The sequence below is a fragment of the Sylvia atricapilla genome, chromosome 3 (genome assembly GCF_009819655.1).
Source record: "Sylvia atricapilla isolate bSylAtr1 chromosome 3, bSylAtr1.pri, whole genome shotgun sequence".
NCBI lineage: Eukaryota > Metazoa > Chordata > Aves > Passeriformes > Sylviidae > Sylvia > Sylvia atricapilla.
This window is the reverse complement of record NC_089142.1, coordinates 73,759,666-73,823,319: the sequence shown is the minus strand read 5'-3', so window position 1 is coordinate 73,823,319 and position 63,654 is coordinate 73,759,666. Positions and strand designations below refer to the sequence as shown.

The 63,654-nt window shown below is 44.8% G+C and overlaps 1 protein-coding gene across 2 annotated transcripts; it reads right to left on the bottom strand.

Moving 5' to 3' along the window:
- Window positions 1-8,529: 8,529 nt before the first annotated feature.
- Window positions 8,530-36,264, bottom strand: FRMD1 (FERM domain containing 1). Of its 2 annotated transcripts, XM_066315805.1 has the most exons (13): window positions 36,106-36,264; window positions 31,289-31,379; window positions 23,038-23,117; window positions 20,883-20,959; window positions 19,094-19,280; window positions 16,760-16,915; window positions 14,429-14,494; window positions 14,151-14,219; window positions 13,789-13,963; window positions 12,542-12,877; window positions 12,273-12,401; window positions 11,492-11,571; window positions 8,530-9,446 (listed from the first exon to the last, which is right to left on the bottom strand). In XM_066315805.1, the coding sequence occupies exons 1-13, from the start codon at window positions 36,199-36,201 to the stop codon at window positions 9,159-9,161; spliced, it is 1,830 nt and encodes a 609-aa protein (XP_066171902.1). In that variant the 5' UTR covers window positions 36,202-36,264; the 3' UTR covers window positions 8,530-9,158. The 2 variants fall into 2 exon arrangements, with proteins under 2 accessions (XP_066171902.1, XP_066171903.1); XM_066315806.1 differs by lacking the exon at window positions 12,273-12,401.
- Between the last annotated feature and the right edge of the window lie 27,390 nt (window positions 36,265-63,654).

The window sequence follows — 63,654 nt, the reverse complement described above, 5'->3', positions numbered from 1 at the left end:
TGGACTCAGCAATCACAGCACATGTGCCCGGGGAGAGAACACTGTTGGGCAATTGACATGTTTGAGGCCAAGGTCCTCTGCAGCTCAAAAGACCAGGACCGCAGAGCTGCTCTCCCACAAGAATTACAAGCTCCAGGCAACTTGAAAGCCACAGACAGATAAAATAAAGGCAGTCAGGAGTAAAATAAACCCTGGCCTAATGATGCAATGAGCACAAAATAATTACCAAGGTCCTGCCAAGTTACTACTGCCCTCTCCCATGCCATTGCTGCCTGTAGTCCTTGCAAGTTATTCCTTACACCAGCACATCCCAGGGAAGAGTCAGCAGTTTCACCATTAGGACACATTAGATAGGAGGAAGGTAAAAACAGTTTGCAGGACACATCCCAGCAACTGATACAGCTCTTAGAGTGAACAACGTTTGGAAAAGACTAAGAAGCAAACAAGCCCCACCCCATCACTCCAAGTTCTCTCCTTACTTCTCTCCTGGGCAGCTCATCCACATGACTATGACACTGGAGCCTTCTCTTCACTTCTCCCAGAGCTTCTGCTGAGCCCTTCTCTCTTACTTGGCTCTTTGCCTCAGAAAGAAAGCTGATTTTCTGTGCCTTGATTGCCTTCCCCTGGATCAACCTCCTCCCGGAGCTGCTACCAGCTGCAGCAAGTTAAACACCTGAGCCACTAGGAACATATTTTGGTCCCTGCTGTCAGCCAGAGGAGAGTGGCTTAGAGATGACAGGAACTACTTCATGCTCCTCCACACCTAGGATGTCACTATTTCACTGTCCCTGCTGTCATCATGCCTTGTGGGAATCTCTGTTTTAACCATTCCTGCTGAAATGGGAAGAAATTGTACTTGAAGCTTTGTGGGCACCTGCCTGGAGTTAGAGAGGCAGTTCTGAGCTAAGGACAGCCTCAATGAAGCAGGGCCAGAGTGGTGGCAGTAGCAGTCTAAGGCAGCAGCTTTAAGGAGTCTTTAAAGTTTGTTAACCTTAAAGATACCAGGTTGTCTGAAGGCTCAGCTCTGGCAGGGTCCTTGGGGAAAAGAAGCCTATAAGAGCTCCTATCTGCCTCTGTTTATCCTGAAAACAGGACAAAATTGACATTATGGCTGCTGAGCTCTCCCTAAGTTTGCTTAAGCTGCCCCATGTTTTCCAGTGGTAACGCTGAAAATTTTGGAGCTCAAATGGGTTTATGCTGAAGCGGATTGGAAATCAATGGTTTGTGCCCTCTGTATTATTTTCAGAGCACTTGTTAAGCAAAGTCATACCTAGCTGCTCCCACAGCAAACCCTGCCACTCATCTCGCTGCAGGATGTGCTACAGCTGAGTGCCAGGGCTGCCAGCCGGGCTGGGTGGGGACAGGCAACGGGCACAGCCACTCCAGGGGACATGTCCACACTCCCAGCCCCGAGGCATTGTGTAAGGGCAGGCTTGGATCTCAATGTTCCAAAACACACCTGTACTGGAGGCTCTCTATTGCCCTTCTGGCATGGGCCCCTGAAACACTCCTATTGCCAAACTTTGCCTCCAGCCAGGGATGCTGGGAAGAATTCCTTGTTTTCCTTCTTACAAGCTGTAAGCCTTATGCAAAAGCATGATTCAGGGAGCTGGGTTTCCAAAGAAAACCTAGAGCACTGCAACACCTGCACACGTGTGTGTAGAGAGTTGGCAATACTAACACCGTCCCCTTGCCCCAGGTGCCTCACCAGCCTTAATGCACCCATTCTGGTGACTGGCACGTCCTTCCTGAACATCTCAAGAACAGGAGCTCCCAAAAGTGTATCACATAATCCAACAGCACTTTAGCATAAGAATTATGGGAGCCCTCTCTTCACATCCGACTAGAAAGACCACAGGCAGAAAGCTTGCATTAGCCACAGAAAGACCACATGGGGAAAAAGCCCTTCCTGATAGCAGTAGTGGTGCACCATGTGCCAGAGGAGAGGAGCGAGGCACTGCTGGTGTCACCGGTCCTGCAAACACAGAGGATTTAAAGATCCACTTCAAGGTACAATACAGGTAAAATCCAGGCTGGCTTCCCATGCCTCTTCCATACACCCAGAGAGCCACTCAACCCTAGAGATAGGAGTAGAGCTCATAAGCCAGACAGGGAAGATTTCAATACCACTGTCAGGAACAACAATAAACTGCATCACAGATCTTATTTCCAGCAGTGGGTATCTCAGAACAGGGCAAAAACCTCCTTCCTCTCATCCCTGGGATTCACACATGGAAGAGAGAAAAGTACCTGGCTTCCTGCAGTGCAACATTTTGCTCAGGAATCTCCATCCCAATACCCAGAGCTCTTTTGAATGCACTTGAGTTTGAGAGGGTGCAGAGGAGAGGGTAGCCTCAAAGCCTGCACTGAGCAGAAGAGTAGGGAGGGGAGTTGCCTTGATGCAACACTTCCAGTCTGAAAGCCCTTAATTTGGCAGAGACCCATGGTCAAGGCTCTGTTTCTTACAAGGGTGGAGAACATGGATGTGGGAATTGGTCTCCATTGTCACGACTGTCAGACAGCTCAGGCTGTTTGTCATCTGGTTGCAGCAAAGGGGCTGAATGCTTTTTGTGGCTAACACAAAATAATTTTTCTTACACTGAATGCTCTGCTGTTACTAAAGTGGTATTTTCCATGTGGTGGCTTGAGACTTAAGGCTGCAGGATGGAAAGCAACAAATGCCATATCCAATTATCTCATTGCATATGAGAATAGCATTGATTGGAGAGAGAAAAACAAAGATCGGTATAAATGTATTTATGAGATTAAAATTAAAAATGCAATGTATATATTTTCAGAAGTAAAAACAAAGCAGAATTTTAAAATACCACAGCTATGCTCTTCAATAACCTATACTCAGCTGCCCCTGCAGTCTGCCAGAAAGGATAAATACGATTTTTCATCATTACATCTCAGCCATACAACAACAGACTTCCCATGCAAGGCTTGCTAACTGGATCTCATTCTAGCTACTACAGTCTCCTGCCTGCAGAGACAAGCTCAGGGTTCTCAGAAGGACAGATATAGCCAGTACCTGGCTGACTGACAGCATAAAAATACAGCATGGCCATGGGCTGGAGTGTGCCCCCTAAAAATGAGCTTCAGTGCCAGCGAAGGAAGGACAGGAACTACTTTGAGCAGGGTTTACTTTATAAAACACTGTTTGGATGAGAGAAGCAAAACAAGGTCCTTTCTGTACATTTCTCCATTATCTCCTTATTTCCTGCAGCTCATCCCTGCTGACCAAAGGCATTCTTGCTGACACCAGCCTCACCCTCTCCTGTGCTCCACTCCCTGCACTAGTCAGGGCTACCACAGAGTGTGCCATGCCAAGAGGGTGTTGTGCAAGAGGCACCTCTGCACTGTCTCGCCAAGCTGTGGGCTCAGCCATGGTGCCAGCTGCTCCTGCTCCCAGTGGGCTGAAGGCAAGGGAAGAAGGGCCCAGCTGTGAACAGACAGCAGCCCAACTCTAATATTCTCCTACCCAAGGGGACCATGGAGCTGGAGCTGCATGGTGGGCAAGTGATTGCAATAGCACTCAGATGTCATTAAGAATTCGGTATGGAATTAAAAATTCAGTACATCTGATTTCCTGGGTGCACCTGAGGGAAATACCCAGTGGTGCTGCTCTGACACTGCAGAGGTTCTGCAGAAAGGAAGCTCGCTCCAAGCTGGAGAGAAAAGCCACTTCACTGGACTGGTAGTTGGGGCTCCCTCACATCTGTCCTGTCTTCAGCCATGGCCTGCGGGTGACAGAAGGCCCAGAACTGGCTGAGCACACACACACCTCCATGCTGTGTCAGCTTCAGCATCTCAGGCTGCAGCTCCCGGGGCCCCTGGGACTTCTCATCCCGTTACACGGCTCTGCCTTTCTTAAACCAACTTGTCAAAGGGAGGGAGCGTTCTGAACTTGTATCAGCGCTTCACGGCTGAATTATCCCGTGCCAAGGGTGACCAGAGGCTAATGGGCATTAGCTTGCTCTCCAGTGCAGTTTGGGCACACATCCCTCCTTGCAGGATTCCCGAGACCTGGAACCAATCCCATACGCTTTCTGTGCGGCATTCAGTGAGAACCCGACGGCCACCGCCAGCTTTGGGCACTGCTCACTCAAGCACCGATCACCCGAGCTCCCTCGTCCCAGGGGAGACGGTCAGCCTGGACCGCACAGGGCGCTGACAGAAGCTGCCCGAGGTGAATCGGCCGCACTTAGCCAGCCGGCTGCCGGGCCCGGCCCGCCCGCAGCCCTCGGCCGGCCGTGAGGCCGCAGCGCTCCTCGGGCGCCCCCGCGCGGCCCGGACCCGCCTCACAGCCCGGCCACACAGCACAGCCCCGCCTCACAGCCCGGCCACACAGCAGAGCCCGGCCACACAGCACAGCCCGGCCCGGCCACACAGCACAGCCCGGCCCGGCCCGGCCCGGTCACACAGCCCAGCCCCGCCTCACAGCCCGGCCACACAGCACAGCCCGGCCCGGCCCGGTCACACAGCCCGGCCCGGTCACACAGCCCGGCCACACAGCACAGCCCGGCCCGGTCACACAGCCCAGCCCAGCCCGGCCCGGCCCGGTCACACAGCTCGGTCACACAGCCCGGCCCGGCCCGGTCACACAGCTCGGTCACACAGCACAGCCCGGCCCGGCCCGGCCCGCGGCACCCGCTCCGCGCACTTGGTGCCCCACGGAGTGCCGCTGCCGCCACGGGCCGGGCAGCATCGCCAGGGGACACGATGGGTCCCTTCCTCCTCCCCACGCCCCAACTAGTGGGCGTTCCGGAGAGACATGAAGACAGGAGTGAGGCCTTGGGCACCACGAACCCGGGAAGACACTCCAAGAAGGGGGAGGCGTCATAGCAGGGGCTCCGAGGTAGAGGCGGAGCAGACGGATGAGGGAGCTGCTGCCTGAACGAGAAGCTCGGGCAAAGTAACCAGGAGCCACCCGACCCAGACAGAGGAAGCACCTTACTGGGGGGAGCAAGGAGCTACAGCTTTCCATTGAGAGGCTTTAGGACCAGTTCTTGCTCAAAAATGTTCACTTTTAAAACACTGTACCAGCCTTCAATGTCTCAGACTTTGCTGCCAAGAAATCCATTAAACTGCTCTCACCTCGCCCAAAACCCCAGATTGTTTTACCCATCAGCTTTAGCACACACCTTCAGGCCTTACCTCCATGGAGCTCTCACAGCTGGCATGCCTCAAAACAGATCCAGTGTAGTGACCGCATTGTCCCCATCCCACACTGCAGCACTTGACTGAACCCACACAGGATTTGCTGGTACCATGAGAAGCCCCATCTTCTGAGACAGACTCAGCACTCCACTCTAGAGGGCAAAAAAGTGCTATAACTTGCCAAGCAAAGAAACAAAGAGAAGCGACCAAGTCCTTCAAATGTGGGTGACTAAATATTGATCTGTTATTTAGTTTTATCTCCATACAAAGTGCCATGTATCATATCACCCTTTTCCAGCATACCCAGGCCAAAGTTGGATGAGTTTCCAAAGTCCTTGAAAATTTGTGTAATGGAAACATAACAAGTACTGGACAAAAATGTGAAGTACAAGAAAGGAAATCTATAGAATAAAGGCAACACTAAAATATCAGAGTACATAAAAAGTAACTTTCTTCCCGAGAAAAGGAAAACAACATTTACAAGAGGCTCCCAGTGAGCAAGCTTCTTCAAGAAGAGATCCAGAGTGTCATCCTGTGGCACTCCTTCATAGATTTATAATCTAAGAAAAAAACAACTTTCCTTTATCCATGCCAGATGCTAGGCCAGCAGGTTAGGTGACTTTGGTGGAGTGCTCTTCAGCAGCACTTTGCATCCCATGGGCTGGCAGCTGTCCTTGGATACAGCCCCCAGGAGGATGCTGACAGGATCACTCTACATCCTTGGGAGTTCACAGGCTTGGTTTTCTTGACTAACCCCAAGAGCAGCTTAACTTGTCTCCTCAGTCAGATTCAGCTCCCTTTAGTGTGCCGCTGGCTCCAACCTGCTCAGCTGTGTTCTTCATACCTGACAAAGGCCCTTTGGCATTGTGCTATTGACAAGAGCAAGGAGGAACCGGAGTTGTTCCAGTGACTACAGTGCCTCTGGGTTTGCCATCACAAGCTGAGCTCATATGGATTAGTCTGGCAGGAAATTAATTTCAACAACCCATCTCAAATGGAACACATAGTCCTCCTCGGACACAAAAAAGCTACACAATTACCTTTTTTCTATCCATACTTTATTGCAGGTGTACATATTATTATTTATATTTTATTTTAAACAAGAAAATCCTTTCATGGAAAGGAGAAACTTTTACCATTAAAATAGAGTGATTATGACATGAGTATTTACAAATATGTACAAATATTGGCAGCTAGTTTCTAATATCAGCTGATAAATGCTTACACACTAAAGTCTACCAAACTATCAAACCCAAGAACGAGAAACCTTCTAAATCCAAACAAAAAATAAATGTATTACTAGCAGAAACATGTGGTTTTGTTGGGGTTTTTTTATAGGAATACAAAAGTTGCATAATAGATATTCACAGTGCTCATAAGATATCATTCTCAGTCTATACACAAAAGTGTCTGGTCTCCCCTTCATATGCATATGTCACTTACAGTACTGGAGGGAGTTGCACAGACCACAGAGAGAACACAGTCAGACCTGTAGAGTCTACCTTCCCTACCAGCCATGAATAAATACAGGAATCCCCGAGGAATGTACAAGGCAGTGGATGCTCATGCAAGAGTCAGTTACACTGTTTACAGGCATTGGCGCATTTTGTAACCAGCAGGATTACAGCACTTCACCAAATCCTTTGGATGCCTGCTAACTGCAAAACCAGAAGAGTGAGCTGCCTGATGGCAGTAAACACTTCCATGATTTAGTTAGGCTGAAGCAGATATAGATGTGATTGTCTCTTAGAGAAGTGCACACAGGGTGCACATGCATTTTATGACACTTTTCCAAACAACTATACCCACTGAATTTCTACCTTTTTTCTTGTTAACAACCATTCCCAGAAACACAAGTAACTCTACAGCTGCATGGGTGGGAGAGCAACAGGTTATCAGGGCCCTCACTCCAGACCTCCCTCTCACCTTTCTCATGGACAGGCACTGCTGCAGTAAGAGCCATCCCTCCAACTCCATGGTGGCTGCAAGAGCAAGGCTCCTGCATTGCTGCAAGGCTGCTCCCTGTAGTACAGCCACAGGCCTGCTGGATCCTGGCAATGCCCACCTCCCATGGCTTACAGCCAAACAGGACCCAGGTAACAGGGAGTGACTGACAGTGAGAGGCTTGATTTCCTTTACCCATTTAGATCCATTTGGAAGAATTAGTTTTGGATGCAGTAAACATACTTCAAGTACTTTGCAAAGGCATTTTGGCTTTGTTTCGAACAAAGGGAAAGAGGCTACAGTGAACACACAGCTCCTAATAGTTCATTACAAAAAGAAAGAACAGTGTGATCAAAGCGGGCACAGTCAATTAAGTCATGGCCACAGTGCATGCAGCTTGGGTTTGGTGCTGGATTCATGTCACAGGATATAGAGCAGCTGGTCCCACTTCAGTAAATGCAGAAGCATCTGCATGGCCTCTCTCTACATCACACTCACACAGAAGTAGCAAGATGATGGACTTCATGGATGTGCCACTTTAATGACTTATGGGAATGCAATTTATCAGACAACTATTGAGCTTACAAGCTCACCATCAAAACAGCAGCTCAAACCTTCCTCGTTGTAGTCTGGCTTACTTCCTTTCCTGAATTAGGCTATCTTCAGCTTTTGATGACCAACACTGCACAACACACACTTCCCCAACCAGTAGAATAGTATTCCTCTGCTGCTAGAGTTTGCCATAAGACACCTAGAAGGCTGTCAAAAGCTGGGCACAAAGCTGGGCCTTCAAGTACAAGCTTCCCAATGTTGGAATTGATGAGGGGAGGAAATCCAACTTATATTTATTTGCATGTAACAGGGTAGCAGGATGTTTTCCACACCAAGTGCTTGAATCAAACAGCGTAATTATGATTATTTCCCTAGTGAGAGCCAGCCCAGCCAGATCCACCACTTTCAAGATCACCAAACAAGTACCCTCGGTCTGGCACACAAACACCCTACGCTTCCACCATCATCAGGCCTGCAGCACCACACACACATATATGCATGACCTGTCCATGACTAAGTAGGACATAGTCACTCTGTCTGTCCTTGCAAAGTGACTTTTTCCAGTCCTTACCTGCCTGCTAAGCAGAGGGGAAAAAGAATCTAAGGAACAGATTTATTAAAAACAAAGAAAAGAACAACATTAAAGTATGAATCAAAGCAAGGGGTGATCATGCCTGGACAAATCCTCCAGTCACACTCCTCTCTTCAAAAGCCAGTCAGTTATTGCTCTTGCTCTCTGTACTCTCAGAAGCAGCCAAGTAATTTGCTTCATCTTGTCCCTATCTCTCCAAGGATATAATGCCAATCTACATCACAGCAGTAGTAGACAGCTGACAGTCAGTTCCATTTGTTGCAATAAAGAAAAAAAACAAAAGACCACATAGTGTATTTGGCTGGATGCTTACAACAAAATAACAACAACAAAGGAAGGCGACAGGTCTTGCTCCCAGTGCAGCGAATAAGCAACTTGTGTTCATTACTGAACTGAAGAAGGCCAGACACTTCCACACACAGCCCTCCAAATGTGCTAAGAGTATATCCTGGCCTGACAGCTGTTGGCAATGCTGCAGCAGCACAAACTGAAGACAACCAAACTATCTGTACACTAAAATTAAGAGACATGGACCACAAGAGAAAGGCAGGAACATGACATAGACTTTAAATTTCTGATTAATCCATTTAGACACAGTTTGCTTTACTAGCTCAGTGTCAGTTTTGGTCCACTTTTTTGGTTTTTATGTTGGTTGCATCACTGCCAAGGATGCAGGCCATTTCCATTTTCTGCTCCGACAGACACTACCAAAGCCAGTGTTACGTGCTACACTCCAGTTGATTTGTCCTGTAGCCAGGTCTGCAGAAGTGATGCCACTTACTGATACATAGCTGAATAACAAAGCCGCTCACCATCTCCTGCAAGAACCAGAGTGACATCACATGTGTTAATGAGGTATATATTTCCATGGTGAGCTGTTTCCTGCTATGGAAGAGCTCCAATCTCATTACACCACAAACTCCTCTGGGAGCTGGTCCTCTCCCAGAAGATCCAAGGAGAGGCAGTTCATGGATCGCTTCCCATAAAGGGCAGACTTGGTTTTGCAGTCCGCTGTGGAGTACACGCAGCCGTAGACAGACAGCTTGTCCTCGAGGCTGCAGCCGAAGGTGTAGCTGTGGGATGTGTCTGAGGACAGTGTGGCACTTAGGGATGGGTGCCGGCGCTTGTACAGGCGGATGTCATCCAAACTCTGGCTGTGCTGGTCCATGCAGCTCCGGCTTTTGGGAGATCTGACCTGTCAGTTCAGCAACACACACACAAGAATGAAAACAAGGAGTTCAGACACAGCCTAAAGATGCTGGCTATGCATGCTAAAAGTTTCTCAAAATTCTTCTTCCCCTCTTTCAAAAGAGCTCCACCAGCCTTCTGAAGGATGTTGGCTTAAAGAAGAAGCTGTAAACAATTCAGAAATTACAAGTGCATTAAGCTTCCCAGCCACGTTAAGCCAGATCCTGATCTGTCTGCCCTGTGTCCTCAGTGTCCAGTACAATGGATGAAACACTTGACAGATACTTAAAGTCACACCTGAGTGACTTCACACTTCTTGGCAGATCCACACAGTTGTCCTCAAATGGACAAAATGCACTTAACAAAAAACTACCCCAAGTGCTTGAACACATTGAATTAAATCTAATGAGCTGAAAGGAAGGTTCAGAAAGCAACCATGCAAACTAATGGGTTACAGTGTCCAGTAATTGCAGCAAACAGTTTCATCTACATAACACTGTTCCATAAAGAGCAGCAACAAATCAGCAGTAATTCCCAGAGGCACCATCTTGCTACACAAGCCTCTCTGAAGGAATTAATGACCATTTGAGAGTATTTCCAGCGTCAACATTTGTATTTTTTTCTTGCTCTGCTTCTTTAATAATCACCTCTTGAATGATAATATTAAGGCTAGTTTCAAGAATATACTTTTGAAACCAAGACACTTCTGTTGGCACCACAGAAAACTTCCTCCCAGTATGACTTCTCTCACTGCCATGGGAGGGGAATCAAAAAACTACCCTGAGGAAATCCTGTGCTGGCTCAGCTGTACTCCCAGAAACAGGAATATGTTGCACTGTCTGGTCAATGCTAAGGAAACCCTGCAGCATTTAGTTACACGGCCTTGTAAGGAAGATTTTAATAGTTTTCTAAGGAGGCACCAAGTATGTGATGCACAAAAGTGGCAGCCAGGTCTTTGCAATCATATAGACAGTCCTGTGTTGAGCAGAACCATTTTTATAAAAGACATGCCTCATGATCATTTAACAGTGTAAGCATGATAACAGCAGTAACTTTAGAAACATTACAGCTTTAAGCAAGATGCCCACTTCCAGCCATAAGCTCTTAAGTCTTCCACTCAAATAGAAGAAAAAAACTCATAATGATTTGCATTGTATGGTCTTTAGCTTTGGAAAAAATAACCAAGATTTTATTCAAATCTCCTACAGCACTTTATGGACTGTTTTGCTGATAAAGGAAAAATTCTTATAATTTTTGACTGTGTCCAGAAAGAAACATGGAAAGTTTAAAAAAAAAAAAGTCCTAAGAAATTACTGAAATCCTTGTTAAGAGTTTTAGAATTCTCTCAGCAGATAAGGCAAATTTGGATTAAGAGAGAGCAGAAAGGGTAGAGGTGCTTTTTGTAGTTTTTGTTTCGTTTGGTTCGGTTTTTTTTCAAGAAACCACATTTCTACCCCAGTGGGTACAGCTCTACTTTGAAAAGAAGTCTTAAAAAGACATTTTAATAAGCTTCTTCCAACTATAACTTCTGTGACGTACTTTACCATATACAGTTTCCCTTTCTCAAGTGTTTGATGAAAAGAAAGCCTTGACAACAAAGACTTCAGTACATACAGACTATAATCACACAAATGATACGACAGCTAGAGCTTGAGCATCTGGTTTTGCTCTGATGTAAGCTACTTCTGGCTTCGGGATGATCAAATTTGCAACTCACATCCAAACTTCATAGATGGTCTTTGTATTGCACTAAAAATCTGGAAGTGGTTGATTTTCCATGTCCCATCCAGAAGGCTAAGGTAGATAGTAACTGGCTTGTAAGATCTCCCTGCTGATTGCTCCAGACCTTTCTATACTATTCTAAGCCCAAATGCTGCTCTTACCCTATTCATGAGAGCAGTAGCTGGCCAGCAGCTGGTTTTGATTACACCATGTAAAAATCAGTCAAATCCAAACTAATCCAGGTGTCCTGATTTATAGCTGTCCCCATTCCACTAGACCTCAGTTCAATGCCCACACACAGACCCTCCTGCTGAGCAACCTCTTTCTTACCTGGTGAAGGGATTCCACACTTTGGCCTCTCATTTTGATTAGTGTGACTTGCACCACAGACAGAGATTCCTGATTTACAGCTGCAAAAGAGAAGCAGGAAGTGAAATGCATTGCAAGTTTGAGGTTTTGGGGGCTGTAGAAAAGGGAAGTTGTTCTCACAAGTCACATTCAAACAGTGCTATCCTCTTAAGATAAATATACATTAAGCACACTCCGTGCTCCAGTTTTGCTCACAAGTACTAATTTTTGGCCCTAAAGAGCAATGTTTGAAAACTTTCAAGAAAACAGATTCTTGCCAACTTGCCCCATTTTCACCCTTCTTGCTTTGCTGTATATACTAAGGCCAGATAGCTCCTGCATAACCCTGTTGTCTAGCAGTCCTCGTATTACAAGCCGCAAAACTTCACCGTGCAATTCCTGTGACCATCCCATTATTCTGTGGTTGAGCCCCTTGGCTGTTTTGTGGCATACAAGATATTGAAGCCTTCAAAACCTTCAAAAGGTTTACCTCTATTATCTTTTTGTCATTAACTGAATATAAGCTTGGCACATGCAGAGAAGGGAGACTGTGAGGAGCACAGAGGAGAGCACCACTGCACAATACAGAATGCTGGCCTGTAAACTCTAGATGAGCTGCCTGCAAGCCCTGCTTCAGTAGGGCAGTAAATAGCACTGGCAGCTGTTTGGAAGGCGGTAAGAGTTTTCATAGATCCCTCACAGATTATGCCTGTTGCTAGAGTCTTAAAAAACAGCACTGAGCAGCAGCAGAAAGCCATCTCACCTTGGCAGCTAGCAGCATCTAGAGGCAGGGATTCAACAGATTCTCCCACAGTGGCCTCCTCTAACTGGTCTCCCTCTAAAGGCTCATCTACAGGCATCTCCTCTGGCTCATCTACTGCCAGCTCAAGCTCTAGGAGGAAGAAAGCAGCAGGAGAATGGTTAGCATTACACTTGTGCTCCAAGCTGCTGTACAGTCTCTTACTCCCTGCCCTCCTGCAGAAGAAGACAAAAGTCAGTTTAGAAGTTGCTCCACACATCCAAATTCTTTACCATCATCCTGAGCATCATCTTCAGCCCGCCCTTTGCTGCCACTGTCAATGCCAGAGCTCCCGTAGCTGATGGTTGAGCTGCAGGATTTCTCTTTTCTGTGCACCCGGTCGATGCCGAAGGGCTCATCCACGGACATCTCCACGGACACGCGGTGCCGGGAGTCAGCCTCGATGCCTGAGGTGTGGGAGCTGCCGTGACTGCCCGTGGAGTGGCGCGAGAGCCGGTTATCTCTGCGGCTGCCCCCGCTGCTCCCGCTGCCACGCGAGTTCTTGTCACACGGGTCCAGGTCCATGTCCAGAGTGTCACTGATATAGGACTCCCGGTAGCGCTTCTTCTCTGAGGAAGAAAGAAGGGAGAAACCAGGGAGAACTTTAGGGAAGGGTAACAAAATATATTCAGGAAAGTTCTGTCGGCACCAGCCAACAACTAAGAAACAACTGCTGCAGCTACTGAACAAATACAGGGCCAGCTTTGTATTTTGTTTGCTCAACAGATGGATGCTCAGGTGGTTGTAAAAGAATTAGTCATACTTGCAGTAAACGCAGCATCTCCTAAATTAGAACAAGCAGGTAGAGGCAGTTACGATACAGAAAACAGTAGGTTTCAGAGTGAAGGTCAATAATAACAAAGCAAATCAAAAGCAAACAAAAAAAGGGAATTACTTAGTGAACTTCAGTGCTCAATCTTTAAAATCAGATGCACCGATTACTTCTTGAAATACCCACCACTGTGTGAAGTCAGCTAAGAACAAGATTCCTGTGGCTGGTATTTATTACTGATTTATTATTTCTCTAATGGCTTGTATGTGCTGAGGGTGGTTGAGAAATGCACAAGACACTAACAGACACAAAACAACTGAGGGCTTTTTTCCCACAGGCACTTGATCAGTGAGTCTTTCTACAGCTGATTGGCACATGCTACTGGTTGCACCCACTCAGCTCAAGGCCACTGCTGTAGCCCCACTGAAGGGAAAGACACAAAACACTTAAAAGGTTTCCCCTTTCCCAGAGACCCTCTACTGCTCTCACACAAGTGCACTTTCTGATCACAGTCGACAATGTGAGAGGCATAAATAATTCTTAGGAATGGACTTGAAACATACCTAACACCTCTGTTTCTAACACTGGCTCCCTGCTAAGGCAGAAACACCATTAATTGGGTGAGAGTAGGCACCTTGAAACAACAGGAGAGACTAATACACTGATTATTCTTCTTACCGAACTCACTTTTTTTTTCCCCTAACATACCTTCAGCATCCTCCAGTTTTTGGATCTGCTTCAAAACTGGCTGAATATTCAGAAAGAGCCGGTGGCTGTTGCTGAGCAGCTGCAGCAAATGGCGTGACCTGAATGGGCAACCCGTGTAGTAAACCAGTTTCCGTGCAGAGGGCAAACCATCGGGCTGAATTTCAAATTTTTTCCCCTGCACAAAGAGGAGAGATGCCAAAGAAATGAGCAGGAGCACATTTTCAGACACAGCTACCAGAGATCACAGTGGTTTTGTGCGTTCAAGTGACAGGACCTGACACAGCAGCACGGGCAGGCTGACAGCTTTGCCACATCCCAGGTTGGCAGGCCCTGGCAGATGGCCTCCATTCCATCATACTCACCAGAAAGGCCAGCTTCCCAATGTGTGACCAGGGAAAATCGTAGAGGAGCTGGCGAACGTGATTCACCTCCTGCAACACATCAAACTCAAGAGTGACACAGGGACTGGCAGGTACAGGGTGGAGTCAGCGATGTGCAAAGAATTTGCAAACAACCAGGAATGTGAGATATGTGGAGCCTGGTGTTCACAGGGGAGGCAAAGGAGCTGTGGTGAGGGGGGAGGACAGGGAACTGGGCAGAGTTAATGCTACACCAGAAGGCTTTCACAGCAGTCTGTTACCTGATAGATGTGCATTCCTCTCAGGGTCAGGCCCAGGATAACCGTCGGTCGATCCTCCTTCTTATCCTAAAAGAACAGAAGAGTCAAAGGTTAATCTACAAAGACCACGCTCTTGTTCTGGCACCTACTGCAGGAGAGGTAGCAGGACTCCTCATCATGCAGATGCCATCAGCTCATTTGGTTTTTATTATGTTTGTAAAGTGCACCTTGCCTTGTTGACCCCTGAAATACCTACATCTAAAATCCCTTCATGCTGGGAGGCTCAGGCATTTCACCAGCATATGTCCTAGCTGCCCTGGACAGGAATCATGGAGCTTTAGTGATCGAGAATATGGACAATTACTGCTCTCTGAGGTACCTTGAGAACTCTTTTGTAACCATGTGCTGTCTCTGCTGTTCCTATGAACATGCACCACTCTTGCTCTCCAGGTGACAGAGAGTCCACAGCAGAAAGGGAACCAAATCCCCCCTCCTTGCCATTGCACTGCTGTTCCCATCCAGAGATTTGCTAGATTTTAGGTGTCCCTTGGCTGGGAGGAGGTAATCAATGCCCAGTTACTGTGACTTTCATTCTAACTTTCATTCATTCGACCTTGGTGTCGGGAGTAGGTGGTTTTACATGAGTTTTACCTGGGTTGAAATACGGTCTGACTTAACTCACGCTGCATCTTGGTATGACATACTTGGTCTCTAATCAGATTCTTTTGCTTGAAGACCAAAAAATATCATAAACTAATTCTTTCTGCATCTCTTAAGTTAGGGAGGGGAACACATGCATTTATTTGTTAGGAGGAAAAGCATAAAGAAAAATCTGAGGTAAAAATGTATGGGCTCACAGAGCTCAAACTTTACATCATAACTTTCTCTCCTCATCTGGCTTACAAGATGTAAGCCTTGTGCCATCATATTATCTCACCCCCTGCCCCTGGTACCATGCATGTCTTCAGTTCAAAGTCACTAAGAAATATTTTCTGCCTCCTAAGGACAAAGAGCTTTGTAAATCAGTATTGGTCTGAATGAGAGATATGGGGTGTGTTGTGTTTTCTTTTGCAGTTCCCAACCTCAGCAGAAGCCATGAGGAGGGTGTTAAGACAAAAGTGACTGCTTTTGAAATCTCAGGGCAGCCAGCACACCAACACCTTCACCTGGCATCCCTGTGTGCTTGGTCAGGTCATCTGTGACCCAAGCACCACCTAGGAGGAGCATCTCTCACCACAAAATGAGATAACTGTGTCACATGGCAGGAGTAAGACATACTAAGGATCAAACAACACATGGAAGAGTACACGATGTCTTAAGTTCAAGTCAGACAGGAATTTAAATACTAAGAGCAACCAATTTCACAGCCTTGGTGTTTTCAGATATAAAATGTATCATGGCCTGCCAGCTGGATTTCTTATGGCATTCAACTGTAACTAACTAACACTCTCATGACTGCATCATTAACAACATTAAGAATCAAAACAGAGAACAGAAGAGAGGTAGGTGAGCATCTATGGTTTACAAGCAACTAAGCCTGGACTACTGACCAAAACTTATCTTCTCTAAAAAATGCATGTTTCTTCAGTAACCAGAGCTATCAGATATGTTCAAAGGACATGGACACTTCCCAAACATAATCTCCACTGAGCACAAAACCCCAAAAAGTTTAATTATGAGTCTGACAAAGTAGAGCATCTCCACTTGGAAAAAAGGCCAAGCCATTCCGAATTGCATAGGCAGGTTTTGCTCACCTAAGTGGAACATAAAACTTCTCATTAGTCCTGTTTCTAGATCTAAACACTCAGCATGTGAAAATGAATCCTTCTGTTTAAGCAGGTTTGGGTAAGGAGTCTAACAAGCAGCAATGTAGGAATCCAAAACTGCTGAGAAATGAGTAACGCTGAAAAACCACCAACCACTCTGGCAGGGCTGGAGAAGGAGTGGGATACGGAAGTTGGAATGACTTAATGTCACCTTCAGTTATTACACGACATTTGTGTGAAAGCTGGCTGACCTCTTGTCATTATTTCAATGAATTACAACAAGAAAAAAAGAGGCTTCATTGATTTCCCTGGTGCAATTCTACTGACAGGCAGTGATAAATATGAAGTTTTGCCATTCCTGTGGCCAGTTTCTTGGCTAAGGAACAAAACCAAATTCCAGCTATATCTGTATATTGGCAACAGATTTGTTTGTGGGGACAGGCCTCATTGGCTGAGCATTTTAGATTTGTTTGGCCTCTCTGAATCAGAGGCAACCGTCCCTCAAACAAACAGAAAGAGAAAAATGCCATGGTGCACTCAATTAATGATGGGAGAGAAGTTCAAAATAAGAAGCTCTTTGTTTAACCTTCTGTAGCCTGTAGAAGTGGACGGGCACATCCTCCAGCAGGCAGGACTCCTTAATGAACTTCAGCACTGCTTCCTTAGCACTCAGCCCCTGCTGCTCTCGGTGCATCTCTGGGGCATGTTTCAAGATGTAGTCGCTCCCCCTCTTTGCAATTATCTAAACCGCAAAGAAAACAAACAGGTCAGCAACTCTTCAGCAATCCCCAGGAGAGGCAGCTGTGATCAACAGCAAAGCAGTGGCTGGAGGTGGAGGAGGTTCATACATTCCCTCAAGATGTTAGTCTGCGTTGGCCTCTGCCTCCCTGGAGGATAAGCATTTAAAGCAGCCCCTACAACAACGATGTCTCCAAACGGATCCTAGTGGCAAAACTGTAACAGACCAAGACTACAGAGGTCGTGTCAGCCTTTTCACTTTTAAGTATTGGAATTAGTTTTCCTAACTCTTGGCATCCATAAATGTTTATGGCAGATAACAAATACTCCTCTGCATGCCAACACAATCAGCAGCAACATCTCTGAAGAGGCAGAAATACTAGGTTTTCCTTTTAAGACCAGAAACTACACATTAGGCTTATGTAGCATTTCCATTCTCAAAGGGGTGGATACTATATCAAGGTATTTTTTAATCTATTAGGAGTGGTTGGCAGGCACGTGGCTTCACTGAGGAGTGGAAAAACCTGCACTGGGCCTTCTGCTCCTGCCCTGCAAGTGCCCAGTTCCCATGTTTGCCCACATGCCCTCTCTGTACAAGGCTACTGGGCAGCTCAGCCTTCTCCCATGCCCAACTGGTTCCTTTCAGACTGTGAGCAGCAGTGACAGGTAAGAGGGATGATTGGCTGAATTCACTTCCCAACATCCCCCACCACCAGGGGCATTTGAAACTGGATTGCACCACGTCCTCGAGAACATCCTGCCAGGAACAACCTGTCCTGGCTGAAACCAACCAGACCCCATTACCACCCACTTCCCACTGACATTTTATATTAAACCCCTTCTTTACTCTGTTTGCTAGCACCTCTGCATGCCCTGCCAGATTAGTTGCCCTCCCACAAGGAAGGCTGGCCTTGGTGGAGGACAGTATTGCTGCCATCAGCTGTGCAGTATCAGCAGAAAAAGATGTGCCAGCTCCACGGTTCCAAGCTGGGTGGGTCAGCCCAGGGCAGCACTGCCTCTCCTCACTGGCACGAGACTCGTGGCAGCCCTTGGCCAAAAGATACGAAGCACGTGTTGAAGGAAGTGATTGTGTTGGAGGAGGAGATTGCTCACTATCTCCCCATGGGAGCCCAGGGGCAGGGAGAGAAGCGTCCCCATGCCTGCCAGGTTTTACTGTTTGTAATGATGTAATAAATCACCCACATACTTGCTTGGGGTTGTGGCTCAGTGCAGGTGAGCAACAGTGTGATAAGTCCTTTAACTGCCTCAGAAACAGCACACAAGACTTACCTTTTCTAGCTCTTTGTTAGCTACCTCCTGACAGGCACCCCATAACAAGGAATGGCATGGGAAGAGGGCCTGTTGTCTGGGAGAAAGACACACTGCTGCACAGCAAGGCGGGCAGGCTAGGATTTGTGCATAAAAGACTATCAATCTTCAGGATAAGTCCTGTCACTGATCTGAACCTTCTCCCCAAAGCAGAGGACAGTGCCATCTTACATGGGGGATGCAACTTGCCTGGGACTAGCAGCCAAATAATAGAGTCTTAGCTAATCTGCCTTCATTTGACAACTAAATCAATTCCTGGTCATAAGTCCTGAAGAGCACAAGTCACATGCACATGCTTATAAACAAACATGCAAATGCTTTCTCTTTCCTCTTAGTGCACTTGAGGCAGAGATAAATGACAAAGCAAGCACCAGAGGCACTGCACAGCAGTATTAGCCCATAGGGTTTGGATCTATCCATCCCTGAGGCAAGCATTACAAAAGTGGGAATAAAGGAAAATGGACTTGGCTTTGCAGCCCTTAGGTTTTCTGGACAGCTTGGGTTGTGCAGATCTTGCTGATGTACCACTGGAAACACACAACCCTTTAAGCAATACAAGAATTAAACAAAGGCATCTGCACTGTCAGAGTTATTCATGTGATACCAACACATTCCATCACCAAGAAAGGATGCACCACCCATCTCACTGATGAGTGAGCCCAGGAACGTGCACCTACATCCAGTGGAAAGGCAAGAGATATCTCTTGAAAGGATCTTCAGGGTGATGCCCTACCCGTCTGCCTGATCATTGCAGTGTGAGATGGGCAAGTTGCATGGCTGCAGTAGGTACCACCATGGCATAGCTCCTGCTGCAGGCATAATCTGCTGACAGAAAGGTTCCCTCCAAACTTACCCATTGTGGGAAATAAGCCTGAGGTTCAAAATATTTGTCAGCATGGACCTTCTCTCTGTAGTTGCCCAAGTCTGCCTGTAAACTGTAGGCAGCCAGCAAGAAGTAGATTTCTTCTTTGTGGTTGCAATGAGACAGAAGTACTTGCTCTTTGAGATGGCAGTAGTAGAGCTGCCGTGCCACCTTATCGCTGCAAGACAAAGGCAAATTTACTTCAAGAACAAAGTTCAGATAAGACCCCTCAAAAACATCATCCTGCTGAGAGGAGGATTAAACTTTGACATGTTTGATGTGTGCCAATGCCACCCTGATACAGTTCTGCATATAAGGAGCACCAAACCAAGATCAAGGTCTTCTCCCACTAAGTGTTGTACAAACATGAGAAATGGTAGCTTCTACCTTGAGGAGCATGAGATCTAAGAAGTTAGGGCAGAAGGTAGATGAAAGAAAAATCACATCACACCTGTTTTGGAGACTGACTACAATCAAGCACTTCTGTTTCCCTGGAAAGCCTGTAGCAGCCAGGAGAGTCAACTCCCTTGGACTCCCAGTCCTGTTTCTTGCACACCTGTCCTCCTTTCCCCTCTAAACTTGGCACTGCTTTTTTGTTTCACCTTGCCTTAGGCTCATGATACTTTTCAACAGCTAATTCCCTGCAAGGTAGATCAAAAGACATGGGAGCCCTGGGCTTGTTTTTGTCTTCTTCCTTAAGCTGCTAAACAGGGATTGTCTGATAAGGAATAACTGTGGCATAGCCTTGATAACCCACACACCCCCTGCCCTCAGAGATCATGGGAGGCAGGCTGCTGACATGTACATGTAGATGAAGTGCTGGACAGTACTGCTTGTAAAAGTGTGCAAGTATAGTTAGAAGGGATCAGAAGACTATTTCTGCATGGCTCTACAAACCTCTCCAATTAAACTACTACTGCAAGAGAAATATGCCTGCGATGGTGAAGGATATGTAATCTCTCTTTGTACAAAAAAAGCAAAATGAAACAAAAAACACTTATCAGCCAAACAGACTCCATAAGAAGGAGTCCCCTCTATCGAGAAACGAAAGACTATGGAGAGAGAAAACATAGAAAACCACAAGCTTCGTTTAACACAAGAACAAATGCCAAAAATTAGGTAAAGATTTTAGTCCACCAAAATGATCCCATCTCTTGGCTTCCCCCAGGGATAGAGCCACACCAGAAGCACTGATGCAAATTAACTCTGTCAGTTGCTCATTTTTAACTACCTCATCCTTTGTTCTGTGCCATGGGTGAGGGTGGTGCTGTTTTGAGTGCAGCACATATTCCATGTGAATGGACTACAAATGAAAAACTCTAACTTATGAAGTAATTTCTTTTGTCCATGTATGAAAGTCCGTTTCCAGGAGTAGACTGCACAGAACACTGCTCAAATACAAAAATCAAATCCAAAGCATGTGCTTTGGAGTATAAATAACTATTTTTGGTATATTCATCCGGTGGCTTTCATACAACCAAAAGACACAAGCAAAAGAGTGCTAATCGTGTTTTGATAATGTCGTCATTCAACCTGCTCTTCCAACACAGATGGAAAAGCAGTCACAATTTTCCAAGGGATATGGAGCATGATTCAGGCAGAAAATATTCATAGCTGACTGAGAAAGTCTGTGAAGGTCTTAAAAAAAATTTCAAGCAGATTTTTAAAGCTTATTTCAATGAGCTCACAGAGATGAGCTTAAAGAAACATTATTTTTCTTTCATTTTAAGAACACACTGAATAATTCAAAACACAGCAATTACCACAGAAGAGAACTTACCCTATTACTCTTCCATTTTCTACATAGTACTGTACTCTAAAGAACGCAACAAATGGAGGGCTGAATTTCTCTGTCCCCTAGAGCAAAGACAGAAGACGAGTTTAATTATGATCAGCATCCAAAATTCCTGTTATCCTATCTGGTAATGTTCTCTCCTCCAAAATTCACTCCCCATACTGCTTTTCATTTTCTGTTCTTAGCAAGTTTTAGGAGGAGTCTGACTGTCTTGGAGGCTCATGACAATGAGGCATCACACAACATTCAGACAGGTTGAACGACAAAATATCCTAGGAAGAGCAGAAGATTTTTAGATAGGAGGGTTGAGCTGGTGTAAGAGTCCCAGTGTAGCCTGGGGACACTCAGGCTGGCCCAGAATTACCTAGCTCAGCACCTGGCAGCACCACAAACGCTGAATGCAGCAAGTTGAACCTGGCCTCCCTCAAAGCACCAGGCAAGCCGGCAGGGCAGCGTGCCACGCTGGCACGGCCCTGGCATTTCCAGGGCACTCCTTGGAGCCACCATCCATCCCTGCTCCACACCACATCACTCAGCACGGACACACGCTGCCACCTTCAGCAGGCACTGCTTGGGGCTGAGGCGCACCAGCCTGGTATCAGCTCCGTGCCTTCTGTTTGGCAGGGCTCGTGGTTAATTATTCACACATTCCTGCAGCCACACACCAAAAGGCAGTGCTGGTGTCTGCTTCACACTGAGGAGTGCTGTTAGAAGAAAGCCAACACGAGGCTTGTTATTTTAACTACTGCCTATCCTTCTGACTTACAGGCTTGTTTGAACAGGAGAAAAAAAAAAAAAAAAAAAGAAAAAAGGGGAAAAGAAGAAAAGAACGTCTTAGTAACTTATTCTCTCATCTCTCCTACTTTGCCACTTTAATGTTCACACACTTAACTTTGCTCCCACAGGGAGTTCCAAGGCTTTGCTGGTTAGACTCATCTCACTGGGACAAGTACAGCGCATGCCCTCCACATCTGATGCAGACAGCTTTGTGATCATGCAAACATTTCCATTTTATTTCTGGAAGTTGTTCACAGTTACCCTATTTTATCAGCTGGACTTGGCTTTCCACCTGAAACCTCTTCACAGGAATTAAATTCTTGTCAACTAACCCAGTCCAATAGGCTAATTCATCTCAGACTGTAGTACTGCCAGTGGCAACTCTCTGAGTCTTTTACGATTTGCATGACACCGGAGGTCAGCACTTACCCTGACCAGAAAAGCGTAGCAAGAATTCAGTCACAGAGCAACCTCAAAGTGTACCCCATCCTAAGGAGACCAGAAACATCTGCTTTGGGAAGCTCTCACTGGCTGGACGGACAGCCCTTTGCATGACTCTGGCTGTCTTTGAAGTAACTCCCACTCGTTTGGGAAAAGCAGAACACATGCTTGGGGATAAGAGAGATCCCTAAACCTCACTAGTTATCTACAAAATTCTCTAAGCAGCAGAAATGGCAAGTGTGCCTACTCTGCAAAAGAAACCCTTAAGCAAGGTGGAAAAAGTCCTTTACAACAACCCAGTTAAGATATCTGAAAGCAATTGCATGCTATACTTTGTTCTAGACTATGGCTCCTCTTTTAATGACATACACAAACAGGCATTATCATGTCTGAATGAACAGTATGAAGCAATTACATAAGCTTGTCTTTATTTCATGGAACTTTTCTCTCCCTTGTCAGGGTTAGCTAGCCTTAAGGAACTAGGACTTGTCTCAAACAAAATATCCTTCCTCTTTCTCCACCGTCCTTTTGCACATACTCTGGGAAGAGTCACAGCTCCAGCCATTTCCCTTGTATCAGATTCAAGTCACAAAAGGTTATTTTAGACTGTTCTGCTTAAGGATAAAAATGACATCTCCAGACTAAGATCCAGCCTAAACTCAAATGGAAAACTGATCAACTGACCTTCTCCACTTCTGCAGCGGCCAAGCAGCAACCATATGGCTACCGTTGCTCAGGTGTAGTGGTATAAGGGGCTGTTTTAGCTCTTCTATTTAATTATACAACTATGCAAAAGTCACTGCATCTTGCTACTGAAAAGTATTCTGCAGATCGTCTTCAAGAAATGCTTTATGGACCTAAGTTTCATTTCACTGTGTACAATAAAAAAGCAGCAGCCTCCAAAATTAAACCCCTCTCTTACTTTGGTGGTCTCTTTCTTCCATTCCTTTGAAAAGTATTTGCTAAGCTTCTGCTCCAGGTCTATAAAAACATATTCGTTATCTGAAAGATAAGAAAAAAGGAATTCAATGTAAAATAATTGGGAATTTTTAGTCATTAAACATTTAGACGACTCTACAAGTCATTTGCAAGCAATACATTTGCTGACCAGAGAATAGGCAGGGCAGGGCAAAAAAAACAAAAGAAAAAAAAAAGTGCTCCTAAGTACATATGCTACTCCAGACAACACAGAAGGAAGATCATTCATGCCTTCAAGAGATCCTGAGCTAAAGGTTCCCAAACACCTTAGCCAGAAATGCAGAATTCTTGCTTTATAATCAATAAGCCATTTACAAAAAAAGAGGAACATCATCTTACCCAGCTAGTTGTACTGTCAGCTTACCAGATTCAGGGGTTTTTTTATTATTAAACGACCAAGCCCTGCCCAAGCTTGTATTCTGCCATCATGTAGCACCATGGTCCAACATGGCAAAAGGAAGTAAACAGAGCTGGGTATTTGACAGGTTTCATCCTCTGCATGCAAAGGGGATCCTCTGAAAGGGTGAGAAACAAGAGGACCAAACACAGCGCCTTCCTCATAAGGTCTGGTGCATCCTGCTCACACCCAACTTCTTTCATATAGAGAAAAGATGAATGAAAAGAAGGGAGACCTAGCTTGCCTCAGAAGACTAAAGGACCAAGACTCGCACTCAGCCCTAGTGAGAATTAAGCCCTAGTGAGAGTGAACAAGACACAGCCTGAATGGCACATCATCTTGAAAGAGCTTTGCGCTGCTTTCAAAGCTGATGTTTCATAACACTGCTTACCAATTATCAAATATAAACAACTCAGCCAGTGAAAGATTTTTTCCTGAGTCTTCAAGTCTCTTAAAAAAAAAAAAAAAAAAAAAAAAAAAAAAAAAAAGATGAGAGCTGACAGGTGTTTCAGGCTGCAGCAGCAATGCCAGCTGAGCACATTCACCTGACCAGTCCCTCTACTCTTTGATCTTGCTTAGAACAGTGTTTTGACAGGTGACACAAGTGCCAAGATGAAGAGCTTGCTCCCTAAACATGAAAGGAGAAGGACTAAAAAGGGGAGGAAAAAAAAAAGAACCCTTCACAAAACAAACTTCTGCCCCTTAAGACCAGCCCAGAGTTCCAAATAAGAGTCTGCACTCATGTCTGTATGGCAGATGCAAGCCTGGCATGGCCAGTGTTACAGTAGGTGTTGAAGGGGTCTCTGAGCTGCCTCAAGGCCACACTTCCAAAGCATTCCAGATGCTTACAGGGGCAGATACAACAAATATTTTCTTTGCTAGCTTTCAAGAAACAAGCAAGCAAAACAATGTCCTATCGCCACCTCCTTCATCTCCCACCTCAAGTTAGACACTACATCTGATGCTATCCAGAACTGGCCCACACATCACCCTACTAGGAAACCTTCTGTAAAATAGCAGTAACATTGGATACAAAAAGGACAACACCAAAAAAAATCCTGTTTCTGTCTCCATGCTCTTTCCTGCATTGTACTGCTTGCATCTGTACTTTTAATATATTTAAACTTTTATTTACCATGTTACTTGACATATCACATACAGAAACAAATCAGTATTTAACAGCACCATCAAAATGGCTGTATGGAATTTTTTAAACTGTCTGTGGTGCGAATTTAAGTGCTGTAGCACGCAAATTATATGAAAGTTATTTCTGCTGTTTTGACAAGGAGAAGAAGAGTTTTTATCATCACAGAGACTGCATCTTGTACCTGCCTCTTCACTTCTGTCTGTAAGATAGGGTGGCTGGAGGCTACACTGGCCCCAGCCCTTCTTTCTCTAGGAAGGTCCATTAAGACCAGATAATGCTGCCTGGAAGAGGCCGACAGAAGTCCTAGTCAGTGAGGCAGGGAAAGGTTTGTTCATGTTAGGCTTGTCTCTGTCCCTCATAAGCTGCCAAGCATCACTACATAATGCTTTTAGTAAAAAGTAAGTAAAAGCCCATTTAGGGAATCAATTGCACAGCAACTGACAGGAGTCGGATAACATGAGCATGCCACCCAGCCCCTCCCTGGGCTTTGGCAGTCCTGGAACAGGGCAAACCCTTCACTACAGGGGCCCCACATGGCACAGGGTTGGTCCTGATGGCACAGCAGTGCTGGGTGAAGCCTGTATCACCTCTGTCAGCACCATGGTCCCTAGCTGACACCCTGTTAAGAGACTGGAACAAGTTGAAGGGTCAGCTTTCCTTTCTAGTTCAAGAATGATCCCATGCCCAGAGGCATTTAGAGAAACACATTAATTATTCCTCAATCAGGAGGGAAAAATTGCAAGCACAGTGACATACCCCGAACCATCTCAATCACGCCTGAATATCAGGTCAGAAATGGAAAAGTGTGACAGAACAGTTACACGATAGTAAAACCATTCATTACCCACACCCCCTCTTTATCTGTAATGTTAATTAGGTTAGAGATGATTTTGTGAGGGCACAGATGTCATACCTGAGTATTCCAGGTTATCATCAGGCCTACTGGGAGATACACATAAACCACAAGAATAAGCCAGGCTACAGGAGGATATCCAATGTATCATCTCTTCTTGGGGGTCCCACTCCTCCCCAGCCCAGTTCAGCATCCTCCCTCTCGTGCAAGAATGCAGCACTGCATTCCTGCCTTAATGAAGTTCATATTGCTGGAATGTCAACCTGTAATGTAAGCCTTCATCTACAAAAACAATGAGGTATTTCCCCCCACAGCCCTATTGCTTTGTGGATGGGTTTTTATTTTTTTCCTTACACAGGATTAGTGATGAAACCCTAAGAGATCTTTTGACAGATGCTAAAACGGTCTGCTTTGAAAACAAACATCTCTAACAGATATGAGGGCACCAAACTGCAGCATCTCTGAGCAGTGATGTAAAGGACAATATAGAAATGCACAGATGGCCCCCTTTCCAGGGAAGAATGAATTTGATCAGTGGATCCAAACAGGGCTGGATACTCAGCAGGTACAAACTGTCATTGCTTCACCAGCCTCATCTGAAGGACAAGTGAAAGGTACTAAGAAGCTGACTGAGAAGCATCCACATATAAAAACACACTCTCATCCACCTGCAGCTACTGACACAGAGTTCATGAATCTCATCTCAGCACTGTAGGTGATCTTACAAATATATCAGCTTCTCTTGGAAGGCTCCCCCCTGTATGTATGTACAGATACCAGACCTGGCACAACTCACCAGTACACTACACTGCAATCCCAAGAAATACATCTGGACAGCCATTTCCTTTGCAGTAAAGCAATTTTCTCCCAAATTCACCTTTAAGAATTCTCAAATGAGAGTGAAAGTTTATGCTGTAAAAATCACATTTCAAAATAAGCAGTTACCAGAAATGAAAACCACTTCTACTCTGCAAAACTAGCTTAGCACATTTTATGTTTAAAAAAAAATATAGGACATGCATTGTTGCAAAAAAATAACATGCCAGGTCCCCAGTTAGGAAAAAAAAAAAAAAAAAAAGTGTCAGTTCCAGTGAGTGATACAGACTTACAATAGGCATTACTTACACTGCAGGAAAAATGGGAATAGAAAATTATGACTGTAATACAGGGTCAAATCAGTTCCAAGTCATTGTTAACCCAAAGGCCATTATTTTGCATTAATCAGTTCCTCCTCATCTCATTTTTTATGGAAAGTAAGTTCTCTGCATAAAAGCTAAGTAAAGGTGAATGCCAAAAACCCGTTCTCCTCCTGTGCCCATTGTGGGCTAGGAGCACCAAGAAATTCCGCAAAGGTGCCCTACCAAGAATCAGAGCTTAGGCCCCATAGGCAGCCAGGAAGATCCTATTAACAAATTTGGCTGAGTCATGTATATTTTAGCAATGTAACTAGACAGTCCACAAGAATTAGTGTGAAGCCAAATTTCCACACAGCAAGCGTTTCCTGCCTAAAAGAGAAGGGAAAAAATTATCCATGGCTATTGCGCTTAACTGTTCTCAGATGCTTCAAGAAGCTTTGTGGCAACACCACTATGTCCCCTGAGATGCAACAGGAAAGAGAGCAAGACCAGGACAGAGGGATGCTAGGGTTAGGAGAGAGCTGAAGTTTAAAGAAACCAAAAAACAACAAAACCCCACACTAAAAAAATATCTCACAACACATGCTGTAGACCTCACTTAACGTGAACACCAGCATGGAATTTTTTGTTTGTTTATTGAAGAAGAGCTGGCTACACACTCCTTTTGCATGTGGATTTCCCCAAGTTTCCAAGCGTTAGTGATTTGGGAAAATCACTACCCACATGGCACCTGCCCCCACCACCTCTGCATAACTTCTCAATGCTCCTGGTGTTACCTTTCAAGCCAATAGAAAGAAACGTTGTCCACTTTCCTGTATGTGGTTGATTGGTTCACTAAAGAGCCTAAAACAGCTTAGTTCAGGATGACCTTGTGTTTTTAGGTTTAGCTGGAAAGTACATGTATCCCAAGTGAAGGGAACAATCAAAACAGAGGCTGGGAGTAAAGCAAGGGAGGTCCTGGCTGAGGTCACTTTACTGGAATGGACACAGGGCATAAGGAGGGCAGCGTGAAAGGAGACAATATCAAGAAGCCTGAGATCATGTGGTGTTGGGAACTGTTGAGGTCTGACCACTGAGCTAAAGGCTCAGTCATTCCTGGTAATGGAGAGGTACTGCAAGAATTTCATGTTGGCATCTTACATTTAGCAACAAGGCATGCCCAGGCAAAGATCTTCAGACTTCAGCAGTGTCATGGGGGATTCTTTTGCACAAGACCAGCTGCAGAACCATTTCCAGCACTGCTCATCCAGCGGCAAACAAGCCCTTTGCAATTCTCAGGCAGGAGAGCACTTGGCTGGATATTGTACCGATACCGAAGGAAAAACGATTGACAGCAGGTACAGGCAAAAAAATTGCCTCTATAGGAAGACACCATGTAAGTCCTTTTAAGGAGTACTTTATACTCTCCGGACATCTGAATCCCTCCAGTTCCCTCTAGGTGGTACATTTCTGCATGCACTTTTCTGACATTGCACTGAACTTGTCTGAGGTACCAAAGTCACAGTAAGAGAATTGTACCTTAAGTTAGAATACAGGAGAAATTCATAAAGGAGATTCAACTACACAAACAGATTTAAGAGAGGACAGGCAAGAAGCATGGATTAGTGAGGAAGGACTGGTGTGTAGAAATCATCATAAGATATTTCAGAGAACTTTTGTTATTTGTCTCATAAGAGACCCTTTGCTATAAGAAATACTCATGTAATATAAAGATAACCTGGTGGCACATTCTGTCTGTGAACTTCAGTACTGGAGGATATACAGATGCAGAAGAGTTAATTGGAGGCAGAGTGGTTTTGGCAGAGTTAATCTTGGAGCTCCTTGGTAAGCATGTGCTGGGAAGTTGGGCCTGTCCAGGTGAACAGCCATAGCTTTAAAAAACAAAGTACCATCCTTGAGGCAGGGGAGCTGAAGCAAAGGGATTTGGTTTCCTAAGAAAGCCAAATTCATAAGAGGACACAAAGACCCTGGCAGCGCATAGGAGCTGCAGTCTTGCTCCTTCCCAATTGAAGGCTTCCATATGCCTAGGTCAAGAAAGGTTTGCTCCTAGAAAGGCATCACCCAAAACTTGGGATCGAAGGGATCTGGTTTATAACAACAAAAGAAGCCTGGCTGTTCTTTGTCTGCTGACAATCAGTGTTGGCTGAGAAGACTGAATGTGTTGCTGCACACACTTTCTGATAACAAGAGGGAAACCTCCTGCAGGGCACTAGATAAGGTTGACCCTACAGGAGGATTTGCCATATAAGATCCAGTTGCTGAAGCCTATGGAACCAGATTGAACCTGGAAGGCTTGCAGGATCTTTCACTGAGCAAACTACAAGGAAAAAAAAAAAAAAAAAAAAAAAAAAAAAAAAAAAAAAAAAAAAGCTATAGTCTGCTCAATGATCCATAACAAAACTAGAGGAGCAACATGTCCCAAAGTTTGTGGACCTCCCATTAATACACATTCCTGACCTTGATTTTCAAATTGATCAACTTCTTATAGACACAAGGGGTTTTTTTCCCTCCTCAGATATAAAAAACTGTTCTAGAGCAGAAGAGATGAAAAATTCTACCCTGACACCGTTACTGTTACCCTCAATCCTGAAGCTTGCCCTCAGCATCTGCAACAGCCAGAAGAGAAGGCAACATATTCAGGCATCAAATACTGGGAAACTCACTCTAAGACCTACAACTTAGATCTTACAGCATTCATGGTTTGCAGCTTGCATGGTGCTTTACGGTGCCATTTCCCTTTTTGCCACACTTAGGGGCTAAGCTTCTGTTTCTGATTAAGGACCTCAACCTCTCCCCCTCACACACATACCTACTATGAGACCAACTGAGCATTAGTGTATCTGCACAACGTCTGCAGGTCAAATGGGCTCCTAATCCAGATAATCCATGCAGTGTGATTGGCTACAGTTCTGTGGAAATCCTTTAATTTTCATTCTCTTGCTACTGCTGACAGTCAGGGTTTTGTTGACAAATTAGCAGCAAAGTAATGGATGCAGGTGGATTAGAATACCTTGTTTTGCATGTGGCAGTATCAGACCACCAAAAATAAATACACATTAAGAAACCAGGAAAGACATCATTATTAAAACAGGATACTAGATTATAGAATACTTTCATGAAGTGAGAAGAGTGTTTCCGCTTAAAGCTGTGGACAATATACTTTAAAGTCCAGTTAGAACAGCTTTATTATGCTCTTTGGGATGCAGTGGTTACAAGGCATTTCCAACAGGTTGAAAGGCATCTGCCACAACAGGGTATTTTGGGACCAGAACCCCTGTTCTTGACAGGGTGAAGCAAATTACTTCACAGAAAAGGTGTGAGGGAAGGGAAAAAGCAGGGTATGGAAAATATGAAACAAAAGACATGTGACGGGGCAGGGGGAAAAGTGAAAGAAACATGGGAAGAACAGGAGAAGAATTCCAAGAAAATAGGAATGAAATTGCCCTGTCTTAGAGGAGGGGACAAGGGTTCCAATTTCAACCAAGATGTCCTGCAAGTGGAACAGGCAAAACATGGTGTTAAAAAATATCACAAGGGGGAGGACTCAGAAACACAGATGAGCTGTGAAAAAAGTTAAGAGCATTCAGGTCTCCTCACATTAAAAAAAAAAACCTGCACAGGTTTAAAGCACAGGTATATTAGGTTTAAGGAATCTCTTGGAGACTCTACAAACCTTATGGAGATAAAAAGCTTAGGTTCCTCTCAGTTTGAATACTGCACTCAAAAAAGATATTCTTACAGAATGAGAGCATAAAGGAAATGAGACAAACTTAGAAAAAACCTTAGGAAAAATTTAGGAAAAATTTTATCCTACATATTTATAAAGAGGCAAAAGAAACCTTATTTAGAAGGACTTACAAAAGACTACTGTAATTGCAATGAAATATCTAGAATTGCAATAGTAAATAACACACTTGAGAAAAGCTTTTGGAGGAGAGACAAGTATTTCAGTGGTTTTGGAAATGTGGGGAGGCAAGATAAACAAGACAACAGATCCATTTCTAATTACTAAGAGTTGGGGTGTGGGAGGGAATGCCAATGCTTACACCATACCAGAAATGTGATCTCTCATATCAATTTGCTTCTTCAAGGCATCATCTTAACACCATTTCCTGGCCAAAACTAAGCCATAGGACCAAGCAAACTGGATGTTAATCCATGGGCTAAGAAGTTTTGTATTTTCCATGTGATATTTCAAAACGCAATGTGTCCCACACATACATTCAGTCCCTTAAAATCATTTGAGTTTCCTCCCCAGTGCCACATTCTTTGTGTGTGACTTCAGAAGATAAGTAACATTTTCAGCCCCAAAGTCCTTTTAAAATCCACCTCCTGTTCAATACCTATAGTTTTGAACATAGTAACAAATACGTTGACTTAGCAACTCCCACTACAGGAGAGAAAGAAAGCCCCACAAAGAGGTGGAATCTAAGAACAAAGGTGGAGAACAAAAGCCCCCCCTTTACTCAATTTGTCTGCCCACATACCAAAGATCAAAAGAGCTCTGGGAAGGCTCTGCGTAATCTACATACTTTGTGACCTTATTACAATCAAATTCCCCCCGCAGGCACAGCCACTGTGTATATATGCACACACTGTAAATATACAAGCGGGTCTGTGGATGTTTGCCAAGTCACTTGCTCGTGCATTGAGTTTGCTTACTTTTAACAATGCTGAGGCCAAAGAAGTGAGGCTCTTTAATCTTCACTAAATCACAAACTTGCTGAAAGAGCTCCTGTCCAGTGGCTTTGACCTGAAAGACACAACCAATCAAACATTACAGATGGCTCACACACCTGGATGGGGCAAAGAGTTGCAGGCCAATACATTTTTGGGTACCAAAATACCCCAACACAACCACACCAGAGAACATGCTTTGTTTTCAGTATTATTGCTATTATCATAGAATAAGAATCATTAATATTTACAGAAATGAAAATACTGCTCTCTAGCAGATTTCTTTTGAGGAGAAAAAAACCCAAAACCAGAAGTTTTCACTCAGGAGAACCAGGAACAAAAGTACCCAAACAAACAGAAGACTCTGAGTAGCTCACAGGTTAGAGATGTGGTTGTTCTGTACCCCACACAGAAAAGCTTGTTCTGTCTCCTGCTGACTTCTAGTCACACAGCCATTAACATCTTCATCTTTGGCAGCTGTAACCAAAAGCCTGTAAGCCCGTTTCCCTGCACACCAAGACCTCATACCCCTGCCTCCTGTAATACACAAGACTCCCCCAGAAGGAGCATGGTTCTGGTTAACTGCACGTGCAGACCTGGATGTGCACTATGATTGGAAGATTCCCCCACTAAAAGTGCCCCCATCTATAGCCTCATTTCCCCCTGTCCCACTGCACCATCCCAGGAGTAATGACAGACAAACCAGAGGCACACACAGAATCCCCCCAGCCCACAGAGGCAGGGGGAAGGAGTTCAGAGAAAGAGCACATGGGGAAAACAGAAGAACACTGACACAGACAACTTCAGCTCAGACCACGGTGCAGCCAGCTGCAGCTGCAAAATGGGCCAGGAGCTTGGAATTTCATTACCTCACTGCAGGATGATGCAGATTAGCAGTGCCAGGAGCAGCTGCCTGCAGGGGTGTAGTGCAGTGCTACCCACCAAGCAACAAAGATGACAGGGCAGCACTTGACTGCTTAACTCCTCCTAGGAACCAATCACCATCCCAATTTTTCAAGCTCTTTTACTGTAGGTATGCCACACACCCCAGAAATTGGCTTACACTCGCCTCCCTGACCCAGGATGTATCATGTCACTAGACATGGACAATGGGAAATAGGAGGTCATTTAAGTACTCATTTTCTTTTACTTGACAAGGCATCAGTATCCACATACTCACTACTGTTTTATCAGGAGCTTTGAAGCCTGCACTACACCAATGCAAACGTGTAAGCTTTAAGCAGGGAGGAGTAATGCACAGTTCTGATAAGACCCAAAACCACATCTGGGTCTTCTTAGGAGTCTCCATGTGAGACTGTATCCTTTCCATCTCACACCTAGATGCAGTGTTTGGTCAGACACCCAGAACACATTTGGAAGGTAAAGTTGGGCACAGAGCAGTCTCCTTTGCCAAAGAAGCAAGCTCTGAGCATGTTCTCCCACCCGGAAAGGATTTGCTAAAAAGGATGTGACCTACCTCTAGCCAGAATGGTTATGTGCATACAAGAGTCACTGGCAGCACAGGACTCTCTGTAAACACCATGCAATTAGATGAATTTTTAAACTGGCAAGCTTTCATACCTAAGGGAAGAAAATCCTGCTTTAAGATACTTAATTCTAGGGAACTGAGCACTTCAAGTGCCAGTTTTGTGGCATTCAGCTCTAAACACTGATTTAGGCAGATTTCTTGCACAGCAGGTATGTTACTACCAGTTTGTCCATTCTCCTCTTGGCACTTCCCTTCTGTATCAAGTTCTAACTCCCAGCCTTAAAGGCTATGCAATACCATTTACATTTGCAATTGCTGTCCCCTCCCCCTACTTTCCCCTCTGCTCAAAGCAACCAATACTTCCCTTTGCATTTTTCATCTAGGTGCTTCTCTTTGGACTTTCCTCCCTATGCATATGGTTCTTGTGCCAAGATTGATCTCAGAAATGACTCATTCCTTCCACTGATACTCAGCTTTGCCCCCATGTCAAGCTCAGGGCTTCTTTACACGTGAAATTTAGTCCAAAGTGAAATCGAGGGCAAGTTTACAGAAGGTAACTGCTACTCCAAGGTCATTCTGTGTACAGATATTCACGTGCATTAGTTAGCTACATCCATTTTTCTTGGTATATATGCTTTGAAACAATGCCTCCCCTGTTCACAGAACAACTGAAAAACTTCAGACCTACGCCTGCCATTCACCAACACACAGGACCTCACCAGAATTCCTCTGCTCCAAAAATTTCTCCCAATTAGCATTGCCCTCCTCATGGCAGATGGTGAGCTGTAGCACTCACTAGTCCCTCTCACTGCTCTGCTTCTCCTCATGTTCACGGCTGGTCCCAAGAAGGCAGTTTCACTCCTCACCATTCCCCCAGATTCATTGTACATTCAGAAAGGTAGACATCACAGCTAATTAAGAGATACTTGATTGTGGGGGAAGAGAATTTAAAATAGCTCCTGCTCTTCCCTCTTCAACAGCACTATGTGTGAATGGTGTAAGACAAATCCATTTTAAAGAGCAAGTTTCAGTCTATATGTGACCACATAAAACAAATATAGGTAAACTCTTATCTGGAAGGGTGGAATTTATATGGGAGCGGGGAGAGAGGACTTACCTGCATAAACACTGTGCTTATCATGGGAAGGATCTATAATTTATTCTGCTGGAAAGATAACCATTCCTACCTACCTTACTGCACTGCAAGCTTGTTTAGTATTTGCATTCCACACTGAAGAGGTTAAAAGGCTTTGGAAATCTTTAGTAGTGGCATTATTATTCTAATAAATGCACAAAGTATCATCTGTGGTTGTGCTAATTACATTTGGGTTCTACCAACATCACTAGAAAATTGCCTTGATGTTTCTTTAAAAAAGAAAGACCTCTCCAGCTGTGAAATCTTAATTTTTGTTGCTGTTTTGAATGAGTGTTGTGGTAAAGTCAGAAGCCAAATGAAAAGCTGTTTCTGGTGACTTGCCCAGCTGTAACAGGTCATGTTTCACTCTCTATGCAATTAGGACACAACTGTGTGTTGAGGTCTCATGTTTTGGCCAGGCAGCTATTCCCTTTCACACGTAGCCATCTCCAAGTACATACTTTCCCAATTTCCCAGACACGAAATAAAGGGGTACTAGAAATGACAAGGGTGAATGTCTTTGAAAGGAGTTCAAAGGGGTGCTGCAGAGGATTCCTCTGCAGGACAAGGTGGTGATGCACAAGGCACTCCAGCTTTTTGGAGGGGCAGCAGGCTGGGACAGGACAGAGGAGCAGGAGGGGGCACAGCACTTTCCCTCTGTCCCTGTCAGTACTTAATGCAAAAGACCATTTCTTATGCCTATGAAATATTTTGGAGCTATTAGAAAGGACATGCAGATGTAGCATTTAGAAACCTGGTTTAGTGACAGACTTGGCAGTGTCATGTTTACGGCTAGAATCGTAAGAGCCTTTCTCACCCCAAATTTATTTTACGATAAACTGCAGGTTTTCATGATTTACCAGAGCATGACCCAGTGGTGGAGGAACAGCTGCATGCTCCATTCAGGCACAGCGAGGAGCAATGACAGTGTCAGCCCTGCTGGCACACTGCCCTCCTGCACACCACCCTGCACCTTCCCCATGGCCAGCCAGCTCTGCTATCTCCCATCTTTAGCCTCCCTGATAAGAGCTATAAGAAGGTGAGATTTAGGGTCAGCTGCAACAGACCATTACCCAGGCCTGTACACCTGCTGCCAAGAACTTAATTAAATCATCGTTTTCTGCCTTGCACAAAAGCCAGCAGATTGCAGAAGCCTTCTGGGGCAGTGGATGGGCTGGGTTTGAACCAGTAACCTAGAAGCAGAGCGTCCCAGATTTTTCTCTGAAAGCTTTATTCCATCTAGCCCTTGAGGCTGTTTCAGTTAAGGACACTACACTTACACACAGCAGGTAGGAAAATTCCGACATGGATTTTGAAGATTAGCAGGCATAGTTTCAAAAGCCACCATTTCAATCAAGTACTTAAAATAACAGTTCACCTCAACTGTCTTCTCCCCCTTCTCATCCCAAAGCTGGGGAAAAACCTACCCAAAACAAAGCCAAATCTCCCCAGCCCACACATGAGTGCACACACACGCTCACAAGAGAGCACTTATCTTTGAGACTCGCTTGTCCTCTGAACGCCAAGTGCCTCTTGTCAGCTCAGTTTCTCACAAGTTCAAGGAGCAGCTAGCCTTGCACAAAGAGGCACCGTGCTGTGCAGACACCGTGCCACCCTGGGCTGCCAGCTGAGCTGGTCCTGCTGTCACTCATGCACACTTGGAGACATTCAAGGCAGCAATCAAAGAAATGAAGCGACTTACCTCAATTTTTCTGTGTGTACAGGTACTCAAGAGAAGGGGGAAAAACCCACCCTCAATGGCTGTTTGCCTTAGACCCTTTGAAGGGATCTTCAGGCTATCAAAACAAGGGATAGCTGGACTCTTTACAAGAGTAAACAGTCATATGTTGGGTACACTTGCTAAGTAATCACGGTATTTCAGGTACAATTTTTTAAAAATCGTTGGATTATTACGGGCAGCAAAACCATTCAGAAATAATAAAAAAGCAAACAACAACAGAAAAAGAGCAGAGGAGACCCCCACCCTACAACACAGCCATGACTTTTAACAAACTCTGCAAATGACTTGAAGCTGCCCAATTAGAAAACGGGGCACCAATTACCCTAAGCTGGCTAATAGCCTTTCAGTCAGCAGACCAGCACCAGGCTTTGGGGAGAACAAAGGGAGCAAACAAAACTGAACCGTGGCCACGCTGCAGCGACCTCCCGGCCACTCACCCCGACGGCCAGGCTGAGCTGCTCGCGGGTGGGCAGGAACACGCAGACACTCCGGATCTCTGGCTGCATCCTGCCTGCCAGCAGTGTCCTGCTCATGGTGGGCAGCTCCACAGTGGCTGGGGTCTCCTCTCCAGACACGTGTCAGGCTCCCTTCGTCCCATGTACCTGTTGAAAAGGTGAGAGGATCAGTGCCGTGCTTCTGTTGGCACTGTGAGCAGCTCACAGCACGCATTGGTGAGATGTTTAAAAACAAAACCACTCCCAACAGTCATTCACTTTCCAGGGCCAGTCAGTGTTTCCATCACAGCAAAAACAAGGCAGCATCAGCCTTTTAAACAACTTGAACGTCCCAGGAGAGTGCCATAAAGCAATGAGGTCTCCCTGGAGTAACAAACCAGACTCAAGGTTTCCATACTCATGTAAGTGATAAGGCAGGTGGCACCTTGGGCCATTGCCTGAAAACACCCATGACATGGGGGAGAGCTCCATCCTTCAGCCAGGCACATTGCTCACTCCCAGAGCAGAGATTTCAATGGGCTGTCAACAGGCACATGTCAGTGCAGAGGGCTTCATCTGTGCTCTCCTCCCCCTCACTCCATCCCTACTCTCTGGGAAACCACTGCCTGAAATCCTCTACACCTCAACTCAAAGGAGGAGGTGGAACACAAACTCAAAAGGCTGAGCCACTGTGTAACACCTTTTGTGAGCTAAGCACTGCCCTCCTCTCAAGGACTGAGCCCAGCCTGCACAAGCATCTTACAGTTAAAGTTCAGATATTAACAGAAATGACAGATGGAAGTTTTCTTTGCAGCCAAATGAAGAGTAGCCAGCATCACCTTGACTTTACAGCTAGGTTAGACACTTTCCTCAGCAACTTGTACCATTTTATGTATAGCCCTCTTCCTCTCCAATGCTCTCAGCATTCCACTCAGGAACTATCCTGTGGCACCTGGTGAATCCACCAGAAAGGGGAGAGGCTCCTTGAGGGTGGGTTAGGTACCAATGCCAGCAAGATACCAACCATGGGGCTCCCTCCATCCCCATACAAGGTTTGGTTTAAGTCAACCCTCAGCTGCCCTGAACAACAGGGTTGACTCCCTTCCAGCAGCAACACCTGGGCACTCGTCACCAGCACAGCAGCAGAGGTGCTGCAGGCTGATGCCTGCCCCCAAAGTCCCCACACACCTGGGGACAGGTGCAGACCCCAGCTAGGGCAGCCCAATGCACTGGGTCTGGCAGTGCCACTCTCTCCCACCACCCACAGCCCAACCCACCTTCAGGAAATGGGCTCTGAAGGGAGCCACAGGCTTTTCCTTCACCCTCCACAACACATAAAAGAGGAGGGACCACAAGCAGCAGGGAAGCAGGCCATGTTATGCTAACACACATACACATATATGCATGTACATGTGTGCATGTGCACTAGATGTAAGTTTAAAAAGCATTTTATGTTTAAAATCATGTTTGTCCTGGTTCAGGAGAAAATTATGGCAGAATCAAATTCTTGTGAGAAAGATGGGGAAAAACAAACAATAATGTAGAGTACAGCAAATAGAACTTGGATTTATTCCTCTCCTTTTAACTCTGTACTCAAGCATTTTTTTCTTAATTATTCTTTTAAGCAAACACAAGATAAATCCAGGACTGTCCTTTTGCAAATATAGAAGCTGTTCCATGCACCTCCTTCCCCAAGCCAGCATATACAATGCTTCTTAATAAAGCAATTTTTGATTCAAGTTATGTAGAGCATTCATTATAAGACAAAAAAATGTAGACAAGGGGGTTATTAAAGTATTTTTGTAGAAGAAGTACTCAGTTTAACAAGACCTAGGAGTTTTAAAAAGATTGCTCTAAACTAAAAGCAAGTGAGAAAAAGAAGTTTGACTTTATGGAACATGTGAAAGCTGCTATTAACTGCAATATTAAGAGGAAAATTCTGATTTATCTTCCCTTACTGAAATAATTATACTGACATGCTCTCTTAGGCTCCGGACTACACACTATTAACAACCGTATATAAATTACAGATGTCTACAGAATGACTTGAGGGCAACAGGTCAACACTATTATTGCCAGCTGATGTAATTCGTGCCATAAACTCTATCAACAGCATAAAGACCGCGGAGTATGAACTTTCCAACACGAGGACGTTTATCTTAATTGCCAAACGGCTGCACCGGCCACTACACATTTCCTCTCACAAGGGAATATCACAGCCAGCAAAGACATTCATGGGCCTCAAAACAGAACTGAAAATAGGACAAACAAGTGACCATAACAAAACAAACACATGCACACAGATTCCTTTGGGCAGCTGAAGAAACTGACTCCCACTTCCCCATTGCCTCGATAATAAAAAGATGCTGGAAAGTTTTTTTTCCCACACCTGCTTTTTCCGTTTGAATTTTTAAGACAACAGCTGTGGACTCTTGGAACAAGGAAGTGAGAAAGGCAGAAGAGAAAGTGTTTTTCTTCTTATGATTCAAAACAAATGAGCTTATGGACCCTCCCACAACAGGTAAGGGGTTAAAGAAAAAAATGTCCTTAATCTGAAGGGGGAGGTCAAACACAAGTCCAGCTCAACCTTCTCTTCTATAGAGGTATGTTAGGATGTGATAAAATGTAATGAATCATTAACTTCCTAGCAATGCATGTTTACACCTTTCCTTTAAAAAAAAAAAAAATTGTGAGTCAGGAGTTACTGCCCAATGAAAACAAGTGACCAGAAGGAATGCTCTCACTTAAACATACACAATTTCAGACTGCCCATATGCCATTCTTTTGTTTACCACAGATTCCAACCTCTTAACCTCAATTAAACCATAAAAGCTCCAGCAAATGCACTGCAGATGAATTAATAAAACCTGAAGTCAATCATCAGCCTGTGGGATACCCTACAGGTTGTTTGTTTTTGTTGTGTTGCTTTTTTTAACTAACATCACTTGGTTTTAGCTCCTGCAGAAGTGCATTTTGAGATGTAATTGCTTGGTCAAAGGCCCAGCAAGTCTATCAATTACAACAGTCAAAGGCACTATTTATTTGTATTCTTCTGGTATCAGACTAGCAGCTTATTAGTGGCCAGAGTGGTGGCACAGCTTATTTAGCAATGTTTATTTTACCTAAACACACATGCAGAGGATCTCTGGAAAACATGCCTGTCATTAACTTCAAGCCTTCTCTCACTAAGCAGCTCAAACATGGCCATAAAAACTCAATTAAATCTTCCCCTCCTCTCTCCACAGACCCTCAAGTTGCCTCCCAGCACAGGGCCAGAACCTTGGCACTTGCTGGGGCAAAGCAGGAATGGATGAGGTTTGCCCCAGCAAGGCGGATAAGAGCAGCAGAGCCCTCCACAGGAGGAAGAGGAGTTCGATGAGAAGGAAGGACCTGCTTGCTTCAGGTACCAGTAGGATGGCTCACTGAAACACATCACACCTCACCATATACCCAATGACACAAGGATGTCCTGCCACCACTGAATCTGGGGCCATGCTACCACCAGCTTGTCTGGAAGCAGGTGTCATCCAGACAGCATGTGAGTTCTTGGAGTGAACACCACTGTATTTTATACACTAGTGCACTAGTGCTTAACACCACATTCAATCAGCTAATTCTCATTCAGCCTCTAGGTACAACTACAACCATATCTCAAGGGATAAAGGGAGTAGATGAATGACCCATAACTTACCAAGTCAGAGTAGCAAAGCAGAACAAAGTTCTTACCTATCAAGAAAAAAGCACAGGTAATTCTGTGCTTCTCTTACCTGGAAACATGGTCCTTATGGTTTATTACAACAGAACATCTGCTTTTGCTAGAGCTGATAGAGAATGAGCACTGAGCATCTTCCTGATGAAACCTTACCACAGTGGCCCTACGGCCTCTCATCAAAAATTGTCCAGAAACATTAAGACTCTTCTTAATATTTTCCAGACATCATGCAGAGATGTCTTAGGCTTCTAAGAATACTAGACTCTTAAGGTGCAGTTTCACAAACAGCTTAAGCAGCTTTAATCAAGGCAGTCCTGCAGCAAGACAGACAGACAACTGCCTGGAAACAAATGTGCCTTTGGCAACAACCCACACTCGGGCTGCCTTGTGCTCATGATGAAACACAGTCGTAAAACTGAACCCCCCCCTCACCTTCCAGGAATTTTGTCCCCTCAGATGCACACTGTAGGGCACCAGTACTATCTGCAAAAGAGAGCAAGTAAAAGATATCATGAAGGCATGTATAAGCCTTTGTCAGCAATTTAAAAAAAACCCACCCACCTCCTTTGACTAACTCCTGCCATGATGAAAATTTCTCTGAGAAGATGAACCAGGAAGGAGCAGAAACAAAGTTGCTTGTCAGGGCAGAAAACAAGATTGAAGCTAAATAGCTTTATGTCATGGCTATAAAATTATGTGAAAAGTGCCACTTGTGATCAGCAGTCAGGACAACTAGGTCACATCCTGCAGCAAATTCCCAGAAGCACACTGACTTTTCAAACGTGTCTACCTCAGCATCATTCCAGGACTAGCACAACACATCCAAGGGCAAAGACGCCCACAGGGAGGTAAGGTACTAAATTTGGTGTCCACATACTGCTTTTGGGGTAAAATACACACCTGTCTTCAAACACTGCAAACTACTTTGTAGGAAACCCCTACTGAAAGCCATTGAACAAAGGATACCAAGACATCTCCCAGTCATTTGGGTGCTCTGAAGAACTGGATTCCAGAACCAGTTCGCCTTGGCGGTGGACAGATGCAACACTGACAGCAGACACAACTGGCTTCAACACATGGCAGTGGGAGATGCAACTACAGCAGGCTTTCTGCCCCTGGTCAGGTGTGGCCACAGTCCTCTCACAGGGCAGGGATGTGGGCCTGGCCCACACCTTTCCTTTAGGATATATCAAGAGGTACAATGTGAGATGCCTTCAAAAACTCCAGGGAGTGAACCCAAGCAGATGTGACAGATGGGGAATCACTAAGCACTGGTCTTAGATACAAGTCAACATCCTTTTTTCCTTTCTTCCTGTACAAGTAGCACTCCTTAGTGACACTGAACTTCAACAATAACAAGGAAAATGATTTCTCGCTAGTCTTCATTGCAGGATTAGATGCAGCTCTTAGTTAGGCATGGCTGCTCAGGCTCCCCACCTTCACGCTATAAAGTCTTCCTGCTCCACATCAAGCAGCACAAGTGAATCCTAGAACAGGAAACATGCTCTAGTGCTTGTAACTCCTCTGCTCTGCACCCCTGCACAATGTGCTTAGGAAGAAGGGATCTCCCAAAATTCTGTGGACACCCATTCCTAACCTGGGACCATGCTGCTATGATACTCTGTAGGCTGCCCTAGTCCTTAAGCTCAAAGACAGGGACAACTCTCCTAACCCAGGGATGGTGGCATTCTCTTGCAGCCAAATAAAAGTGACTCATGTTTTTGGACGCATTAACTAGTCCTCAAGGAGAGGAAAAAAATGCTTAACAAAGGACAGAGCACCAAAGGAGGTGCTCCTGCAGCACATGGAAGCGTGAGGGCAGGGCAGCAATGGGCAGGACCATGCAGGGTATCTGCCATGCTTCCATCCCCCTCTCCCATGGGATGAAAAAAGCTCCTCAGCAGTTTGCTCCCTTTGAGCACAGCACAACATTAATCACTTTATGAATTTAATATTTAGCTGAAACGAAACTGAGTTCAGGAGCTCTTTGAAAGAAATAGACAATGAGTATTAAAGGCTTCAGGCAAAAAGGGATGAATTAGTATCTCACAGGGATTATGTTTTTCTATCGCTTTTAAGTGATGGAAAGTGGCTTTGAATTTTTGTACACAAAACCAGGCAGCCTTTTAAAATACATTATCAGTACTACATGCAAAACTTAGCAATGTATACATTTTAAAGAAAACACCCAAACAGTAAAGTCTGCATCTAGAGCATGCAATTCCTTTCCAGCACACTTTTTTTTTTCTTTTTTTTTTTTTTAACCTGGGAAGACAAACAATTTTCCTGTGGCAAGATCAGTGGATCAACTGATCCTTCCTTTTCACCAACTGGTAGAAGTAGTAGCATGTACCCTATTGCACCTGACTACTGACACACAGTTTCTCACTGCAACAAATTTCATTACTGCTGCATAATCTACTAATGGACTTGTTTATTGAATATCAATCACCTATAAGTCTTCCTCATACTTCATAAATCAAGCATATTAATTAAAGTTTAAAACTAAGTGGCAGTTGAAGGTATCAATTGGCCTAGGCAACTGCAGAAGCACATGAAAGAACCAGCAAAATATGTCATTGGGAATGAGCCAGCCACAGTATCCATTACACCTCACACAGAGCAGCTGCAAAGGTAGCCTGGCCAGAAATGCCAAGCTCCATTTTCTCAGCTGGATCCCCAACACAGACCACATGAGATCTTGCAAAAGTTAAGAGGAGTGAATTGCTGGAATAGCAGTTCAGTAACAGCAACCCCGTCACCCCTCAAACACACCACAGTCTCTTTTGAGATGGGCCCTTAGAGAAATCTCATTTATGGGCATACATATGCACAGCCAGGAGCACAGTAAAAACAAGGCAGGTCCAGAACCTCAGTGTAAGTAAGAACAGAAACAGAGATACTTCAATTTAGCACTCCAGTGCTTGGCAAATCTGCCTTGTAAATCGCATATCTTTAGTGAAGATCATTCATCTTTTCTATTTGAGTGAATCAGGAGAGGCAAAGTACAGGCAAAAAGTTCTTTAAAGTATGGGAAAGCCAGGCTTCCTTCACAGGCACTGCAACTGTCAGGAAATTAAGGAAGAGCCAGAGAGCAGCAGCAAGACCTGGCCTCTCTACTGGCAACCCAGAAGAGAAGCACCTTCCTATACTGTACAAATTGTAAATGCACGACACCTCCTGACCCAAAAGCCTATCAGTTAATTCTCCAACTGGAATCATATTCCATTTTTAGTCTACCAAGGCTATAAACAGGATTTCTCCCAAGGGGATCCATTATACTCTTGCCTCAAGCGCAACAGATGAGAGATACTCTTCTACAAGCCTGTCTTTGCACAAGCTATTTTACAGGGATAGTATTTTTTCACTTGAGTTAGGCTGGACTGATTTGGAATGTATCCCTAAGACTCCATCAGTCTGTTGCTGGACTGTGCAAAAATTTCTTAATTTCTATTCTCGCCAAGTTCTTTTAACACTTACAGAAGCAGCAGACTACAAAGTCTTTATTAAATAAATAAAGAGCAAAGAGTAATTATAATTTCACAAGCAATAACTTGAGTTGCAGGACAAATCAGAGACGTGCTTTTTTTTTTAACAATGTAACAAATTCTTCTGAGTAGGAATAGCTTTGCTACCAGTAATAACCATGTAAAAAAAAATAAATTGGCTTGCTTCCCCTGAGGAAGGGGAAAGTCCACTGCTGATCTCATTGCATTTGAATCACTATCTAAATATTCAGACCAACCAGGCAGCTTCTGCATCAGTTTGCTTCTAACTTTCCCCCCTCAAGTGCACAGTTAGTCTTGAAAATATTCAGAGCAGAGAGGAATGAATACTGATTTATGTGAAGTGGACGAAAAGAATAGATAAAACTCCACCTGGAACACAGTTGGCCTCTGTTACAAGTGGGAAAATGCCAATCTGCCAATACCTTGATAAAATTAACACAAACAGCAGGGTCTTTATGATTAGACGCAGTTTCAGACATTGCACACAGCACGGCCAGACATCAACTTCAGCAAAGCAACGGGAAAGACACGGACGAAAAAAAAAAAAAAAAGAAACAGAACAAAAAAACCCCAGTCTTACAGAATGCTGCATTTTTGAGGCAATACTGAATTGTGCAAAAAGAGGAAATAGAGGGGGGAAAAAGAAAAGGCAAACACAAGAAATGGTTAAACAAGAAGCAAATTATCGTCTCCTGCGCTTCTCCAGGGAGCAGCTCCTCCTTGTCAGAGGATCTCGTTAGGGCCAAGCCCACCGTTTGCCTGTGCACCGTCACTAACCACACACCACGAATTAAGGTACCACTGCTCAACACCGCCAAGACAATCAAGCAGCAGCGTAGTAACAGGGGACTTCCTGCAAGAAAAGAAGTGTAACCCTGGAGCACAGTAAGCATGCAAGTCATTTCCATTGTCTCACTTTGGAGGAACAGTAGGGCAACGACTTGACTACAAAAGCCAACTGATAGAGAGCTAATCGCTGGATTCATATGCCTTTTACCTGCAGTGTTGGGAAAAGTGCTGTAACTTTAAAGTACTCTCAGCTTTAATTAAAAAAAAAAAAAAAAAAAAAAAAAAAAAAAAAAAAAAAACAAACCACTAAAATATAACAAAAAAACCCAAAAAACCCAAATAAAAAAATCCCATAACAACAACAAAAAACAACACACCAACCCCCCCTCAAACAACCAAACAAAAAAAATCACTCATAAAACCCCTAAATTATATGGCCCTCACCTGGGTCTAAAAAAAGCCTTTTTCTACCAAAAAAAGCCTTAGATGAGAAAACCACATGTAAATCCAAATGGTTTTGGTGTTGCTGGTGTTTATCCCATGTTATCAAGTTCGTATAAAAAAAATCTAGTTAACAGCAACAAAAATTCTACGGGGAAAAAAAACTGTCCAAAAAGCACAGACAGTATTTCTTGGTTGACTACTGCAAAGAATCACTACAACTCATGTTTTTAACAGAATTGTGTAAACTTATTTTAGTCTTACTCTTTTTTGCTTTCTCCCCTCTTTTCTTCTTTAAGGTGATCCCTACAAGAAACACAAACCCCATCCCCCTCTTAGATTCCAATTTTTTTCTGATTTGGCACTTCTTATCTGAAGCCAAAACACAGGCTACTACACAGACTCCCACCACCAGAGCTGAAACCAGAACACTTTGATTAAGAGTGTTTAATTGTACAATTACATGGGCAAAATAAAGAACACTGAGGCCAAGGCATTCTGTTGTCATTCTAAATTTTCCAGGAACAAAATGAAAAATTAAAAAAGCTAAACAAATTAAGGGCTCACCAATGTTCAAACGATTGTGGTTTGTTGGTTTGGGTTTTCTAAAACATTTTTGAAGTATCTATTGTCAGGGCCCGGGCATCACAGCGATGCTCTGAAGAAGGGACAAGGTTCAGACAGTGTGCTAGTTTTCCGGCGTGGTGGAAAAACACAGATGTGCATTTTAAATGCCACAGGGGAGTTAACCTGAGAGCCTGTCACTGCTGAACAGCAAGAGAAACATCTCTCCAAGCAGACGATGACGACTTCTCAGCACAGGAAACCCAAAGCCTTTCCCTGTAAATCGTTACCAAAAAAAAGAATTCCAAGAGGTGGAGAAACAACGAGGGAGGCTTTTGCCTTTCTGACGGCCACCCCTTGTCCCGCGCTCACACACCTGCTGGGACACTCTCGTCCTTCCCCGCCCCGCCCGGGTGCATCAAAGCCCCTCTGAGCTGTCAGACCACCCAGAACAGCCCCACGAGAGGCCTCCAGCTCCTCGTCCCCGAGGCTGCCCCACGGCAGGAGGCGGCCCAGGTGAGGGACCGCAGGGCGGGGGACCCGCGGGGCCGTGTCCCTGTCGCTGTCCCTCGGCACCTGCGAGGCAGGTGGCAGCCAATCGAGCACAGCTGGGACGCGTCCCACACTCGTGCCGCCGTACAGCCCCACGGGAGCTCTCTGGGACACGGCCAGCCGCCTCGGGTGTCTCCCGCCGCGCAGCCGGCGTACTGCTGATCCCGCCCCGGCATCACCCCATCATCCGGCACCGGCGAGACCCACCGGCGGTGCCCGCTACACGACACCGAGGGACGGATAAGTTACCACGACCCCAGGGTCCTCCAGAGCCCCGCTCCCTCCTGTCCCCACCCTGCGCCTGCCCTCTCCCGCTGCCCCCGCCCGGGAGCAGCAGCAGTCACCAGCACGCAGGGACACCCACGGCGGCGCCCGCGATGGGAAAACCCCCTGACAACGTGACACAGCCGGAGACCGCTCCGGCCGAGGCTCGCACCGCCCATCCAGCCACAAAGTTGTAAATACACTTTCGCAGCCGCGCGGCGGGACCGACCGACCGCCGCAGCACGGAGCCTCTGCCGGCTCCGCGGGCGGCGCAGCCCCGTCCCAGCGCCCCGGTCCCCACCACTGCCCGGTCCCCACCATTCCCCGGCCCCCAGCATTCCCTGGCCCCGGCCGGCGGGCACAGCCGGGCGCCCCGCGGGTCCCTCCGCTCGCAGCGCCGCCCGCAGCCGCACCGCGCCCGGCGGCTCCGCCGGCACCGCTCCCCGCGGGCGCCGCTCCCACCCGCACCCGTGCCCCCCGCCTTTGTCCCCCGGCCGCTCACCGGGACCGCACCCGCCTGCCCTCCGCTGCCGCGGGGATCCCGGGAGCCCCGGGACACCCCCTCGCCGCCGTTCGGACAGCTGAGCCCGCGGACTCACCGCGGGACAGCCTCCACCGCGGAGCTCCTCCGGCCCCTCCGGGGCGGCATCCAGCGGCCAGGCAGGCAGCGGGGCAGCGGCGGGCGCACGCCGGAGCCCCGAGCAGGACCGGCGGCGGGGCGGGGCCGGGCGGGGCGGCACTCGGGGAGGGGAAGCGGCGGGGGCGGGACGGGACGGGCGGCGTGTGCAGGGAGAGCGGCGGGGACGGGCGCGCTGCGTGCGGGGATGGCGAGGAGGGGTTGTCGGCGGTGCTGCGAGGCGATTTTGGTTTTGGTGGATGCTCAGTCCGCCGTACCGGCAGCAATGAAGTTTGCGTAGGGGAAATTGCAATTAAGAGTGACCGCAGCAAGTGACTGGAGCTCGGTCCCGGTGGCTGTGCCGCAGCCAGGTTAGCTGGGCGGTGCTGGCAGGGGGAGATGGCACAAAGCGTGAAGAGGTGCAGTGTAAGAGTCGGGATCGGATCTGGGAACTCCGCGCCTGGAGTTTGGGGCGCTCGGAGCTACAGTGCTCGTGCTGTGCTGCACGCATGGCACAAACCCTCTTGTTTCCCTCTTCTGAGTTATAATCTGCTTTTTAATGTAGTAATTTTCTGAAAGAAGGCGGACATCATCTTAAGTTCTGTTGAGTTGCTGTCTCACGAGTGGGTTGTTGTTCAATTTCCCCTCATATCCAGTTGCATGTGAGGATGTAGCCGGCATGGGCGATGGGCTGGCAGCAGGCTCTAAGGGGAGCAGGTGAGAAGGCTTTTGCACAGTATTGAACAACTCCATAGCAAAAACAAAACAAAACAAAAGATGAAGAAGAAAAAGAAGATATTTGCCCAGGAGGAACCACAAGAGCGAGCCTGACTTGCTGGTCTGACATGGCCACCTGACAGGGGGATGTGAGCAGGGCACCAGGTCACCTGTACTTACCCCAAGGTTTTAATCTTGCATTTGAGGTTGGACAAGAGACTGGCTAAAATCTCAGCCTTGCTGGCATGGATAATAAAGAGGACAGCTTACTTTTGCCTCTTCGTTTTTAACAGTGAGGCTGCTCTGTAAGCAGAGGAAACATCTCATCCCACAACAATCTTCTGAGAGAAAATATTGGTGTCTTACTCATTATCTGAGCAATTGGACAGGAACCTCATTCCAGGAATGGTTTCAGGGCTGTGGGTCCTATCTGAATAGAGGCAACTCCCAATGGCTAAAGTCTTTCTTGGCTTGTCCTTTTGGTAAGCAGAGGCTCATCTATGCAGTTGCCCTCTCAGCACGCCAGCTGTTTCTAATGCTGTTCTGAGGTGCCTAAGGAGTGGTTTCATGGGCAGCTGACTTGGCATAACATCTTCCTTCTGTCCACAGAAACATGTCACACAGTCCATTTTTATTCTCTACCATCTTCTGTCTCCTTCACTCCCTTTGCTCATGGCTGTAGCGTCTTTCTTCAGCCAGCACTAGAGCACTTCAGGTTGCTAAACTGGTCAATCTCACTAAATGGACAGAAAATCCCAGCTGTTTTTTTTTTTTTTTTTCCTTCCTCTAAGAGTGGATTCTGCTGTGTTGGTGGATTAGATTGTCTCATGGGCTGGTCCAGCCAATGCTGGAGTCAGCATCTTGTAATATTACCTACTCTTCCTCACTTACTTTCCAGCATGAATTTGCAGGATTGAGTGCAAGGGCACAGAATCTAGTGTCCAAGTGTAGGCTCTGTTGTTCAACCTGTTCTTATTTAACCTGCCCTGTACCATGCATAAAGCCTGCAGCAGAGCCAGCGCAGTAGTCTGGTCACAGTGGGATTTTCTATCATGCTCTGACAGCTAGTGGAGAACTTGAAATGTTAGCAAACAGCTCAAGACAGTTTCTGCATTCTTCTGGGTTTTGATAATTTGAAAAAGAAAATGTTACAGTAGCTTACAAGCTCATGGCTCCAGTTTCTGTGACAAGTGCTATCACAGAAGGAAAGCACCATGTCTGGCCTGTGGAGACAGGGATGTGCTCTGTGGCACACCACCTTAACCTGCTCTCCTCATCATTCACACTCAAATCCCTAGGGTGATTTCCTTCGCACATTCTCCTGAGTAGGAGAGTAACAAAACTGTGGGTCATGTGCAGGTGATGTTCCCAATGTCACTGTGATCATAATGGAATATAGTACAAAATGTCATACATACCTTACATGTACATACCTTAATTGGAAGAATGTAATTATCACACATAGCTGGTCTTCTAGGATTGTATGTCACCCTAGAGAAAACAAGCTGCATTTTGAGAAACATCAGGACTGCAGGAAAATTGAGATAGTGTCAGCCTGTTTGTTTTTGAAGGAGACATCAAAGTGTCGGGAGTCTGAAGATATCTGTGTTTCAAGGAAATACCTCTGCAAGTTTTCAAAGCATCAACTCCAGCTCTCCTTCTTGCAGTGCTGATAAGTAGTTTCATCCAGCTTGCTCTGTAAAGTGGAAGCTGGAGAGGGGGATTTGTGGATTGGTTCTTAAAAGCTGGTGTCTTCAGAAAAAAGAGCGGCTTTTGTAAGCCACTGTCTCATGCAGAGTCATGCTGGAGTCAGAGGGACCCCATGCAGAAATAAAAGTTTGCATAAGCAGATGTCTTTACTCATGGTCTTGTCTGCATTGCATGTAGACAAAGAGACCTTCTAGTGCAAAAGGGAAAGCTGTGACTTGCCTTCTCTGTCTTGGAAAAAGTATCCCTTTCCTTTTCTTACGATAATTATCGCAGAGCATGTAGGAGATAATTTTGTTGCTACTATTTATTGTCTAGTTCACAAGCAGTACCTCAGCTTGGAGAGAAATGGGTTGCTTGTAGAGTTTAAAAACAAAAGGAGTTTTCACTAATGATGTCGGGGAGCTGAAGCTGGCTTCAAGCTGTTCAAGTCATGAGAGGATGACTCAGAAGTCAGAAATTTGAGGCATTCCTGTGTCTAGCGTTTAATCAACAGGCAAAGCGTTGGGAGGTAAGCGGAGGAAATCAATGGCAAATCAAAGAAGAATAGGTCAGCTATTCATTAGAGAAAGGATTGATCTCAGGGATATTAGCAGAAAGGAGGGCATGAAATGAATCCTAAAGAAAAGTTTGAACTAACTGTGTCTGCAGCGAGCTGGCAGTCAGGGAGCCTTAAAAAAATTACTTCAATGTCTTGCATGAAAGGTTATTTGCAGAACTGCATTCTCAGAGTCTGATTTAATCAGCTGCATACAGAGACTTTCCAGTCATAATGCAGCTCTTGCAGGAATAATAATTATTTGTGTATTTTTCATTATGTATACAGTTGTCATAGGTATTACACATGAAATTATAATAATCTGCTTTCTGTTAGCATACATGCTGAAGCAAAATCATGTTTGGTGATGTTCTCTGTGCATGTTACAGCTTGATTTTGCTGGCTCTTGCCTTATTCCTATAAAATGATCAATAGCTTCAGCGAGACTATTCATCATGCTATAGCTTTCATTATTAACCTGTTGCAAAACCAGATTTAATTTTGAGCTCTGGGGTTTTTGAGCTCAGGGTAATTTTGAGCTCAGGATTTTTTATTTGTTTTTCTTATATGTGGAATATCAAATCTATTAAAATAGCATGTAAACAGTAAGAAAAGGGTTGCAGTGTGGCTAATCCGCTAGTACAGTGCTGGTTCCATTATTGATAATTATTAGTCATTATATCAAACGCTGTATACAAGGTGTAGATATAATTGGTGAGGTTTAAGACACTAGTTTACATTAAATAAAAGTCAAATGCTGTTGTGCTGATCATTGACCACATTACTCTGCAAGTGAGGCCAAGGTACAGGTCTGGAGACATAAACTGCTTGTGGGCACTTGAAGGATGGCTTCTGTGCCAGGGATGTGCCATGTGACTGGAGAGGACATGGACATGGGAGATTTTACTTCATACCCTATTGTCTCTGGTGCCATATATGTCACTGTGTATTGTATCTTTCATCCCAGAGGATCTTGATGTACTTCTTCAATAAGTTTTTCATTCGACATTTCAACAGAGACACCTTCAGGTAGTAAGGGAACAGCTGCATAATGTTGCTCTGTCAGCAACCTTTGAAAACCAGGTGGGTAATCTGGGTAGGGAGAATGGGTTCATAAATCAAATTTGGCCCTTGAGCACAGAGGTTCTAACTCTTACCCTTGGCAGAGTCTCTGTGGGACTGTATTTACTAAAATGGTCACGAGCCACATTTTATTCTAAAGAGAAACAGGATCTTTCAGTAACATGAAATCATTTAACATCATTATAGGCTTATGATTTTATTCTAACTCTGACCAAATTCTCAGGGCCCTTGGTTTCAAGATTTCCTAATCCAGGCTCCAATCAAGCCCAAACCTGCGTTCATTACACAGCTTCCTGGGATCCCAGTTGGTGGTGGCACAGCCACTGGCCATGAGTTTGTCAAGTTCTCTCTGACAGAACCCATTTGATGTTTCTTTGCCTACAGAGGTGCTCTGGCAAGTCGGTATCTGCAGCTAAATACACACAAAGTGCATGAGCTGCTGGTACAAATTCCTTTCTGGGGACAGGAGTTGTCTACTGATTTCACCATACACTGAAACTCAAACTGTGAAGTTTTGGTTACTTTCTGATGACTTTGAAACCATGTCAGAGCTCTTAAATCCCTGCCCAGGGTTTCACAGCGCTTGTCATGTCTCTGCTAGGCTTCCATCACAATGCTAAAATAATTTCATGTCCTCAGCACGGCAAACATACACACACATTGTCATTCACTGCTTAATAAAGAATTCTTTCCGGCTGTCTGTTCCCTGCAAGTTTTCCTCTCTCGGCCCCTAAAGACAACAATCCTGCCAAAGCATACCTTGCAAAGGAGTAAATGGCTTCTGCCATCTCTGAACGTGGGTTTCACAAAGGCTTTTCACTTCATTTTACTTCCTTTCAGCTATGTGTTTTGATTTCTGTTTTGATTAGAGTTACTGTCTGTAATATCGTTTTCCTATTTTTAACTTTTTCTCTCTAGCTGACTTATATATTCTTGGTCCAAAAGGAAGAATAACACCACTAGATGATGGGGAAGAGTGGATTGTTTTTTTACATAAACTAGTCAACTTTAGAAATATTTAGGAGACTATTCCATGATTAAGCTTTTTTCCTAATATTAAATGGAGATATTTACTTCTCTGTTCTTTCCTAGATCTAATAATAGAAATGTCTGCAATTATAAAGTGTTAGAGTATTATTAAAAAAGCAGTAGAGTCAGGAAAGATCCATCTACAAAGGCAGTGGAGCCAGGAAAAAAGTTTTCCACAAAACCACAAATTTTTTCATGCCCCAAGCATCGGTCTTTCCTCTTTCTTGAAAATCCTGTATGTTCCCTCTGATCCCTGCCCCCCAGCAAACTGGGATGTGGAAGAAATGTAATCTTGGCTGCTGGGGTCCTGCCTGCAGCCCCCTGCCCGAGGAGCACCTTGTGCTGCTACACAAAGGAGAGCTGGTGTTTCTGGAGGGGGAATGGGGAGGGGGCTGGAGTGCGTGGGGAGGGAAACGTGCCTGGGAGCAGCTCCACCAGCTCCGAAATCCTACGTGCCGCGAACAATTGGCTGAACAGAGGCACCCCTTGCAAATGCCCCGGCGGCCCTTTCTCTACCTTCTGCTCCCAGGCAGCGCTGCAGCTTTCCCTACCTTGGGAAATCTTGTGCCTGGATAAGAAAATACCGGGAGGGGGCGGGGAGGAGGAAAAATGGAGAGAAAGCCAAAAATAAACATACAGTCCTGCAGGTTTAAGGGAAGCAAAGGGATACCTTTAGGTGCTGTGTCATCCTGCATCTTAAATGAGAAATGGAGGATACAAAGAGAAAAGGGGCGCATTTAGGCTGAAAATTTCCATGGAGTAATAGCACTAAGATGATTTGAATTACCCACAAGATGAATTTAGCCTGACGTGTAAAATCTATTTCTGCCATTATCACTGCTAACCTAAGCCTATTCACAGATAATTGCAGTCAAGTGCTTACCGTGCTCTTGCTCATCTGTTTTTCCCTCCTGCCCATTTAGTAAATGCATCAGTTATGTATTAACAGTGGTATGCTGTGTCAAAGCAGCAAAAGCTTTGAAATTAGGCAGCAGAAGCAGAATATGACAGGAAGGAACCAGTGAAATCTGTAAACAAAAGGTTGTAAAAATGGTCATTAGGAGTCAGTTATGTTCTAGCAAATTAAGATGTTAAAATTTACAACAATGTCAAGGCAAATGGAAGCCAAATGTGGTAAGTTTGGCTAAAGTGCTAAAATATCCAATTTTTGCATTACTTGGGGAAAAACCGATCCAAACATGAATAAAAGTAATTCCTGTACCTGACTTAAAATGCTGTTGAAATTCACGAAAAGTTATCTTCTTCTGTACAGTGAGAATCTCCTGCACAGACACATTCCATAAATACTCTTCTCTCCACCATGTTCTGGATAAAATTACTAATGTGTGGGTCCTGTCAACTTTCTTCATCTCATTACCTGGCACTGAGTAAAGATTTTGAATGAATTCCCAGCTCCTGTGCAAAGCCAAGAGATGACCGGGAAGAGTGCTATGATACCTGTCCATACAGGAGGTGACATTAGGAAAAGTGCCTGAAGTATGGGATTTATTCCAGTCAGAGAGTATATTTTTAAGTATATTAGAAAAAGAGGCATCTAGATCTCCCCTCATTCCTGATAAATTCCTTCTGAGTGGTTGGGTGGGTGCCCAAGGGTGGAATTAGGATTTGCTCTTGCCTCTGAAAATGGGGATGAGGTTTAAAGCTGTTCCACAACTTCCACACAGCCCTCGTTTTTCTTACAGATGGGGATCTGCCCCTACCCTTCACAGCAGCACCACTCTTGGTCAGAGGCTTGCTTGCCTGTCTTAAAAACTTCTGCCTATTTTAGTATTTTTCGTGTCTCTGCAGGGGGTGGTAGGTCTTCTAGTGCCAGAACAAAACCGTTTACCTGGAATTGAGTTTCAACCTGTCATTCTTCAAGAAAATAAGCAGAGCTGATATAAAAGCTTATATCAAGAAATCATAATCACATTTCTCCAAACTTCAGTAGTTCTAGAGGCTGCCTGGAAGTGTTAAAATGTCTGCTGCAATTCCTCTCATTAAAGTATTCCTGTATTGAGAGCTATTTCATCACATTATAAACATTTCATCAAGTTATAAAAAACAACTTAGGTATCTTATAAGTGTAAAAAGTCTTGAGCACTGAAACCCCCTTGTAAATAAAGTATGTGGCTGTGAAAAATAATCCCTACTGGGATTGGTTTCTGTCCTTTAGAAAGGACATTACTTTGAGGCAGGCAAAGACAAAGTAAAAGCTGGAGATGATGGCTGGTAAGTGGAGAAAAGGCAAAAGTAATAAAAAATGTACACACAGGGGTTGCTAATCTGCAACGACATTAAGCATGTCTCACTGACTTCAGTTCTGAATAAATCATGCTATCTATACCAAGGTTATCTCCTTTTGTCATCATACATCAAGTAAAGATGAGAAACACAAAGTCAGCCTGGTTCACTTAAAGTTACTTCCAAAATGTATTCAAAATCTGTAAAAGGTAAGAAGTGTTCTCTAATTCTTTGTGCCCTAAAAATTTTACCAATATTGATTTTTTAAATCTTTTAATTCAAGGTTGAGGATTGAGTTTTGGGAGTTTGTATGACTGTTTTTTCCATGGGAAAGATGTCCATAGCCTCTTGGAAATGATCCTGTAAAGGAGTCCTACTTTTTAAAAATAGCTGTTTCTGTTCCTTCCATTAAAATGACAGAAGAAATACTCATCTCAGTAACATTAAAAGCAACTTTCAGAGTTATCCCTGGCCGTCTCCAGTGGTAAAGCTGAGCTCTAGCAGAGAGAAGTCCTGCTCGCCCAGAAGTTCCTTGCGAGTGGGTCTCATTCTCAGGGGGTGCAGTGGGCTCTGGACACTGCCCCAAACACAGCACTTGGTCTTGTAGACATGAACAAGCTGCCAAAAGAGGGCTTTTCTGAAGAGGCCAAAGCACTTCAACCTTTGATGCCTTGAGAGGCTGTCTAGAACAGAGGCTAGACAGTGTTAAAGGAATAAAGTAGGTATTTATTAAAAAGGCCTTCAAAGAATGCACCTTGGGCAGTAAAAGAGCTTGGCCAAGTCTACACCCAAGATGGACACATTTGCACACTTTTTAAAGTTTTGGTCCATTCATATATTGGAGTTAATTGTCAAATTACAGCTTCAGGTTATGAAGTCCCATCCTCCCAGTTTGCTCTTCTCAATTTGCTGTTGTTTACACTTTTTGGGCCTGAAGCTGCAACGGTGTCCTTGGTTCTCAGGCTGGAAAAGGATTGTTTTGTCTAACTAAACTATGAAGAGACCTTGCAAACCCTTTATATGAAGTTATATACTAATGCAGTAATACTTATCAGAGTTATATACTAATGCAGTACAGAATCTGGAAAACACGAAAGCCAAAACTTAAAGCACCATCCTACGCTGTAGAATCTTCCTTTTCAGGCCACTGAGAAATTTCATATTAAGGTACGTAGCACTTTATAATGCCCATCCCATATTTCTTTCATTTCTTTGACTTCCTTTGAGGTGACAAATACATTTCTTCTTCATTTTTTGTGTTGAAAAGAATTATAATGAAATTAGAAAAAAGTAGTAATTTCCAATCTCCTTGCATGTGCCAGTTACATGGCCATCTATGCTCATCAGTCTTTTTGGTTTTTACTTACACTACTGTGACTCTGCAGGGGTAAAAATAAGTAGGGTAAGTACTTTTAAGTAAATAGAGATACCTTTGTCATGCTTTCAGTCACATGTCAGGTGTAGAAAGCCAGTGCAGCGTGCTTGGACTGACAGGTATAAGGTCATTTCAGATATCTACAGCATTTTTGTACTCTACTTGCTCTCTGCCCTGCAAGCTCATCTTTCTGAAACAGAAAATAGTATTCCCAAAAGTATTTGAACTTGATCACTTCATCCATAAATATCCATATGCGTGCATCCAGGCCTGTCCTCCATTTCAAAGGAGGGGACCATCATTGGCACTGATGCACTGAGGATGCCCCGGGTAAAGACTGCTCCGTGTGCCCACACAGAACCTGAAAGCAGAGATACCATGACCTGCTGAGGAGGCTAACAGAGCATGGCTCATGGCTAACTGTGTCCCTGCCTTTTGGTCTAAGCTCCTGGGTGGCAAGGGGCAAATTCCTGCGCTCTGTGTTTAAGGCACCTAATTTATGATACAGTTTCAGGTTACAGCTAAACTGGTCCAGCCGAAAGAAATGTTCTGCTCCTCTCTCTGTCTTCTGTTGCTTCTTTGGAATGCACCCTAGTGATGGTACAGCTGCAGGGTGAATTGGTCCATTTGGCTTACCCTAGAAAAAATGTTCTATTTTTCTAACTCAGTGCTGAATTGAAGAACCTTGCTCAAACAAGATACAGGGATGGATGGAGAGGACTGCAGCTGGAGTTGCTGCAGTGGCAAACAACCTCTTCAGCAGAATCCCAGTGCTTAATAGGGTTTACTGAAATGTCAAGTGGCACCTAACTCACAGAAAGAAAAAGACTAATCTTAAAATTTCTAGATCTGATGTGAAGCAGAAGCATGGTGGTGGATAGCTGGGGTAGCTGCAACTGGAAGATAGTCTATCCATGTTTCTAACAGAGCAGCTATTTAGCAGAGGGAATTCTCCAATTTTTCATACCATGCCTCTTTTGGAAGAGTTTTGGGGCTTCGTATGTACCTGCCTTCCCCAGTGTACATTCTCTCCCCCTCTTCCCTGGATGTGGCAGAGCAGCCAGTTTAATATAGAAACAAAATATTCCATCTCTGACCGGCTGTGGGGGGCCCCTTTCTCTTCTGTTACTGTACAGATCATCCCACCTAAAACTGGGCATCATAAATAGCTCTCAGTAGTCCGGGTCTGCATAGGCACCTGACGTCAATGATTTGAATGAATTTTGGCATGTAAACAAGGTCATGCAGTTGTCTGGACCTTAAGTACTTGATTGCACTGCTAGCAAAGGAAATTTGGAATTTCTTGGTTAATTGTAGGTGACATGAGAGAGTTTTGGATAGAAATACTCTCCGTGACACCTTCAATTTTGTGGACTAGAAGCTTACCCAAGTGCAAGAAGATATCATGAGCCATGTATTCATTTGGGTAAGACTTGGGTCTGTAAATAACACTTGCAGATGTTTGCAAGATGTCTGATCTACAGAATTCCTCCTGACTGAGACACAAGTCTTTATAAGGACAGGTATATTCCCTTACTGAAACTGTCAGTAACTAGTTGTTCATGCTAATTTACTAAAGGCAAATATTATACTGTCACTGCAGGTGCTCAAGCAAAGTGCAACTTCTTCTTTATTAGGACGTAAACTAAGTAACATCATCCATCGTGTATTAATTTACCCTTAGCCTTACATGGGATAAACTGGTGAATGAAGCCAAATACAATGAGATAGTGAACAAAAAACAATGTCAAAATTTATTTGGGTTTAGTCAGTAGCCCAGGAATGAGAGCTGTGGTGGTTGTGGTGATGAGCCAGAGGAATGCTGCTGGTATTAAGAGCTCTTTGCTGTGTCACACATTCCTGTATTTTGCAGGATCTGAAGGAATTAGCCTCAGGAAAGCTGAGAGTTTATTTCAGGTGGGTAAACTCTGTTTTCTGGCCTTTTGGTCTGTGGTGGGAAACATTCGTAGCAATTGAAGGAGAGATCAACCAGCTAGATAAGAATTTGTTATCTTCCAGATGGCAGGTTATGAAAGCAGAGAAGAGGGCTGTGTCTGTCAGGTGTAGGCTAGGAATGACAAAGAAATTTAACTTCATTCCAAAAATGTTAACCATATTGTTCATGCTCAGCAGTGAGGGGGCCTGTGGCTGCTGTGAGATTAACCTTGTGACCCCGGCAAGAGTTTAGACCAGCCTGTCAAAAGCATTATGCTTGAAGGCAGTAATCATTCTTTATTAGAAGAACAGTTACTTTGCCTGGTTTCTACTGCCCACCTATGAACTGCATTTTGGCTGCAGCACCACCTTTAGGAAATGGTGTGTAGTTTAATTATTAACAGCAGCAGATTCCTAAAGGCTGTGGACAGCTTCTTCAGCGTGGTTTAATTTGCCCTTAAAAAGTAGCTCAATGTAAAAATGTGTAACAGTGATTTTCCACAGGGCTCTTATGGGCTGGTAGTAGATTGTAAATAATTTCAGAGCATGTAAATAGTCTTATTAAAGGAAATTGGGAAATTTTGTTCTTATTATTTTCAGCAGACTTAAGAACTAAGTTTTTAGAATGGTTGTGCCTATTTATGGCCATCAATTTCGAATCATCCTGTGAAAGGCACCTGTTTGAAGAGCTCCAGCATTGAAACCATTGCAGCCCCGGTGGTCCAGAGAAAGGCTATTAAGTGGCATTAAGAGCTCATACAGTTGTAAAAAGTGAGTGAGCTTTTGGGCCCAGAGGCTCTTCTGCAGGTTAGCAGGGAGTCAGCTGCTCTTGAGTGCTCAGCTTCCATGACTTGGTGGAGCTGTGGCTGCTCTGCCAAGTCCTCAACAAAAATTACAGTTGTAATAGTTTCCCATAGTTGTGGATTTTTTTTTTTTTCACATTCTCTGTTGACAACCTCTTTCAATGATTAAGTGTGGTTCAGGCATTTTGTCACAACTGTATTACAGCACGTGCTTGTAATAAACGTGCACTGAGCAAGAAAATAATTAATTTAGGCCACAGAATATATTCACTGTGGTCATAAAAACCAGTTTCAAAATACATTAAAAGTGTTTTTTAAGTAAGAAATATTCCTTTAATAGTATCATTTTATATGGAAACTGCTGCACAAACCTTACAGCCACATAAGACCACTTACAGTTTTCTGCAGATATCCTTATTGCACCTAGCTGCCTAACTTTTCATCTTTCTGACCCCTCAGCCTCTGTGTATGCTGAGAGTTACATTTGGGAACATCTTAGCTGAACACACCTCCTGCTTCCTACCTTTGTAACATAAAGGAGATTGACATAGGATATCATTTCTACTTTTCAGGAGCACTGTGGCTGTTCATACTAGTAAAGCAGTCTGCAACTACAAACTCCTACTGCTGAAGACTACTTACACCCTAGAAGATGCTAAAACAGTGATATCCCTCTAAGTTCTCCTTTACCAGTTTCAATGCTGTCCACTTCGAGGTGTTTGATTCATCCCTGTGTTTATTTTGATGGGGATGCTGTCACCTGCTTTTTGTGATCAATAGATGCTGCCAGTGTGATTGTAACGGGGCACATTCAGCTGCAATCTCCCTTGGGACTGGGAGTATCTCTCTCCTAACCTTTCAGGGCAAAAAGCTGCAGCAAAGCCATTCATCTCAGGGTACAGGCATTACACCACAGGGGGAGATGCAGAGTTTTTAATGCATGAAGTCACTGCCATTCACAGAGAACTGTCTTTAGCTATGTTTAAAATCCCTGGGATGCCTGTGTGTGTGCATGTGCACTGAAAAACAGATAATTGATACTGTGAGGTCTTTGATATCTTTTTTCAATGAGGCTAATTGTCTCTGCATAATTTTTGGACAAGCTTGCAATAGTGATGTTTGGTTGCTGCCCAGGATTAGCATGTTTAGCAATAGGAGAAGGAGAAACAGAGAGGGATGGCATCCAGTACCTAGGTGATGGGCCCAGCTCAGTGACATGCATCTGAATAAGACATGCCTGTTTAACCCTGGAATCATTTTTCTAGCTAATCATGGAATGTGCATGACATTTGTTATTACTGACATTATAATGCATCCATTCACTCTACTAGAACTGCTAAGCTGTTCCCACTGAAAGTAATGGAAGCTTTGTATAAGCTGAAGAGAGGCAGAACTGAGTCCCGGTAGAGCAGGCCTGGAAGTTTCTCTACTCAGCTTTATTTTTAGGGAGCTGGATAGCTGACATGGAAGCCCTCCTGCTGCAGTTTTGGAAAGAACACATTGGACAGTTACATGCTTTATAGTAATCTTTATTTCCACATTATAAATTTGCTCTAAGAGTATCTTTGAATTTCTTGGCTTTCAAGAATGAAGTTTTGCTTTATCTTTATTACAGATAACATTTTTATTCAGTTTTCATTCCCATCAGAAGCACTGTGTGATCAGGAAATCACCTCAATGCATGGCAGGTGAGCTAGAAAGCCAAGGGAGCAACTTTGATCCCCTCCTCCTGGGATCCAGGGGACTTCTTGTCCCTGTTTTGTCACTGACAGTGGCCAAAATGCTAGCCATTTTGCTTGCTGATTTTGCACTAGGTAAAAAGTTCATTGGTGCACTTAACTTGCCTGCCTCTCACAAGTGCTCCAGAAATGTCTGCAAATTTGAAAAAGCCACAGCAGTGAAAGACACAAATAGGAAGACACAATGTCCAAAACATTAGACGCTTAACTCACTGATGCATTTGTGCATCTTCTAGTGCCCTGTGTATATTTGAAAACTGTGCCAAACTGTACTAGGACAAGATGTCAGTATTAAAGCACTCTGCAGTCTGCAGATAGGTGTGGAACCGGGATGCCTTTGGTTCCCAGGCAGTATTCTCATTCCTAGTTGTAGTGACATCTTGGTTTGCTGTTGTGCAACCAAAGAATACCATAAAGATTGTTTTGATCACTGTGTATTTTCCACTTGCAGGTTTTTTTTTAATATCCTCTGAAATACCTCCTCCACTTTCTTGCTGAGAACAGAAACTAGGCTCACATGCAGATTTCTGTTGTTTCTCAATCAATCTGGCAAGTGAACGTTCTGAAGCCAACATTTTCGTTAAACTCGAGGTGGTGTTAAGGAATTGATTTGTCCCTTTAATGCCCTAATGTATTCTGTTTCTGCATGTAATTTAGCCAGCTATCTAATGAAAGGGTTTCAAATGTAACAATAACATTTCTCTCTCTCTTTGTGTCTGGTGGCAAACCTCCAATTCTTCTCTCAATATTCATTACCTGTAGAATGCAGCAAAGCTTTGGGGACAAGAATAATGTTTAACATTTACACAGCATTAGATATACATCAAGCCACTGCTCGCTGGAGTCTAAGCCTCTAATCAATATGAAGCTGTATCTCTTGAGGATACAGTGTAGTAGAATTAGTTGAATTATTGAAGGCAGTGGGTAAGAATTCAGCTGGGTCCATATCTGGAATATGGATCTGAGAGGACAGTTCTTTTTTTCTTACTGTGCAGCACACTTTTCAGCCCCATAGTGAAGGGGACTCCAGCATTAAGAAATAAAAATATTCTGAAAAAAGCCTTCTGACTGTGTGCTAGACCTCCATGTGGGGAGATGTGGGTGAGCAAGTTGGGCTGACAAACTGATAGCAACACCTGTCCACTGCAGAGCTCCTGCCACTCTTCCTATAGGGCAGTCATAGAACAGAATATTTTGAGTTGGAAAGATTTAAGCACATCTAGTCCAACAACCCTGAAGATGTCCCTGAGCTGGGACATCTTCAGCTACATCAGGTTGCACAGAACCACATCCAGTCTGACTTTGGATGTTTCCAGGGATGGGGCATCTGCCACCTGTCTAGACAACCTGTTCCAGTGTTTTACGACCTGCTTTGTAAAGAAAAGATCTTTCTTAGATCTTATCGAATATATCTTCTTTCAGTTTAAAGCCATTCCCCATTGGCCTATCACTACATGCCCTTGTAAAAAATTGCTGTCCAGAGTTCATGTACCCTTAGATACTGGAAGGCTGCTATAAAGTGTCTCCAGAGCCTTCCCTTCTCTGTACTGAACAACTCCATCTCTCTGAGCCATCTTCACAGGAGAGATGCTCCAGCCCTGTGATCAGCTAAGTGGTCCAATGTGCTGTTTTCACCTGGGGTAGAGTTAATTTTCTTCAGAGCGGTTCGTACAGCTTGTTGCAGGCAGGGGTTAAACCACGACAGTCCTTCTCTGGGCTCGCTCCAACAGGTCCATGTCCTTCTTGTGTTTGGGGGCCCCAGAGGTGGATGCAGTACTCCAGGTGGGCTCTCTCCAGAGTGGAGTAGACACCACTCCCTCAACCTGTTGGTTACACTTCTTTTCATTGGATCATAGAATCATTAAGGGTGGGAAAGACATCCAAGATCATCAAGCCCAGCCTTCGACCCAAATACCACTGTGTCCACTAAACCATACCATCATTTGTGCAAATGATGCACCCGGGACAGTAGCAGCAGGGCGGGAGGGGAGGTGAAATTCAGCAGCAGAGGTGCAGGCCGGAGTGAGGCAGCCTTCCTGGGGGCCAGGCAGCCCGTCCTTTGAAGTCATGGAACAGTTTCCAAGTGCCATTTGTGCCCCTGGCTTGGTTTGCATACACACGGCATTACCTCACCCAACAAAGCCGCGTCAGCCGGGGCTGCACAATGGTGGGGGCTGGCTGTGCCCCATGGGGGGCTCCCAGTTGCCCTGGGAACGCCGCATTCCAGCATCAGCTGCTAATGTGCAAAGCATGCTGCTGGGGGCTGGCCCGGGCAGAGCATGGGAACATTCTTGCATACTTTATGAGACAGAAACAAACCGACTTTCAACAGAACAACAGGCAGGCATAATCCCCCCACCCCTCGCCCCACCGCCTTCACCCACCCCTCTGAAACCAAAGCTCTCCGGACCTTTGTGTGAGAGCTAGGAGGTTCATTTCCAGGGTATTTTGGCAATAAAATGAACCAAGGGTATGTTCTGATCCAGGAGTGAATTTTTCACATCTTGGGAGAAGAGTGGTCTTAGTGTTGAGTGCCTGTAGTGTAATTTCCTACAGTCTTTTAGGCCATGGCACCCAGGCATCCTTGGCCAGGCCTTCCTGTGGAAGGTTAACACCTGGGACAGCTGGGACACCGACTGGCCATGAGCAGCCATCTGCCTTTCTCAAGCCTCCTTTTTGTTTTTTCTGCACAGACAGATTACTGCCTGCAGTAAGAGCACCAAAACACAGCCCCCAGAGCCCCTATCCACAGTGAAGCAGCCTGATTATTTACCACAAGGTAGTAGCTCTGGATATCATCACAAGGCTTTTGTGGGGAAATAAAAGAGTGAACCAAAGAAGGCAAAAATGGCACTGAGGACAATTTCCTACTTCAGGATTCGCTGAGAGTGCATCAATATGGGACGGTGCATAGTTCTCACCTTAGCCCCCACTTATGGGCAGAGCTGGCTTCAGCAAAGGCAAACCTGACTCATCTTTGTTTAAGAAGAAGCTGAACAGTAACTTGATTGAGTAAGAAATTCAAGGCACAGCCTCTGTGTCTCTGTAGCACATTGGTGTAACAGAAGGAACAGTGATGAGGAGATCCTCTTAGCAGGATGCATTAGTGAGCCCAGTGTTTACCCTGCTCATGGACCTCTAATTATTCAGGGTGCCCATGTGCAGCAGTTATTTGTGGATTTTTTTCTTCTGCACTAAGAAAAACTTGCAACATCCCCTCTATAAGGCGAGCTGCAGTTGCACAAGGCAGCTCTCATCCTTTTGAAATGAAGTGTTCCAAATCCCCTCTGTGGCTGGTTTGAAAAAGACCTTTAGGGGAAGTGATGGGCAGGGTTTGTGTAGCTGGTTTGCAGTTGATGGCTGTTGGGGATGCAGGTTCAGTCTACCACTGACAGACTTCCAGGTTCAGTCTATCAGGTTCTCAGATCCTGCAACTCAGTGCCCGTTGATGCCATTACTGGAAATAAATTTGGCGACAGTCCTTTGCTTGGTGATAATCCAGTAAATAGTGTCTGCTCCTAAATCAGGATTTTAAGAGACAGCTGATGCTGCAGCACCACATGGCAAACTCTTTAAAGAAACATCAGTTTCAAACCTCTCTGTCTCGTCTGTGCTGTGCTGGTGCTAATAGCTGCATGCTGTACACAAGGCTCTTTTAACTAAAGATTTGAGAGAAGGTTTGCTTTTGTTTTCCCAGTTTGTTTACTTTGTAAACATGATGTTATGCACTGTCAGTTCAGCTATTTCCGTGCTCCCCTGCAGTCTTCTTCTGGAGATTCTTTATATCTTGCTTTTACACAGCATCTGAGGAGAGAAATCGCTGTTCCATATGTCTGTAAAACTGTTACATTTAATAAGTAGGCTGGGTACTGGATACAGTGCTTACTTCTACTTCACCCTTTTTTTAAAAATAACTTTTTTTGGCATGAAGATGC

Bases quoted from the DNA above. Each gene is read 5' to 3' on its own strand.
- FRMD1 (XM_066315805.1), bottom strand. From the start codon at position 36,201: ATGAGCAGGACACTGCTGGCAGGCAGGATGCAGCCAGAGATCCGGAGT. The intron at 19,281-20,882 runs GTAAGTTCTCTT...TTTGTCTTGCAG, and splicing joins GAAAATGGAAGAGTAATAGG to CGATAAGGTGGCACGGCAGC. The intron at 9,447-11,491 runs GTAAGAAAGAGG...CTGAACTGACAG, and splicing joins GTGTGGAATCCCTTCACCAG to GTCAGATCTCCCAAAAGCCG.